Consider the following 72,089-nt stretch of genomic DNA (forward strand, 5'->3'; position numbering starts at 1 on the left):
CAAGGCAGCTGGCCCTCATCCTTGCTGGAGCCTTTGTAGTGCAGCTTCCACTGACAAGGAGTAATCAAAATTTGCAGAAAACATTCACAGGAAAACATTCCAGTCCATTAACACCAAGCTGTCCTGCTCCAGCAATGGAGATGCCCAATCCAGCGCTTCTCCATCTAGTAAATTAATCACTAGTCCCACTCTGACCTGATTGGTGGGATACATTCAAGGGTGGAGCAAGAAAAGGTGATGACATGGGTTCAGGAGCCCCCTGAATTACGTTTGGGTAGCTGTACAGCAGCACTGCTCCAGCCCAAGCCTGGAGCATGCACTTAGCTTCCTGGAACTATGCTAGCTGCTTGCAAAGTGACTGACTTTCTGCTAGGAGTTGCACCACTTGGGACCACAGCACATGGTTCTCTGTTTAGAGTTAAGTGACTCACTCCTAAAGATCTGGCATCCCATGAGGTACCGTGGATAGTGGTAGATCCCCCACTTCCATATCCCTGGAAAGGGGCTTCTGCAGAGGGAGTCAAAAGTGGATCTGGGCAAACTGTAAGGGACTAGGGCAGTGGTCTCCAATCTTTTTATGCCCAAGATCACTTTTTGAATTTAAGGGCAGCCCAGGATCTCCCCCGCCCCTTCCCCAAAGCCCCACCCCCTCCTCAAAGCCCCACCCTGACACTCCATCCCCTCTCTCTTCATCGCTTGCTTTCCCCCACCCTCACTCACTTTCACCAGGCTGGGGTAGGGGGTTTGGGAGGGGGTGTAGGCTGTGGGCTGGGGCCGAAGGGTTCACAGTGTAGGAAGGAGCTCCAGGATGACCCTGGGGCAGGGGGTTGGGGTGCAGAAGGCATTGAGGGGTGCAAGGTCTGGGAGGGAGTTTGGGTGCAGGAGGGGGCTCCAGACTGGGGCAGAGTGTTGGGATGCAAAAGGGGGTAGAGAGTGCTGGCTCTGGGAAGGGGCTCAGGGCTGGGGTTTGGGGTGCAGAAAGGGGCATGGGGTGCTGGCTCCAGGAGGTGGCTCAGGGCTGGGGTGCAGGAGGGGGGTCAGGGTGCAGGAGGGAGTATGGGGTGCTGGCCCTGGGAGGGAGCTTTTGTGCAGCCTCCTACCAGGCACTTACCTTGGGTGGCTCCCGGTTGGCAGCACAGCAAGGCTAAGGCAGGCATCCTGCCTGCCCCAGCCCCGTGCCATTCCCAAAAGCTGCCATCATGCCCCTGCGGCCCCTGGGGGGGGGCATGTGGCTCCACACGCTGTACCCCTCTGCAAGCACCACCCCCACAGCTCTCATTGGTCACAGCTCCCCATTCCCAGCTAAGGTGAGCTTTGGGTGCGGTGCTTGCAGGCAGGAGCAGCACGTGGAGGGAAACCCCTGACCCCCTTTCCCCAGGGCTGCAGGGCTGTGCTGGCCAATTCTGGGAGCGACGTGGAGCCAGAGCAGGCAGTGCAGAGAGCATATTGGTGATGAGACCTAAGAATTATTTCTCTAATTGAGCTGTCTTGAAATGATTCAAGAGCCTGCATTAGTGGCAGCCTCACTGAACCACCGGAGATTGCAATCAACTCAGAGATCCTCTAGGATTGACCAGTCAATCGCGATCAACCGGTTGGTGACCACTGGACTAGATCATAGGCAGTCTTGCCTAGTGGTCACAGGTGGGCTGGTAGCCACAGGATACCAAGTATGTCCTCAAGGTGACAGTCAACAAGCAGGGATCAGAGTATTCATTAAAGCCAGAATCAATAAGCAAGAGTCAGGTTCAGAGTTAAGCTGGCGTTGGAAACAGGCAAACAGAAAGCAAAGTGATGTCTGGAGTCTGGGTGGTTGCACAGACAACTTTCTGGGATACCCTCCAGGGTTAAATAGGGAGCATGGGCCAATCAGAAGATTTCAGGGTACTATCATGCTGGACCCTTTGGGTGGTACTTCCTGCAGCTCCTAGTCTCCACAGTGTTCCTTGAAGGTAGCTCTGCATGGCCTCCTGGTAGCAACATGGGAACGTCAGCAGTTTCAGGCATGGGTTCTAGTCCCACACATCCTTATATTAATCTTATAATTTTTAAGACAATGGTATGATTTTGGAGGGGCCTAACTCATGATTTTTGAATGGTTGAGGTTGGCAATACTGAACAGTTATTTAAAAACACTTATGTGATCATGGAAAAACAGTCACAGAAAATGTTACTGTCTTGTAACACAGAACAAGGAACTTCTTTACTATAAAAAAAATACTTCGACCCTATCTTTGTTTCAGAGCAAAGCTTCTGCGTAGAATTTTACCCAGTACTTTCTTTCCCCTGCAAGCTTCCTGCTGTAGCTTTAAAGAGTACACATCCAAAATCATGTGCCCTTTGCCAATACCCCTTTGGAATCTAAAGTTGCTTTAAACCTTGTTATAGCTGACATTTTAAAAATAGGGATTTGAAAAACATCCTGTTTCTTTTTCCTCCTTGCTTCCCCCCACACAGTTCTTGAAACGAAATCACATTTAAATGATATTTCGTCTAGAGGCAGGCTTACTGCTGTATAATGAAGCATTCACGGAGGATGCTATTGCTAGCATTCTTGCATCAAAAAGAACAAGACTAATAACCTGTAACTGAGAAAACAATGCAGTGATTTATCACCTGTTTATGTTCACATCAACAGCTTTCAGCTGGTGGGAGAGGGAGAAATGCTGGTGTGTTGGTGAGACTACAAAACACAGATTGAAACACTCCTGCCCTGGGCGTTTCATATACTAATAGGAGCTGGGTTTGTTCAGGGAGAAAATGTTAGGAAAGGCCAAGCCACTGCACACAGGCCAACCTATTAATCTAGGCAAAGAATTTTTAACAGTTCCAAGAAACCATGTAAATAGGGGCAGCTGTACAATAAAACTGACTGCTTACAAAGGGGGGGAAATTCTAGCCACAGAGTAGAAACCCAATTCTGTGATTCTTTTCACAGTCCTTTTACACCAAAAATTTCTACAGCACTTTTTCTCTTGGTTTCTGTGCTGAGCTAAGGATGCTTTGTCACTGGGATATGGGTTTTGTTGGAGGTTAGTAGTTTGAATTTGAAGTAGCCTTTCAGGAAAAAACCCTCTGTATTTCACAATAAGGAACAAAATACTTCGGATCATTAGGTTTCTTTTCCATTTGTTAGAGTGGAAGAGAAAGAAAGTCAATTTAAGGAGACCACATACAAAACACTGAACCATTATTGCTCTGGAAGGCCACCTGGAACTGCAATCTTAGGCTCCGTCTCTTCCATTTATTTCTCCTACTACATTTTCTTCCATATTTATTCAATGTCATTTGAATATCAGGTGTATTTATCAACCTCCCTCCTACAAATCCCAGAGCAGGGAGACAAAAGATCCAGCAGACTTGGTGCACAGATACTAGAGTGAACAGTGTGTTAGAAAGAGAGAAAGATTCAAGTCTCGCAGTGTCTGCCATTCTGAAGTGTTGCCTGGCCTACTCCTCCCCCTATAGTAGACAAGGGCGGCTCCAGGCCCCAGAACACCAAGCGCGTGCTTGGGGCGGCAAGCCACGGGGGGAGGGCTCTACCGGTCACGGTGAGGGTGGCAGACAGGCTGCCTTCGGCAGCTTGCCTGCGGAAGGTCTGCTGTCCCGCAGCTTTGGCGGACCTGCCGGAGGTGTGCCTGCGGAGGGTCCGCTGGTCCCAAGGCTTTGGAGGACCTCCCGTAGGCACGCCTGCGGGAGGTCCGCCGAAGCCGCGGGGCCAGCAGACCCTCCGCCCGCAAGCCACCGAAGGCAGACTACCTGCTGTGCTTGGGGCAACAAAATGCCTAGAGCCGCTTCTGATACTAGAATGACAAAGTCAGAAGTTGTGCTGCAACTAACCCCATCTGCACCTCCTAAAACACCCTCTTTGAGCAGGGTGCTGGCACCATGCAACATTCATGTTGCAAGGAGAAGAATTAACCTCTGCCAAGCTACTTGACAGAGCCCGGGGGATTGTGCCACATAGAGTGATTTCTCCCTGGCTCTGTCCCCATTGTATTATTTTTCATTTAATATTAAGCTCCTATATATGTGTTAAATTCATAACATTAATAGCCAATGGCTTAAATATCAGGGTTGGATTTTTAAAAATTGCAAGACTTTTTTCCCTTTTTTATTTCATTGAGTTACTTATTTTTGCAGGAATATTAATGCAGCCTATTTTCTATTTGTTCTTCCCCATTCCTCTTTGTCTACTGAATTTGCTGTATTTCATAGAATCAACACCGAAATTCCACCATGGAAAATCAGAAAAAAAGGTTTCTTGCAGATCTTTACTGCTTTCTGTCTTGGGAAAATATCTGGTTTTGTCTCATGGTTGGTGACTGCATCATAAGGAGCCAGAGGGCATCTGCTAAACTCACTGGATGTGACTACACCCTTCATGTGAAGGAACATATCCATCTCATATGCCTTAGTTTGTCTAGTGAAGTCTATGATAATTTTGCCATTAACCTAATTGAGAGAAAGGGATGGGGGATTATCAAATATCCTGTTAGTTTGGGGCACAACCCAGAGCAGTGAGACGTTGTGTCACCCCCTCCTTTGTAACCCCGTGTGCCTTAAATGCTCTGCTGCTGTGGTTCACAGCCCAGACACCAATAGCCACCAGACAAGCATGCAACTCCATGAGAATCTGTGTGCTGTGCAGCCCTGGTTCAGCACTCTGACCCCAACAGCCTGTCCACAACACAACAGCCCCACCTGGGTCTCTGATAGTCTTGGTTACTACTTGCCAGGTCATCCCAACACACCACCAATCCTGAATTTCCCCAAAAACATCTGCTCAGAAATGCCCAGTCCCCTCCTGGAACATTTAGAGATATAATGATGTCTGTTTCTCCTTTAAAGAGACAAAAGCACAACAATTTGTTACTTTAACTGGAGTTAATAATCACTTCATGTCAAATACAGCTTGGGTTGAGGTAGAATAAAAGAAAAACAAGTTTATTTAATCAAAAAGACAGTGGTTTTAAGTGAGTTCAAGAGCCAGGGATAAAGACAGAATGGTTACAAGTAAATACAAATAAAATACACTTCCAAGTGGCTCAGACTTAACTCAATAAACTACAGCCTTTGTTCAAGGTAGATTTCTTACCAGTCTTTTTCTTTACAGCCACGGCTGACTTTGTCTCAGTCAAGACCTTCCTCAGAAGGACAAGGTGCCAATTTTCCTTGTCTTCCTAGGAGAAAGATCTTTGCATAAGCAGATTTCTCAGTTATATTCCATTTCCAGAGACTTCAACCACCTTGGTTGAAGGACTCATTTTTCTCAGCTTGTGAGAGCTCTGGCCCCTTGTGTCTGTCCAGTAATAGATGCCAAGACGGCTTCTTCTCACTCCTTAAATCTTCTCAAACTCACTGTTTCATCTCCCCAACTCATGATTACCTCATGCTGTTCGTCTCTGCCTGTGGACTTCCTCCCTACCCCCAGCTGATTCATATGTAAATGAGGCTTCCACTTTGTTTGGTCACACCTTACTTCATTTTCTTGGACACAGGGAGATAGCTGCCTTCCCTCCTGTCTGAGAGAAAACCTGTTTCTCCCTTTGTTTAGTTGCAGACTTTAAAGCATAATATCAGTGAATATTTATAATTCCTCATCTAATGTTAATACACACATTTTACAATAATATTAATCACCATTGTATCATTAGCTTTCAATAAAAATCTTACTTGATATACTTTTATAATACAGTAATTTGTATACCTTTGCTTGATTTAATTACTTATCATTTGAGGTTCAGACCCTCTGTCTTTGCAGTCCAAGACAATTTCCCCCACTCACTAGATTGATGGCTTTGTTTACTTTTTATGTAAAGGTACCTTCATTGTCTCTGCCTAAGGACCAGGCTTGTCAGACAAACAAATACACATTCCTTTGTCTAGGGCAGTCTGGGCTTATGCATTGCTTGTCAAACACATTTTGAAAACATAATTCTAGCACATTCTGTAACTGTTTGTACACACCCCGTACATACCTCACACAAGAATATTAATGATCAGTGAGTTGTCTGATGACACGTTACATGCCATCTTTTGGGTATATATCATGACAACAGTGTATTAGGTGTAGTGAATATGTGAGGCCCCATAAGAGTTGCTGACACAGATTAGTGAACCACAAATGGGCCTCTGTGTCAGAATTATGGCTAGACTACGAGCTGGGGTGTGATTCCCAGCTCGTGTAGAGATATTCACATTAGCTCTCATCAAGCTAGCGTGCTAAAAACAGTAGTGTAGTCAGGGTGGCACAGGCAGCAGCAACACAGACTAGTATGTACCCAGGGGGGTCAGACAGGTTTGTACTTCACACAGCTACCCCTGTGCCATCACTGCCACTGTCCATGCTACCCTTGCTATACTACTGTTTATAACGTGCTAGCTCAGATGGTAGCTACAATAAGTATCTCTATGCAAGCTGGGAATCATACCTCTAGCTCTTACTCTAGACATAGCCATAGTCATATAAACTTAGGAACTCAGACTATATTCTCACACACTTTCTTGTCTTTCAAGCGAAAAATAATGTTTAAATTTGCCAGTGTGTTCATCCCAGTGTAAACCAGTTTATTCACATCTGTATCCAAAAAGAAAATTTTATTCAAAACAAAAATAGGGATATTCAGTATGATCATGAACAAGTAATCAAATTCAAAATTGCTTGGAGATAATTCTCCAAAGTCTAGACCAAATTGACTGCCCCTTGGTCTGCACACTCATCTCTTATTGGAACCAACAGAAGTGGAGCATAGGTATCTGAAGACATCTGAGCAGGAGAGAGGAAAAGCACTTAGGAATCACGTATCAACTATATGGACTAGTGGAAAGCCCACTGGACTGATACTATTCCTAGTTATACCAATGGCCTACCTGGTGACCTTGAACAAGTCACTTTCATCTCTCTGTGTCTCAGTTTCTGATCTGTAAAATAGGGATAGTGATGTAAAGTTCTTTAAGACTTACTGATCATAGAATATCAGGGTTGGAAGAGACCTCAGGAGATCATCTAGTCCAACCCCCTGCTCAAAGCAGGACCAATTCCCAACTAAATCATCCCAAGCAGGGCTTTGTCAAGCCTGACGTTAAAAACCTCTAAGGAAGGAGATTCCACCACCTCCCTAGGTAACCCATTCCAGTGCTTCACCACCCTCCAAGTGAAAAAGTTTTTCCTAATATCCAACCTAAACCTCCCCCACTGCAACTTGAGACCATTACTCCTTGTTCTGACATCTGATACCACTGAAAACAGTCTAGATCCATCCTCTTTAGAACTCCCTTTCAGGTGGTTGAAAGCAGCTATCAAATCCCCCCTCATTCTTCTCTTCTGCAGCCTAAACAATCCCAGTTCCCTCAGCCTCTCCTCATAAGTCATGTGCTCCAGCCCCCTAATCATTTTTGTTGCCCTCCGCTGGACTCCTTCCAATTTTTCCACATCCTTATTGTAGTGTGGAGCCCAAAACTGGACCCAGTACTCCAGATGTGGCCTCACCAATGTCGAATAAAGGGGAATGATCACGTCCCTTGATCGACTGGCAATGACCCTACTTATACAGCCCAAAATGCCATTAGCCTTCTTGGCAAACAGGGCACACTGTTGACTCATATCCAGTTTTTCATCCGCTGTAACCCCTAGGTTCTTTTCCGCAGAACTGCTGCCTAGTCATTCGGTCTCTAGTCTGTAACAGTGAATGGGATTCTTCCGTCCTAAGTGCAGGACTCTGCACTTGTCCTTGTTGATGAAAAGCATTAAATAAAAGCTATGGCTTTTGATTATTACCGCATCATGGTAGGATATTAACTGCAAAACTAGTTGAGAACTACAACTGCCTAAATAGCCATTAACACCCCCCCCCCCCCCCGAAAAAAATTTGTTTAAAAAACAAGGAAATTAAATGACAAAGAACGTTGTTAGTGCACAGTTAAAGTTGCCAGGTGATAGCTCATTCCCTTCCAGATCATGGGTGTGTACCTTAACTCCATACTTCCTGGATTCCACAAGTTTGAGTTTTGTTGAACTCATCATTCTGGAAGGGCACAAACTATCACCTCAGCAAACACTGCTGCAGCAAAGTGCCACCATAAAACCATCTTGTGTTTGCAAGGAATAAATATGAAGCACAGATTCTTTTCTGTGGCTTTTACTGCTCTGTCTGTTCTGACTGATTGTAACTAATTGATGAACTACTTTTAACAGTACTTTTAGCATCCACAGGGCCCAATTTTCCATTGATTGACACCACACTTTTACCATTGTAATTTCATTGACTAAACTGGAATTACTCCTGATATACATCAGTGTTATATGTGCCCATGATGGTTTCATTAAAAAAAAAAAATTAGAAAAACCACTAACTAGAGTTGCCCACAGTTATTTCTAAGCTAAGTAGAGGATATTCTGGGTATATACACATGCACGTTGAAGTAAATGTTGTCTATTTAATTGCAGCTACTGCATTTTCTTTTTTATGTTCCTTGCTTTGCCACTTCACTTTTTCCTGTGGCACTGTGTAGTCTAAAGGGAGCATGCAGGGAGATGTTTCACCAGATTTCTCAACAGCAAACTCTAAATGATCCTATTCTGATTTCAATAAATGTTTCAAGGTCAGCTCGAAGTCATCTTCCATTCTTCCAGTTCACAGAGGTCCATGAGGTCAATCAAAGCCATAGCTTTCTGTGTGTGCAGAGAGCATAGAACTAGCATCCACAGCTTTAAAATATAGCTTCAGGGATGCATAAATGCCAAAGATGAGGCAAATTCATATTCTTCCCTTAGCTGTCATTAGCGCTTCTGAAAATCTGTATCTGCACAAAGTTATGTCACATGCTTTTTTAATGTTTCCTGTCTCATGGAGCGTCTTGATTTCTAAGAAAGACAACAGAAGAGATCAAGCAAGACAAGGGGCATGCTTTTTCTGAAGACGCCTACTGCTGTTTATGATGTCTGAGTCAAAAACAAAAGCTAAAGCCACTTCTAGGTGCAAGGCTGCTGTTTTCCCACCAAATCTTATACAATAACGCTTAATACAAAGTTTAGTACAGTATTTGCTTTTTACTTCTGATAATTTTTGCTGGTTTATCTCAATGTTTGCCTTTTGATAATACTGCACCAAGGTAGGTACAGCAGAGAACATCTCCCATTGTTAGGCCACTCAAGGAATTCATCCACATCAAAACTTTCATAACGGAACCATCTGATAGACACCCCTCAACTTGCCTCTTCTTCAGAGGTGGGTCTATCTGATACCAGATCCCAGACTTGGGACCAGATTCTCGGAAGAGTTCAGCTCCCATTTAGGCACTAAAATAAGGACCAGATTTTCCAAAAAGCTTGAGTACCATGTGTCCTGCTGTTCTGAAAATCTGGCTGCTGAGCCCTTCTGAAAATTCTAGCCAGAGCATTTGGAAGATGCACTTCTACATCCTTGACTTAGCTTTGTGCTCTTTATTTGATTTTTGTTGCTCTAATTCAGGGATTGGCAACCTTTCAGAAGTGGTGTGCCAAGTCTTCATTTATTCACTCTAACTTAAGGTTTTTCTTGCCAGTAATACATTTGAACATTTTTAGAAGGTCTCTTTCTATAAATCTATAACTAAACTATTGTTATATGTAAAGTAAATAAGGTTTTTAAAATGTTTAAGAAGCTTCATTTAAAATTAAATTAAAATGCAGAGTCCTCCGGGCTGGTGGCCACTGTGAGTGCCACTGAAAATCAGCTCGCATGCCGCCTTCAGCACACGTGCCTTAGGTTGCCTACCCCTGCTCTAATTGATTTGTTTTCCACGTCTTTCATGTTGTCACATCTCCACATTGCTGGGGGGAGATGAGTGGGGACGTATAATTATATCCTTATCAAAAAAATAGGTAGGTTAACCATGAAGAAAGGAAACAGAAATGTCTAAAAAAAATCCTCCAGGTTCACCACAGATCTCTTTGGACAATACTCACAGCTGCAATTATGATTCCTATTGGGACTGAAAAGAGGTACCGACTGATCCCTCTCCAGTAGCTCAATGTTGGCTAGTGGAAGATTTGGTAACAGTTTACCAAATATTGTCGCTTACATATTGCATTGATTAATTTATGCAATATCAGAGATGCATAAACTGTGATCTTTGAGTTTTTTGATAACTTGGAATGGTCTTAAAGCTTATTGTTAGCAAAGGTTTCATTCTGTATCTGTTTTGAATTAAATACTACAGACATCATAGCAATTGTTAAATCTCTATAAGATGCACAGCAGCCTCTTTCCTGACAGCAGTTGTAGGTTCTTTTGCCAAAGTCTAAAATCTAAACCAGTGCAGTAAGTCACTAGAGCAGACAAACACACATTTCAAGAGCCAAATTCTGCTCTCAATTACAGTCATCCAACCTCATTGACTTCAGTGGGATTGGACGGATGTAACTAAGGGGCCCTAGAAATGCTACACGTGTATACACTTTGCCTATAATAATGATAGAAATGTTTTTGAAATATGTTTCTGAGTTTCAGTTGTGCCACTGAATTTGTCATAGTTTATATATGATCCCTCAGATTTGTCTTGCCAGTAGATAGTTCATGCGCTAGTTGTTGTTGTTGTTTTACACATAGATAGTACTGGAAACTTGGTTTCTTTATTTATCCCCAAGGCAGGTGCAGCATAGGCAGGAGCACTGCCAGCCTTCCTACAGATCTTTCCTATGTGTCAGGGGCAAGCACTAGCTTTCTATCTGAATGGTTAGAACTGGGTTTGTCATAAACAGATAGTTAAGGGTTAATGTCTCTTTTACCTGTAAAGCGTTAACAAGCTCAGTGAACCTGGCTGAAACCCGACCAGAGGACCAATTGGGGGACAAGATACTTTTAAATCTTGGCGGAGGGAAGTCTTTGTTTGTGCTTTTTGGGTTGTTCTTTGTTTTCTCTTGGGATTAAGAGGAGCCAGACATGCAACCAGTTTTCTCCAATCTTTCTGAAACAGTCTATTATGTTCTAAATAGTAAGTACTAGATAGGAGGCGAATTAGTCTTTATATTTGTTTCCTTGATTTGCAAATGTGTATTTTGCTGGAAGGATATTTTACCTCTGTTTGCTGTAACTTATACTTGGGCTAGGGGGGAAGGAGTCCCTCTGGTCTATGTAAAGCTGATACCCTGTAAACATTTTTCCATCTTGATTTTACAGAGATAATTTTTACTTTTTCTTTCTTTAATTAAAAGCTTTTCTTTTCAAGAACCTGATTGATTTTTTTATTCTTGTGTGAGACCCAAGGGGAGTGGGTCTGAACTCACCAGCGAGTGGTGGGGGGAGAGAAGGGGGAGGAAAAGGGTAATTTCTCCCTGTTTTAGGATCCAAGGAATTTGGATAAGTGTCTCTCTCAGGGAAAGTCTGGGAGGGGGAAAAAAGGGGGGAAAAGGTTAGTCCCTCTCTGTTTTAGGATCCAAGGAGTTTGGATAGTGTATATCTCAGGGTTCCCCAGGGAAGGGTTTTGGGGGACAGAAAGTGTACCAAACACTATATTTTGGTTGGTGGCAGCATTATCAGATCTAAGCTAGGAATTAAGTTTAGAGGGGTACATGCAGGTCCCCACTTTCTGGACGCTAAAGTTCAAAGTGGGAAAGAGACCATGACAGGGCTGAAGGGGCTAGGAACTGAAGCCAAGGGCCAAGAGTCAGAACCGGAGTTAGGCGCTACCAACCAGAGCCAGGGCATGAAGCAAAGTCAAGAGCCAGGAGCCAGGAGCCAGCGCCAGAGCCAGAGCCAGGGGGCAGAGGCAGGGCCAGAAACTAGGAAGGGAAGGCAGGGCTGAAGCAGGACAGAAACAAGGCAGGGGCAGGACTGAAGCAAGGCTTAAACAGGACAGAAACAAGACGGGGCAAGACTGGACTAGGGCTGGAGCAGGACAGGAACAAGGCAAGAACAAGAGCAATTACAAATGCAGGCAGAAGTGTTGAGCATCCAGTGGCTGGCTGCTGCTGCTGCTGAGCTTAAAAGTAGACGTGCTTGATCACTTCAGCCAACCAAGTAGGCCAGCCAATCACGTAATCCTACCATAACCCCTTTTATTAATCAAGCTCATTAATCAATCTGGAGGCTGGCCTGACTGGTCCTCAGAGTCAGCTGAAGGTGCTCCTTCCTAAGAGTATCCCTTCTCTCAGGAGCACCTTCTAGGGGCACTCATCCCAGGCTTCTTGGGATGAACTCAGTGGAATTCCCAGGGTAGATCTGGTGCATGAATATTCTCTATTGGCTCCCATGACTGGTCATCAGGACCATAGCCTTCCCAACCTATTAGGTAATGAAGCTTACCACACACTCATTTGGAGTCTATAGTCTGTCAAATTAGGTATTCCTCTTATCCTTGGACCATTATGGGTGGTAGCGATGGGTTAGACTGATCTGAGAGTAGGTTTTCCACATAGGGTTTTAGGAGATAGATGTAGATATTAATTGACTCCAGTAACAGCAGTGTGACTATCAATAGATAGATTTGCTCAATTATCTTGAATGGACCTATGTATTGGTGGTCTAACTTGGCTAATGTTTGCCTTGACCTGAGGTTTCTGATTTACAACCAGACCTTGCCACCATGGTAAGGGTACAGACTGGTGGCCCCAATTAGCATAGCACTTCTAGGCCTCGTTGGCAACTTCCAGGCATACCATGAGTTCTCGCTTTACATGGTACAGGTAAGTAACCACTTCCGTGACCTAGAAAACACTGGATGGAAATGTGGATGGAAGCTATAATTGGCACAGAACAGGCTCTGCTGAGTAGAGGCATAGACCAAACTATTGTAGGCAAATTCTTCATAAAGCTGCAAGGAGACCCAGTTGTCCTGATGATAATTCAGAAAGCAATGGAGGTACTGCTCCAGGATCTGATTTACCCACTCTGTCTGCAACTAGGAGCTTAACAAATTCACACCAGAAGCGAGCAATAAATTGTAAGCCTCAATCTGACACAGTTCTGGCTGGAAATCCGTGGAGCTAGAAAATCTGTTCTAAAAAGAGATGAGCTGTCACCAGAGCAGTAGGGATGGTCCAGGAAGGGACAAAATGTGCCATTTTGGTCAAAAGATCAATCATAACTACCACTGTGGTGCAACTTTGGGAACAAGGCAAATCCACAATGAAGTCCAGCGACACAGTGGACCAAAACTGGAATGGGGAGGGCATTGAGTGGCTTCACACATGGTCTTTGGTTCAGGAGCAAAGGTCACAAAAGCTACCATATTTCTTGATGAAAGAATGCCAACCCAACCAACAGAAGTTCAGTGAAACCAAGTTCCATGTTTTAGTCATAGAAAAGTTTCAGAACTTTGAGCTGAAGCAGACCATCTGGGACATAAATGCATCCCCCATGATAGAGGATCTTATCCCACAATTGAACCAGGCAGGGTATCTGTATTATCCAAGCGAATGAGTCATGAGGCAGCAGGGACCAAATGATGGATATTGGGTTCTTATCCACCATTCCATTGAGAAAATGAAGTATATTAAAGAGGTTCTGTGCTGGATTTGATGTACTCATCCTTGAGGGACAAGGCATCTGTTTTCCGTTTTAAGTACCCAAGCAGTAAGTCACGACAAACTCGAATTGGGTGAAAAATAATGCCCAGTGTATCTGGCGCTGTTTTAAGTTTTGGGTCATGCAGAGATATTCTAAGTTCTTGTGATCAGTAAGGACCTGAATTGGGAACCGGGCTTCTTCCAAGAGTTGGCACCACTCATCGAAGGCTGCCACAATCGCCAGTAGATCCTTATCCTAAATGTCATAATTCCTTTCTGCTGGGATTAACTTTCAAGAATAAAAGGCACATAGGTGAAGTTGATTATGTGGATCCATTAGTTGCAACAGTACAGCTCTAATGCCAAAAACTGATGCACCAGTCTCTACAGTGAATGGCTTGATAGTGTCTGGATGGATGAGGATGGGGGCTGTGATGTAGGCTCTATTTAATTGGTCAAAGGCATACTGAGCCTCAGGACACCAGCCAAATTAGATTCCCTTACAGAGGAGTGCCATCACTGGGACTACCAGTAGGGGGGAAAAAACTCTTGATAAAATGCCAGTAAAAGTTGGCAAAACTGAGGAATCACGTCCCTCAGAGTGCTCCACTCAGCGATGGCAGATATCTTATATGGATCCACAGTCAGCCCTTAAGGGGAAATAATGTACCCATAGAACTTGATTGTGCTCTGGATGAATTCACACTTCTCTAACTTAGCATACGGGTAGTTCTGGTGGAATTTTTCCAAGACATGGTACACACATTGATCATGGAGGAACAGTTTTTTGAAAAAGATGAGGCTATCATCCATGAAGATCACAAAGAACTGATGCAACATATCTCTAAAATATCATTGTTGAAATGTTGGAACATTGCAGAGGGATTGCACAGTCTGAAGGGCATGATCAAGTACTCAAAGTGCCCATATTGGAAGCACAAAGTAATCTTCCATTCATCCTCTTCCCAAATATGGACCAGGTTATAAATTCCATGGAGGAACTGTGGTAAAGATCTTAGCAGAGAGAAGAGTCTTGAAGAGCTCACTGATGAGCAGTAGAGGGTATTGATTCTGGGTGGTTACCTTATTCAAGGATTGATAGTCCTATGCAGGGGTGCAGGTAACCATCTTTTTGGCCACAAAGAAAACCAGAGCTCCTATTGGGGACATGGATCCCTCTTCCAGATTCTCTTGGAGATATTCTCAGCTTATCTGCAGCTCAGGCTTTGAGAGAGAATAGATGCACCCAAAAGTAACCTTGGCTTCTGGCTGAAATTCAGTTGTAGTATATCAGCCTTCTTCTTATTGAATACATTCATTTGCCAGTACAGCTGGGGCTACAATGGAAAATGCAGGCACTGATGGGGGTTCTGCTGACCTGATCCCCTCTGTTCTGGGATCCCCAACGCGTGCCAGGTTTAAACTATGGATGGCCTCTGGCATAGAATTGGGTTTGGGGAGACAAGCCTGCCAGCAAAATGGCAAGCAAAAATGAACCATGCCTGCCCCCGAGGCAAGTATGGGAATTATGCATAGTGAGCCAGGAGTTGCCAAGAATAACTGGGAAATTCAGAGAGAAAGCCAGGAGAAACTGCAGAGTTTTGCAATGTCTCTTGTATGACTGGGCCCAATGAGAGGGGGGAATCTGTCAACAGACTTCACAAGGTCTGGGACAGCCTTGTGCTGTGTCGGGATCCATGTGCCCAGGCTAACTAAAGGTCCATGAAGTTACCAGAGGCACCAGAATTGATCAGCACTTCTAGACTGACCTTCTGCATGTCAGGATGCTTCAGATAAAGTGGAAGCTGGAGAAGTATAAGTTGCCAGCTAGGCACTGCAAGGGCTAAAATGAGGGGAAGGGAACTGGCTCAGCCCAGACCCCTCTATTGGGGCTGTGGTGTGGCATTTCCTGACCAAGGTGTGAGTCAGGCCTTCCATGGGAGGGACAAAGCAAAGTGCCAAGCTTGTCCACAAAACTGAGATACCACCCCCCCCCCCAGCATCAAGCCTTCTCCCCTTTGAAGAGGCGGGTCCAGGCTGTATTGAGCTGCATTGGTTTAGGCTGCAAGATGGACACAAGAGACTGACAGGGCAGAACCATCAAAACTGGTGGAGATCTGAGTGTCATCCTCCTTTCCTGGCAGTATTTGGATAGGAAGTTGTCAATTCTGATGCACAGATTCATAAAGGCATCCAGGCTGGCCAGAAGCTCTACCCAAGACAGCTTGTCCTTAATGTCATCATTAAGGCTGTACCAAAACTAATGGTACTGAGTAGCATCATTCCATTCCATGTCCACCACTAAGCACCAAAAGCAGTTGGTCTATGACTATGTTGGTCAGCATAGTTAGCAGCTGACCAACATCCCTTAGAGTCTGGACCCCGGCCTCACAGTGTGTACACAGCATGGGTCGCATGGCTTAGACAAATTTTTTAAACTGGTTCAAGAGAAGGCTAGATTTTTTAAGGAGTCAGGAGACCAGGGCCAACATTTCTCCTGTCAGCAAGCTTACCTTAGTCTTGTTGGTGGGAAATATCTGTGAGTGCAGCAGAAACAGGATGAGTCACTCGTTGAGAAACCCACGATACTTCCCCCAGTCAACGCTGAACTTGCACCACTGAATCCTCTGGCAGTGGATAGACCTGGGTGGTGGGCGGTGCAGCTTGCACATGCAGAATGGCATTTTGCGCCAGCAATGTATTAAGCTGGGTCTATGGACTTTTCAAGATGCCCAATAGCTCCATCAAGGAGAGGCTGGCTGTAGTGGGATCTGTCCTAACAGCTGGACAAGGTTTTGCAGATAGTTCAGACTGTCAGAGTTAGGCACCAGGAGCCTGACACAATGGGTAGAACCAGGCTGAGGAGGGCCAGGAACCAGAGTGGGATCCAAGGGTAGGACCTGGATTCAGGATTCAGGAACCAGAGGATTCCTTAACCTAGACAATATCATATTGCCTATGATTGTACCTAATTTATTAGCAAATAATCTTTACCTGAAAATACTAAAAGCATCTAATATTATAGAATATTTATATTTAGCACAGCAACACCAGCTCACAAGCTTCAAACAGTGCATGTGCTTCATGGCGTTTTGTTAAGAATTTTGAAGCTCTTTCATTCTCTCTTAAAGCAAACTAAATTTGAATATACATAGCAGTTAAACTGCCTGGCAAGATTTGTGATCAAAGCAAACGTGAAATAATTGCTAGTGGTTTGTGCAGCAAAGTGCCTTGTACAAATAAAGGCAATAATATCAATGGAAGTTAATTCAGTTCAAAATATAAGGGGATAGAACTCACAGAGGAAAAAATCAAAAACGCATACATTCATATTATCAGTTCACAGTTATTTTAAGTCTTGGCTGTGAAGTGACAGCAACAGCAGAAATGAGTTCTCCCAGCATAACATAATATTCATTATGATGCTTTGGGTAATAAGAAGTTTGGACCACACTGGATTCTTCCATAGTTAACCTAAAAGGATCAGAAATAACAGGAAGGTTTGCCTCACACAGGGTGAAATTCTGGTCCCAGTTGATGTCAATAACAAAACTCCCCTTGATTTCAATGGGGCAAGGAGAAATCTATGGCCAACCAAGTTAAGGACAACAAAGAGGTTTGAAATATATTAGAAACAGAAAGAATCCTAACAATGGTATTGGTACATTACTTGATGAAAATGATAAAATTATCAATCATAATGCAGAAAAAGCAGAAGTGTTCAATAAATATTCCTGTTATGTATTTGGGAAAGAAAATAGATGATATAGTTTCATCAGATGCAGATGATAATACTCTTTTTCATTCTATCAGTATCACTGGAGGATGTTAAACAGAAGCTACTAAAGTTAGACTTTTGAAATCAGCATATCCAGATAACTTGCACAAGAGTTTTGAAAGAGCTGCCTGAGGAGCTCTCTGTACTGTTAATGTTGCTTTTCAATAAATCTTGAAATACTAGGGAAAGACTAGAAGAGAGCTAATGTTCTGACAATATTTTTAAAAGGATAAATGATATGACCCGGGTGATTATAGGCTGACATCGACCCCGGCAAAATAATGGAGTGGCTGATATGGATTTGATAAATAAAGAATTAAAGGAGGGTAATGTAATTAATGCAAATCAACATGAGTTTATGAAAACCAGATCCTGTCAAACTAACTTGATATTTTTTAATGCGATTACAAGTTTGGCTGCTAACAGTGATAGTGTTGATATAAAATACTTACACTTTTGAAAGGTGTTTGGCTGGGTGCTGCACAATATTTTGATTAAAATATATAAAAATATAAAATTTACATGTCACTCACTAAATGGATTAAAAGCTGACTAAATAATAGGTCTCAGAATGTAATTGTAAATGGGGAATTGTCACTAAGTGATTGTGCTTCTAATGGGGTTCCACGGGCATCGATTCTTGGCCCTACGCTATTTAACGTTTTTACAATGGCCTGGAAGAAAACATAAAATCATCACTGATAGAGTCTGCAGATGATACAAAAATTGGAGAAGTGGTGAAAAAATGAAGAGGACTGGTCACTAATATACACAGTTATCTGGAACACATGGTAACCTGTCACAAGCAAACAATGTAAGTTTTAATGCAGCTAAAAATTTATGTATATATCTAGGAACAAAGAATGGGGTCCATACTTACAGGATGAGGGACTCTATCCTGGGAAACAGCAATTCTGAAAAAGATTTGGGAAAGTGTGTGTGAGGGGGGTGGATAATTAGCTGACATGAGCTCCCAGTGCAATATTGTACCTAAAGGACTAATGTAATCCTTGGATGCATAAACAGTGTTGTACAGAGATTATTTGAGCTCTGTATTTGGCAGTGGTGCGACCATGCTGGAATACCATGTCCGGTTCTGGTGCCCTGAATTCAAGAAGGATGCTGATAAATTGGAGAGGTTACAGAGAAGAGCCACAGGAATGAGGAAAGAGCCTGGCTTACAGTGATAGTCTCAAGGAGCTTAACCTATTTAGCGTAACAGACAGTCAGGGCCGTCCTTACCCATACGCAAAGTACACAGTTGCGTAGGGCACCAGGAAATTTGGGGCACCAAATTTCCTGGTGCCCTGCGCAGCTGCGTGCTGCTCCAGCCCCTGTCCCGCCTCTTCCCCAAGGCCCTCGACTCTGCTCCACCCCTCCCCCAAAACCCCCACCCTGCTCCACCATACCACACCCCTTCTTGCCCCTGAGGACTGCAGCAGGACCAGGCCTGTACTCATCGGTGGCAGGAAGCGCAGCAACCCAGCCCCAGCAGCGCCACTGGTGAGTGCTGGGGGGCAGTTCCTCCTTGCCCCCCAAGCCAGCTCCACTCCTCGCAGGGGGACCTGGGGACCACCCCCGCCACAGAGGCCTGGGGCCCCACCCCACCGCACTAGCTAGGGACAGCCTCGGAGACAGTTATGGGGTGACTTGATCACAGTCTATAAGTACCTAGATGAGGATTAAATATGGATTCAGAACACTGTCCTTACCTCCTCACTTAATACTAGTGCAAAGTGGTCAAGCATATTGTTAATTTTTACATTGCCATAGTGGGGCAATTCTTATTTATCATTAGGCTACTCTGAGTCAAAGTACTGATGCCATGTTAAAGATGGTTGAAATATCCTAATAATTTCTGACATCCAAACATTGAATGGCAACTTTGAAAATATATTTTCTGCAACTTTGCCTTTAAAGACTCAGGCTGGCCTACACTACCACTTAAGACTATATAAATTACGTCGCATAGGAGTGTGAAAACAACACACACAGCCCCGAGCGACATAAGTTACATCGACTTAAAGCAGTGTCCACACCACACTATGTCGGTGAGAAAACGTCTCCCGCTGACATAGTTTCCGTCTGTTGTGGAGGTGAAGTAATTATGCCGATGGGAGAGCATTCTCCCATTGGCACAGTGTGTCTTCACAAGACGCACTAAGCAGCTCAGCTGCATCGGTGCAACTGCGCCAATGTAGAGCAGTAGTGTAGACTTGCCTATAGAAGTGTTTATTCTCTTCAAATCCACCAGTTTGGGGGGAATAACTGCCAGGATTGTATTTAATTGCTGTGAGTTCCATCCTAGCAATTTCTAGCCATTGCAACGCCTCAGATAAAAGGAGATCCTCTCCTTGAAAAGTCTGTCAAGTGCCCACAACATTTACCTGTCTTGAACTCTTTAAGAATGGCCCATGTTGGGCTATATCAATCCTGCCTGGTCTTCTGTACTACGTACAAATGGCTGACAACAAAATGATGATTTCCGATGATTGCCTTCAGTGAACTGGCCTGAATAGCAACCCTATCAATATGGTGGATTCTCAGATGTAGTCTTCAGTTGCCTCGAAGTTATCAGCAAGAATTTAAAGTTACTATTTAAACAGTAACATATCAAAGTAAATTCAAATTCTTGATTTTTTTTTATTTTTTTTAAATCCATAATTGCAGACTCAAGGCTGTGGTTGAGCCTGTGCACAACAGTAGCATGAGGCTGACCTGTACCACTCAAACAACCAATGTGCACTGCCATACTATTGAATAGCAAGCCTCTCCTCTTCAATTTGAGTGCTTCTGCCTTGATCCTTCATAACTCCTAATTGTTTTTCATTCTTTGAATACCATTAGTTATCCTAGATTCCAAGATACAGTAGCTACATCAGCAAACAGTACCAGGTTTCCCAGCCTGAATTTGATATACATCAATTCCTGTCAGTTACAGATCTGTTAGGGGATCCATCAATAAATAAACACAGCAATAAGCCTAGGTTTCTATACGTTTCTGAATCATTTCTTTAAGAGACTTTGCAATTGCCTCTATACAGTCTTTCGTTCTGTGGGTGTTAATAGAATTTGAGCCAAAATTTTTGGTTTGGCAATTTTAGAGTACAGCAAAAATACTTTAAATCAACCAAGTCTGTGTGTAAATAGTTCTTAATATAAACGTGTCCTTATCATCAGGCAGGAAATGCTTTTACTTTTCTAGATAGCACTTCTGCTTGCCCCATAGGCTTCTAGGAAATAGGGTGTTTTTTTCCTAGCCTGCCTGTGGCTAGAGATCTCCACAGCTGTGAATGTGGTACATTTCACAAGAATTAAATTAACATGGGGAAAAAATAGCAAGTGGCAGTGAAGTGCCATTTTTTTCATTAAATTATAATTGTTGTTACAAGTGCTTGAATGTGCAGGATGATTTAATCAACAGGTATCTGTCTTCTGAAGTATTGGCTACACTGTATAACTGGCCCATTTTGGCCATCAGTAGCTAAACCATCGCCATTTGGATGTCTCCCTCTCAAGCCAGCAAGGAATTAAATGCTGTTCTTTCTGCTCTAGAGAATGTAATGCAGGTTTCATGCAACTCATCACCAGTTGTATGCAGAGTTGTAGCAGTCTAGGTCTCATGATATGAGACAAAGTGGGCAAGGTAATATATTTTATTGGACCAACTTCTTTTGGTGTGAGAGACAAGCTTTTGAGCTCACACAGAGCTCTTCTTCAGGTCTGGGAAACATACTCAACATGTCACAACTAAACACAAGGTGGAACAGATTGTTTAGCATAAGTAGTTAACACACATTTCAAAGAACCATTCAAGGTGATGTGGCTTGTTAACACCTCTTCAGTTATAGGGGGAGAGGTAAGTAAGGGGTGGAAAGGCAGCTGAGGGGGTTCTTAGTGGGTTATAGATTGTTGTAATAAGCCATAAATCCAGTGTCTCTATTCACTCCATGATTTTTAGGGTCTAGCAAAGTTATGAATTTAAGTTCTCAGGCTCTTCTTTTGAAAGTGTTGTGCAAGTTTCCATTGAGGATGAGGACTGATAGCTTTATGAAAAGTGTTCACACATAGGTGATGAGGTGTTTTTCTCTTTTATCATTTTCCTGTCTGAGATCATTCAAGAGCGTAGTGATTGTCTGGTTTCACCCACATAGTTATTAATGGGGCATTTAGTGCACTGGATGAGGTACACCACATGTTGTGAGAGGCATGTGTAAGACCGATGGATCTTGAAAGATGTGTTGTGGGGGTTGTTGTTCATTGTAGCAGTGGAGATATGTCTGCAGATTTTGCACCTATCGTTCTGACAGAGTCTGGTGCTGCTTTGAGTTGTGTGTCCTGGTCTGTGGAGAGCTTGCTTCTGATGATGAGCTTGGAGAGGTTGGGGGGTTTAAAGGCCAGAAGAAGGGGTTCAGGAAAGATTTATTTCAGGATGGGCTCCTGTCATAACTTTAGTCCCAGATTTGGACCTTAGCGTCCAAAATATGGGGGTTAGCATGAAAACCTCCAAGCTTAGTTACCAGCTTGGACCTGGTACTTGCTGCCACCACCCAAAAAATTAGAGTGTTTTGGGGCACTCTGGTCCCCCTGAAAAACCTTCCCTGGGGGCCCCAAGACCCAAATCCCTTGAGTCTCACAACAAAGGGAAATAATCCTTTTTCCCTTCCCCCCTCCAGGTGCTCCTGGAGAGATACACAGACACAAGCTCTGTGAATCCAAACAGAGTGACTCCCCCTCTCCGTTCCCAGTCCTGGAAACAAAAGCACTTTCCTCTTCACCCAGAGGGAATGCAAAATCAGGCTAGCAAATCCAACACACACAGATCTCCCCCTGATTTCTTCCTCCCACCAATTCCCTGGTGAGTACAGACTCAATTTCCCTGAAATTTCCCAGAAAAGAAAACTCCAACAGGTCTCAAAAAGAAAGCTTTATATAAGAAAGAAAGAAAAAATACATACAAATGGTCTCTCTGTATTAAGGTGACAAAATACAGGGTCAATTGCTTAAAAGAATATTGAATAAACAGCCTTATTCAAAAAGAATACAAATCAAAGCACTCCAGCACTTATATTCATGCAAATACCAAAGAAAAGAAACCATATAACTTACTATCTGATCTCTTTGTCCTTACACTTAGAAACAGAAGACTAGAAAGCAGAAACTACTTCTCCAAAGCTCAGAGAAAGCAGGCAGACAGAAAACAAAAACCTCAGACACAAAATTCCCTCCACCCAAAGTTGAAAAAATCCGGTTTCCTGATTGGTCCTCTGGTCAGGTGCTTCAGGTGAAAGAGACATTAACCCTTAGCTATCTGTTTATGACAGCTCCCTATCGACTATGGGTTGTAGTTGTTGATACCCCATATGGGTTCCCGTGTTGGGTGGTAGGTGACAACTAAGGCTGTGTGATCAGATGGAACTTTATTTCTGTATTGAACTAGGGTCTCTCAGCTTTCAAAGGCAAGCCTGAGAGCTTAAAATCATAACTTTGCTAGACACTAAAAATCATGGACTGACACTGGATTTCTGGCTTATTACAACAATCTATAACCCACTAACAACCCCCTTCCCTTCCTTTCCACTCTAAGACTGAAGGTGTGTTAGTGGGCCATTTCACCTGGAATGGTCTCTTGAAATATATGTTAACTATTTGTGCTAAACAATCTCTTCCCTCCTTTATTTAGCTGTGACACTCTGGGTATGTCAACATGGCCATTAAAAACCCACAGCTGGCCCATGCAGCTGACATGGGCTCTCGGAGCTCAGGCTAAGAGGCTGTTTAATTGCAGTATAGACATTTGGGTTCAGGCTGGAGCCCAGGCTCTAGCACCCTGTGAGGTGGGAGGGGGAGCTCTGGGGAAGCTCAAAAGCTTGTGTCTCTCACCAACAGAAGTTGATCCAATAAAAGATATTACCTCATCTAACTCATCACCAGTGGCATCTGCAGATCACTCAGAAGGAACAATAACAGAAGGAATATATACAGTTAAATCTTCTGTGCAGTTCCCACACTGATTATCATCACAAGCTACTCTTTGCTTTCATCTCTATTTAATTCCTCTTTGCTCTCATGTAAATTTATTCCAGAAGCAGCTCCAGTGTATTTTCAGCAAAATGACACAGTAAAGCTGCCAGAATTCTCCCTGTTGTCACAGTGCCTGACATACATCTTTAGCACTGCTATTAAAATGTAAGCTAGCTCTAGAGAAAGAGGTCAGTACTGTAGCAGAATCTTAAGAGGGGCTACAGTTATTGCTTTTTCATTGCTTCCATTATAAACCCCAGTTTTCAGGGATTAGAACTCAACAGTAAATCTAAGCAAGTACATTAGATATTTAAATATTATTTGTGTGAGTTGAAATTACACATGGAGGTGCTATGGGATACCTTGGGTTAGATCCTTGGTTATGGCTGAGGTGCACAGAACACAGGTCTAGATGGAGATGTCAAGCTTTGTGCTCTCTGATTCAGGGTCAGTTGTATGCTGGTGTGTAAGGAAGTTCAGGTCGTGCCCCTTACACCAGCAGTGGGGGTTAAACCACAGAAGCTGCTGAGATCGTCCCTGTATGGACAGCAGTTTGCATAGGCTGGGAGAGGCTGTGCCTCCCCAAACAGCCAGACATGGCCTCCATCCCCTCCTTACCACCAGGTCCAGTCCTACTCCAGCCCTCCAGTGCTTTGGCTGGGGAGGCTGTTGCCGTGCACCACCCACCTTCTTGGAGCTCCAGAACTAGGAAAGCTGGGTCCACGCACCGCCCGCCTTCCCAGAGCTCTGGAGCTGAGGGGCTAGCCTGGGGCGGCACTGGGCTGGTGGCTGCGGTAGGGAGGCCCTGGACTGTGGAAGGGGTGGGGCCTCAGGTGGAAAAACAGGGCTGGAGCCTAGCCTCCCCCAGCCAGCGGTTCACACACTGCCCCTGCTTCCATAGCCAGCTGCTCTGCAGCACAAGATCAGGATCTGTTATTATGAAAGGCTTGGAAATGCTTATATGACCAAATTCTATTCAGTATTCCCCAGGAGACCAGAATGGAGTTTTTCAAGTCATTAATATATGTTGTGGCCTTGTCTGCACTTGGAAAGAGCATCTTTGCAGCAGACAGATTAGCTGAAGTGGTACTGATCACAGTTTAGCTGTAAATGAAGACAGGAGTGAAACATTGTCAGTCCTGGTTCAGCTAACCAGAGTTAACCCCAGTCCGCTGAACCAGGGCTGACCACGGTTTTCATTATCTACACTTACAGCTTAATTGTGGTTTAGTACCAGTCCAGTTAGCTGATTACTGGCAACTGACTGCTGAAACAGCGCTCCTTCCAAGTGTAAACAAGGCCTGCACATATAAGAACAAGGAATTTGAAAACAAATTCACCAAAATGTTTGGATCAGTCCCTCAGACAGGCATGATCCTGGAAATTCAAAAGAAAGCTGCTACTTAATCCTTATCTTGCTTATGAAAACTGTCAGTTAAAATATTTATACTTACAGTTATTCTCTTCTTTTGTATTTAATTCATCTACTGCAGGGGCAGTGAACAGGTGAACTGGGGGCCAAATTCAGACGGCCAGGTACTTTTAAATAGACTGCAAAATCTTTTTATTATCATTATTGGGGGGGACGGTTGGTATTATTTTCCTGGAGTCTGGACCTTGAGTATACCTTGACAAAATTTGGACCTTGACAAAAACAATTGATTATCCCTGGCCTATTGTCTTCTGGAATATATGTGATCAAATAAATATTCATAATTATAATGGTTGAGATCCCCTTTCAGCTTTCAAAATGGTTGATGTGTGAACTACAATACAAATGACTCAGACTTGTTTCATACCAGGTCTGAATTGTCCGGACTGATATGATATATACAGCAACACAGGAAAATGTTATTTTTTTTCTTTTTGTAATATATATTGTAACTTTTCACCACATCACAGCAAGCTAACATGACATTATTTAAAATTTAGTTATCCCTGAGGCAGCATGTCAGCAGTTTTAGAGGATGCATTTCTTTCAGCTTGCACTTCCGATATCTGAACCAAATTGTGGTAGACTGGTAGTGGATCATGTGTCCCTATAAAAGCAGATAACCTGAAATGATCCATGGGTCAATACTCAGACATCTGTAATTTGAAATTGCAGTGGTTTGTGCTATGCATAATTTATAGACCAGATTTTTTGCCTTTCGTGATAAGATTATCAAGAAGAGGCAGCAGCAATGCTGGCACAGTTAACCATATCGCTAAAGCTTTTAATTTTAGATTGAAAATGGTGTATGCAGCTTTACAATATTGCTTGTGGAAGGTAGAAACACCATATTTTCAAGGTAAGCCATGTCAGTGCTAGTGTTAAGCTTCACTCTGTCTAGTGTTAGACCACTAAGTCCCCATGTCATCTGCAGAGGGGGTTAAGAGAAAAAAAATCCCCATCCATCTTCTCACTATACAGTGTGCAAAAGGGTCCAATGACATTGCCGGAGGATGGGGGGTAGGCAATAACAGAATTACTGTCAAGATTATTATCTCTTCTTCTTAGTTCCTCAGCTGTTTTTATAGCTGGAATGACAGGAGGAGTTCTCTTCCTCCATCCATGTTGTTCATAACTCCTCAGAGGAGCACTGACTCTAAATATCCATAAAAGAAAAAGAATAGCATAAATCCTACATGCATCCATTTTTCTTGGGGTTTTTCTTGTTCAATTAAACATATACATTTCCAAGTCTGGCCAGTAACATTTTGCATTATGTTGTTTGAGAATTTTCATAAAATGTGAGCATTTTTGGTCACATCACTGCAGTCCCATCTGCTGAGGAGTTTAAATTGCTTCACGTAGCTAGAAAAGCTATAGAGGACTGTGTACAATTCCAAATGGATTTAAATGCATTTCAGGATTGATCGATGCAATGGCCGATACAAATCCATCTTGCAAAAGTGCTTGGTAATATGTATTGCGAAAAACAACCTAAGAAGAGGAGGATGGTCCCTTGGTTAGGGTGTTAGTGTGGGACTTAGGAGACCCAGGTTCAGTTCTCTAATACCTGTGTGACCTTGGGTAGGTCACTTAATCTCTCTGTGCCTCTGTTCCCTGCATGTAATATATGGGATAATAGCACTTCCCCCACCTCACAGGGATATTGCAAAGATAAAGCCACAAAAGATTATGAGGCTCTCAGATAATATGATGATGGAGGCTAGATGAGGCAAACATAGAAAGATTAGCACCAGATTTCCATTTGGTGTAGCAGAAGGACATATGTTGTCATTGCTGTCAACCAGTTACAGCTTCTTGATTGACTGGGCAGGTTAGAGCACCCTGGAGATGGCTTTCATCTGGCCATAGTGTTTCATGGACTATATACCAGCTGGGGATAGCTGAAGCACACTGTTCTCTGGCAACTCCTTCTCCCCTTCCTGACATACTCCCTGCATCAACTGTATGTCTTCTGGGGGTTCCCGGCCTCATACCAGGGAAATCCCCATCAGGACATCTGTAGCCAGTCTCCATCCACTTTGTGCCGCCATAGATTTTCTACCCAATATGACTCATCTACACGGATGGATTCTGAGAGTTGACTGGAAATTTTGAAATTTCATCAAATGAGGGGAAGGGGATGAGGTTTAATATATCAGACTAAATGTTGTATCTTGGTATTTTCCAAGCAGAGATTCTAAGGGGAAAGGGTGGCTATTGTCAGTACTTCATTTCAGGCATCTTTCCAGTTTGCAGCAATAGTTATAAGAACAACCAAAGTGCTTGGATGTATTAAAAATGGAACAGAAAAGCATGGTTCTACTCCCCTGTCCCCAGTCCCTCCCGCTACCCATTTAGTGCTGTGTCCAGTTTTGGTCACCTCCCCTTAAGGGGGGAGGGATAGCTCAGGGGTTTGAGCATTGGCCTACTAAACCCAGGGTTGTGAGTTCAATCCCTGAGGGGGCCATTAAGGGAACTGGGGTAAAAATCTGGGGATTGGTCCTGCTTGGAGCAGGGGGTTGGACTAGATGACCTCCTGAGGTCCCTTCCAACCCTAAGAGTCTATGATTCTATGAAAATGCAGTTGAGACTGAAAAAGAATAGAAAAGAGCCTCCAAAATGCATATCTGTTAAGAGCTCCATTAAAGAAGCCATTAGCAGTGCACACAAGAAGGAGTTTTATTGATCCTGCAAAATCCAGGAACACTGCTACATATTCTTGTGCACCATCTACTGGCACTTTAGCTATTAAATAACCATTTACATGTATACAGGCATCTCTTTTAACTCATAAAAACCTTAGTACCTTTTCTTTACTTTCTTTTGCAATCCTTCTCTTCCTTTCCATCTTCCTATTCCACTGTTTGTTTTTTTCATTGCTTCTTGCCTAAAATGTAAATAATACATTCTTCGTGGCAAACTATGTCTTTTGTTTGTAAAGCAGGTGGTACATACACGGTTGGTGCAGTATAAGTAACAAGGGCAATGAAGATAGATTGAGGTATAGAAGGGCATATAGAGAGAGGGATAGTTCAAAAACTGGAAATATTCAGATTGGAAAGGAGACGAGTTAGAGGAAACTTGACTGACATTCATAATTGCACAGGATATAGCAGCTTGATCCATTTTTCCTTTTTACATTGTGACAAAATAGGAAATAAGGGATCACTTAATGAAATTTATAGCAGGTGTTTAGAATAATTAAAGGGAAATTGTTTTTCACCAATCAAGTAAACTAGTTTGTCAGCCTCAATAATGTGGCTGGGTTTTAAAAGATCTGGATAATGTGGTGACCATTAGTAACATTTGCAGTATTATGCAAGCAAAAATAAGGTTTGCCAAATATTCACTAGGCCCAATATTCCACTATCTGGAGGGGAGAAGCAGCAAAACTTACTGCAGACTCTGCAATAACTTCGCTGTTTTCCCCCACAGTCTAGAATAACATCAGCCAGACATCTGTTAGCCTGCATAGTCCTGTTTTGCCCATTTCAAAAACACAGCGCTGAAAAAAGCCAGAGGGGGTCTTTTGCAGGGTGAAGCATGCCATGAGGGTGGCACATCCCTTTCCATGCTCTCCAGGCATAAATGTTGATGAAAGAACTATTCATCGAGTGCTAGCTCCTGTGTGTTCCACTGTGGGTCACATACACTGCATGCACCCTGAGTTGGAGACTTCTTGAAAGCAATATTGGTATCAGACCACACTCCATTAGCAGCGGTACCTCCAGAACCAATGAAGCATAAACTTGAGAATCGACGACACCAACGAAAGACAATAAGACCCTCAGCCACTGACAGTATCAGCTGTGCCTTGCCAAATTGCAACACAAATAGTAAATGCTCTGGTCTCTCATAGGTGCTGACTTGCCAAAGTGCCAGGGGGTGTTCGACCACTGGCTGTGTGCCAGGCCCCACCCCCTACCACCCCTTCCCCCAAAGCCCCACCCCCGCCCTGCCTCTTCCAGCCCCATTTCACCCTCTCCCCCTCACTCTTCCCTCCTCCCTGCCAGAGCCTCGTGCACACCGCAAAACAGCTAATGTGGGCGCAAGGGGAAGGAGGGGGAAGTGCTGATCCACAGGGACTGCCGTCGGGTGGGAGGTGCTGGGGGATGGGGAAAGCTGATGGGGGGCTGCCTATGGGTGCTCAGAACCCACCGTTTTTTCCCTGTGGGTGCTCCAGCCCCAGATCACCGATGGAGTCAGCACCTATGTGGTCCCTTCAGTTTGGGCAGACAAGACCCACCACACTCCAGAGACAGTACAGCTTTATGCTCCATCCACAGACATTTTTGCTCTCCTGGATCCCCAATCTCCATCTCCATCAGATTCTTCCCTTACAAGAGCAGTCCTGACTCCACTAAGAGATGCAATCTATGGAAGGAATCTGTCTCTTATTCCATCATCTAGCCTTGGTTTCCCTCCAGCGGAACCATTGGTACTGCCAATGGATCCAGAATAGGCATTTTCTTTCTTGGGATACTCTTAACTATCCAATGAAATGACTTGTCCACCTCTGAGGCACACCTTCCCACACAGTGGACCCACAGAAGTCTTGAACCAACCTCCATCTCATTATCTGCCTTGGAACCCCATGCCATGGTGTCTTCATAACCACCTTGTGATTCAACTTACTGGCCATACAGGGGGCCGTGGGACCAGTACTACTCTGTGGAGTCAACATGATCTGCTATGAGGTCAGTCCACTCTTCCTCTTCAAGAGGAAAGCCAAAACTTCCTCCTGACCCCATGGAAGAGGGAAAGCATGAGCCAGATCTGGTGGTTCCACTGGTACCAGTGAGATTGTCCTCATTATCTCTGGATGAAGCAGTTTCCCCAAAGTCTCCATCTCCCCCTGACACTATAAGCAATTATAGGAACTGTTGTATAGAGTTCCAAAGGAGCTACAGACCTCCCGTGAGGAAGTTCAGAATCCTCAACACAAATTCCAGGACATCCACCTTTCTTCTGGGCCCATCAGGCATAGTGGTCAGGCTGCAGCACAGAGATAGCTCTTCTGGCAGTCCGGGGGCTTAGTGGCCAAGCAACAGTTTGTTGCCTCCACAGAGACCTCCAGGATCTGTCAGGAGGCCCAGGGAAGAGGGAATGATAGGGGAATCTGGACCCTACCTCTCTACTGGGTCCCAGCTCAGAGCTCAGGGGGTAGAGGCAATGGGTGGCTCAGTCCCTTCTAGCTGCCACTCCAGATCAGCCTCCCCAGCTTGCTTCTTACTTTCCCTGTTTTCCCTTCAGTTTAGGGCATGGCCCCAGCCTTCTTGCAGAGTCATCATAGTTTAGGGCTTCAGCTGGTGGGGGCAGAATGCTTCTCAGCTCCTTAAAGTCCAGTTGTCCCCCCACCCTTAACCAGGGAGAAGGGTGATCCTGGCTGTGTCTTACTCACAGTCCCAGTCCTTCTCCTGTAGATTGCTCTGCCTCCACAGCTGCAGCCTACCTGTCTTCTTACAGCCAATCTATCCTCTACACTCCCCTGCTTGTCTGGTTGCCAGAGCTCCCTTTTAAATAGGTCCTCCAGGAGTATGCCCGGCAACTGCTGAGGAACAAGGCCTTCTTGGCCAATACTGCTCCACCACTCCTTTAACCTTAGTGTGGGCTCTGAAAATGCTATCACACAGACTTTAGACTTCATCAGAGTGTCTCTAAATTCAGTAATGGCAAGGGCTTATCTTCCAAGAGTCAGATTCCAAATGATAAACAACCTCATAGATAAGATCATGAGCAACCCTTGAATGCTCATCAGAAGAATTTCTCTCTCTGTCTTGGGTCATATGGCTTCATGTACTTGTATCACTCATGCCATTCGCCAGATTCCATCTTTGTTGCCTGCAAGCGTGGCTTCAAACACTATACACACCAAACAAAGTCCATGAATGCCATAGTAACTGTGCCCTCCAAAGTAACATCCCCTCTACTAAGATGGAAGAATCCTCTCTCCATTTCTTTCCCCCTCACCCGACAGGACGATCATTATGAATGCATCCCTTTTAGGTTGGGTTGGGAGGGGGTTCCCAGCAGCAGCTGCACAACACAGGGCACTCGGACATCCCAAGTGACTAGGATCCAAATCAACAAAAATCTTGGGATTGGTCATTCTGTCTTAGTCTAAGAGTTGAGGGAAGAACAACAGGAAGAGAAGGCAAATATACTGAAAGAAAAAAGCCCAGTTGTACACCATACACACACTGAATTGACCATATCCTGGGAAAAATACCTTTTTTTGAAAAACAAGAGTCTAAACAATATAGAAGCTGCCAGCAATAGGGCATTCATCCAAAATTAATCAACTCAAAATAATCTAAGTTAAAATAATAATAATAATAATTAATTAATAATAATAAAGCTAGCAGTGTGTATACACAGAGACTCTCTTATTGCATAGTTTCCTAAAGCAAAATTATAATTAAATCCACCAAAAGAATTCTTAGAAGAACCTTATAGCGTGTCCCTATCTCACCACACTTGCTTTTTGAAAGGGAAAGTTGTTCTTTCACAACAAAACCTCGAAGGGACAAAACAAAGCCACAATTCAATTTCCAAATGAGTCAGTTCAGACAGGAACAGTCGCCATCAAAAACAAACATTCCAACAAAGAAAGAAAGCAACAGAACTCAAAACTTTATAGTGGAGTCCCCTGCCACTGATATATATACAACGTTTTTCCCTCTAAGCAATAAACAGTCTCAGCTCAAAGAAACTATTAATTCATAGGGCCATTTAATGCTCTCCAGTGTCAGAAGATTAATCAGTCTCTGAACATTTACTCTCCAAGTTTGAATATCATCCAAAACCAGTTCTCTGCTTGAGCTGTATTTGCAATAAACATTTTCTTTTTTGAGGTGCATTTTCAATGGGATATTAGGAAACGGTTACTGCTGGCATTCTGAAACCTTTACCACATGGGGGAGACCTCGTTTATCTTTGAGAGGGGAGCCTCATCCAGCCTGCCATTTCAGCTATGTGAAGGCTCAAATAAATCAGGAAAAGCCAAATATTTTCTGTACAGTGTCTGAGGACACATGTGAGTAACTGTGGTTGCCTCTCTAAAAACTGTTCATCCTTATGCAAACATCACCTCTGTGCTGCTGCCAAGGTCAGCAACTCCTTGAGGTACTTGCCACATAAGTGCTGGCCATGAAAATGAATGCCAACCAAGATTGCCTGATTTTATTTCATAAGCTTTTGAGTTCATGATTTAGCATATGTGTCACATTCTCATTTCCATTTCTCCTTCTCTAAGACTTGTTCTCCTGCTTTCTCTTACAGGACCTGCCACTATGTCCTATTGCAGGTGCTTGGGGCGGCCAATGGAGAGGGGTGGCACATCCAGCTCTTCGGCGGCAATTGATGTGAGAGACAAGCTTTCACGCTTACCTGGGGCTCTGTGAACGGTTGGAAAGCTTCTTTCTCTCACCCACAGAAATTGGTCCAATAAAAGATATTACCATACCCACCTTACAAATGGTAAACTGTTAATGAGACTGTCAGTTTGCAAGCACCCAGCTGCTTACACAAGGTGATGATAAATGGAAGTCAACATGAATTTGTCAAAAGGAGTGATTCCAGAATAATGGAACTGATTTCTTTAAGAGGAGAATACAGGTAGGCCCTGTTTCTGTACTCACATTGATTAGTTCTTTCCCATGGACTTAGGTATTAATGTGGTGGAAGCTATATGAGTATTTAGATAGATTAGTAGCTCTACTGAATGCAATAGGACTACTTGCCTGAGTACTTTCTTAATAGTATGAGTCAAGGCTGCAGAAGTGGGCCTTTAGATAATGCATTGGACATATCGAGCCATTGTTTCAGAGGCTAGAGATCCACTTACATGCTCAAATTGCAGCATATTTGTGTGTCTATGTTTACATAAACATTTACCTTGACTGCATGTGCAGATATCATAACTCCACACACAACTGTGGTAAATACATGTATAATCATGGTAAATGCACCTGCAAATATAGGCACATATGTGACTCATTAAGACCAGTTATTCAGCTCCACCACACCTCAGGAATTTGGTCTGCATACTCACTAGGAGCGCTTTACAATTGAAATGCTTCTCTGCTTATATACAAAATGCCTTATACAGTAGTTGGAACAGTTCCAAGAATTCCAGCATGAAAAATGTTTATACTATTTCTATACCCAAAAGGCCTTAGGCATTCCAAAATAAACTCAAATAGGCAAAAATAATTGAAAGTTATTAACTCACATACTGAATGCATTTGTTGCAAAGAAAACAAATATTTGAAAATCTGTGTCTTCTCAGGGCATACAGTTTTGTTAGGGGTGCGTCAAAGCTGTGTTGTTTCTTGTTACAGTTGCAAATGGGCCCATATCCTTGAAATATTTCCAGTACTGTAATTACAAGCAGGCTCAGCCCCCCCAAAAAGTGGATCTAAGTCTGGATTTCTGATCTTTGGGTGTTGAAATATGGGACATTGCTTTGGTTTGGCCAATTGTAAAAAGAGGATTCACTTGCAAACTGCAGATCTTTCCTTCCTCACATCTAAATTTCAGAGGTGTTCAGTGATGGCTGTCTGATTCAGTCTCTTTTCTGCCTGCAATATTGTAGAAATAAAGAGACACCTGGGTTGTAGCAATATATACAGAATATCAGAAACCAAGATTGCCATTCCTCAATACTTCTAGCAGCTATTGGCTAGGAGAGTTTAAGCAGTCCCATAGGATCCTGAACCCAGGCATTCATCAATTGCCACAGTTGCTCTAGCTATTGGGCGTTGACTTCTGACATAGTGCTACCATATGGCACCAAAATCCAAAGTGGCACAGCCTGACGCAAACTTGGAAAATCATATTGTTGGGAGCAGAGAGCTATCAAAAATATGGAGTGGAAAAGTCAAGTTGCATTTCTTCCAGCCTGCCAAACGCGGCCTTGATGTGTACTTAAAATCCTCGTTACAGCTAACCTGAAGTTGAAAATGAAAACTGGCTTCAAGTCTGTTTCCATGTCAAAAATGGATGATTTCCCCTTTTCTTCTCATTTGCAACCAGCAACTGAGTTATTAACTTACTCACTTCCTCCTTTGGCCTGTTGCATCCTATTGCATGGTGGGAGGAGTTCAAATGGCTAGGTATGAAAAGGGACAAATGATAACGATTTACAAACCTAGTCATAAAAACATAGCTACACACACAATACACCTACAGTGCAATGTAGATACAGTATAACTTAATTTTAAAAAATAGCTCATTTCAATTAGAAAGTAAACAAAAAACCTGAGGGAACAACATTTTATTGGCTGACTCAAATACAATATCCAGGGACTAGTCAGGCACCTGACATTTTTCCCCCTCATCTTGCTTTGAAGGCACAGAAATAGCTGATTACTCTTCCTGAACAGCTTAAGACTCAGCAATATACATACATTTCACTTTCCAGTAAAGTACTGGGCACACACAGATGTTTGCTACTTTTCTGGAAATTGAAATGCTGCACATTCCTGAAGTAGCAAATGAATTCCCAAGCTTGTGTGACTGGCAGTAAGTCTCAGATGCAAGGAAGTGTGGCCGCTCCACTTCCTTCAGACTCTGGAAAACAAAACAAAACACAGCCACACAGCTGAGAGGAAAATGAATCTGACAGACTTGTCCACTTCTGGGTTTCAGCCTCCCTGCTCTCTGAAAAGCAAGGCCATTCCGCCTTGGGAATAAGGCCATTGTTTTTAAGTAGAATTAATCATCCCTGTTTCACACTTGCAACAGGAACTGAACAAAATTATTTTAAAGGGGGAGCTACCAGTTTCCCTTACAGAGTATGCACTGACAATTTGTGTAATAATAAGCTTAGTAGCTATTTAAAATGTAAAGAAGCAGGATGTTCTGTAAACTGCTTCACATTCAGCATGATGCAGCAATAATTTACTGTTCTGCATGATGGAGAGGCAGGGTGGCTGTGCCTGAAATAACTCTTTACCCAGCAAGGGTCCCAGACTTCACAGTTACTGATCCAAGCTTTATTAATAGCCAGCCAAATCAAACTCAGTTCCATCTGTAATACAGCCCCCATATAACAAGCCTCTGTCCTCTCAAATGTAATGGGTCTGAAGTCAGGGCATATTATAAAAGCTATTCTGCTTTTGTGAGAGGTAGTTTAATGTAGGATTAATGTCAACATTATCTGCATGATCAGTGTTTTTCACATGCATTTTTCTGATGTGTACAAGATATAAGAATTCCTTGCTTTGGTATATTTCTCTTTGCTGTGCAGTATATACACAAGCAGGTATATTTATATTCCTGCACAGTTTCTCTTGTGGCAGGTGAGGAAGTGGTTTGAAAGCACTGCTGCAGAATATGAAGTACCCAGAGGGGGGGAATCTATTTACAAACAGCAAGCATGCCTGTGAAAGTGCACTGGCTTTACAGTGAAAGTTAAATGAATGCGATGTTTCCCCTGGTTTTAGAAATTTTGTTTTGTTGTGTTTATGAAGTCTCATGAATTGGCTGTGTCACTGTTGTCCAAGAACACATTACAAATCTTCATGGCTTGCAATAATCAGAATTTTATCATAATCAAAAAAGCCTTGTTCAATCTTCCATGCATACTTCCCCTTCCTGTTCCAGGCTGTCTGGAGGTTTTCGGCAGCAGGCCTACAGACATGGCTGGCTCTGTAATGCGGATGACCTCATCTGCACACCACACAACTGCAGAGACAATCTGTGTGCACTCTGCTTGAAACAAACAGATTTCTGGGGAATTTATTTGCTCACACATGAACAGTAAATCAACATTCGACACTTGGAAGTGGCAGAGGGTTTTTGTTTGTGAGAAATGCCTAAGCACAGGGTTTCTATTTCACTGTTAGGAATGAGGAATTAAAAATGCAGACCATCTAAACAAAGGTAGCTAAGAAAGAACCTAGAGAAAACTAGAGTATTCCTGAATATAAGCAGTTCTGTTTGGTGGTCAGCTGCACTTTATAGTGAACCCTACTAGAGCCATATGTTGCCCTCAGAGGGCTACATCCTCAGTTTATGTAAATTGGTATAGCTTCATTGTAGCTAGTGGAGCTACACAGATCTACTCCAGATGAGGAGATGAAGTGATCTCCTGATTTCTATATTTGCTACTGTTTCATTATGTTTTACTGCTAAAATAACCTCTTGTATTATCTCAGATAGTTATAAGTAACCTTCCAGCTGGGTTTGCAGGAGAAGACGCTCTGCAGAACAACCAGTGGTAGCAGTACTGGGACTGCTAGCATAGAGACAGGGTCCCAGACAACCACTGGCTTTTTAACTATTATGACAGCTACTTCTGGTAGGAGTCGTGGCAAATACAAAGGCCAGATGCTCTGGTATGATCCAGCTGCTCTGCCCAGCTCTGGTGGCACAAAGCAGCCATAAAACCAGGATTTACCTGAGGAAATTCTCCAGTGGTGTAGAAGTGACATAGCTGCTTTTTATGCTATCCCATCCTAAGCTCCAGTGCAGGGATCATGTCAGAGGGAAAAGCTATGATGGCTCAGCATTGGCTACACATAACTTCTTTCCAAACCATGTAATGACCATGTGTTAAGTGGTTCTCAAATGTCATTGACCCCCTTCTGACAACAAATATTTCTACATGACCCCAGGAGGGGGGATTGAAGCCTGAGCCCACCCGAGCCCTGCTGCCCAGGGTGAGGGGGCCAAAGCTCAAGCCCAAGCCCCACCACCCTGGATGGGGTGGGGCGCAAAAGCCAAAGCCCAAGGGCTTCAGCCCCAGGCAGGGGGCCTGTAACCTGACCCCTGCCACCCAGGGCTGAAGACCTCGGGCTTCAGCTTCAGCCCCGGCTTGCGCTTGGGCTTTGACCCTGGAACCCAACAAGTCTAAGCCAGGCTTGGTGACCCCACTAAAACAAGGTCACAACCCACTTTGGGATCCCGAACCCAGTTTGAGAACTGCTGTCATAAATCCATAATCAAGTCATAGTATGATTCTGAAAGAATCTTTTTCATGTAACTCAGCTGCTCCCTATTTAGGATAGGAAGAACCATCGTTACATTAGTGCCCATGCCCATGTCCATCTGGGCAGAAGAATTAATTCTGTCCCTAAGCAGAGGAGAAGAGCCACCTCAATGCCCCATCTCTGGAAACCCAGGTGGTGGTTTGTGTTTTCACTGCTCCTTTACCCAAATTGTCGACACTAGACACATTTGGTGGGACACTGCACCATTCCAGAATAATTCTATTTAGCAGGGATCAGCAGTATGGCTACAGCAATCCATGTTAAGCAGAACTATGTCTGACAAATGTTTTCATTACAAGCTGGTGGCTACCATGGTTTACTGCTGTAATTTAAACAAGTCCTTGATGCTGTTACTGAGATGAAATTTCCAGTTCTGGAATGCAAGCTCAATGCTATGATCACTTAGAAGACCCGGAAGAGGACCTGAGGAGTCAGCACAGTAAAGTAGGAGCTGCACATCTGAGGCACAATGTTTAAAGAAGATATAAAACCCACTGACATAATCTAGCCAACAAATCTAAAGACACTGGAAGAAAAAATATAAAGGGTACGTGTAGAGAGGGTTCATTGGGGTTCGTCCCTCTCTGGGGCAGCAGGGAACCACATCATCTCCCTTAGTTCTGGCACGGCCCATTGGGGAATCGGTCGGGCCGCAAGTCCGGCAGGGGGCTGAGCACACATAAGTAACAATTAACAGATAACTAGCCCAGGCCCTGGGTCCGGGCGGGGCAGTAAAGAGTCCAAGGCTCAGGCCCTCAGGCAGGGGCTGAGCAAACACAGGTAAATAGCACACCCAGACTTCAGGCTCCGAGTGGCCTGGGAGAAGGGGAGACTGCCACCCACACATTGAGTGGCAGGGGGAGATGCAGGCCCTCCCATTCCACTGCATCTCAGCCTGGAGCCCCAGCAACAGACAAAGGCCCACTGCTGTGACAGTGGGGATCCTAGGCCCAACACACTGACATGGGTTCCAGCTGCGTTGCAGCCAGACTCAGGTCGGCTGCTCCTGGACTACTTCCCAACTCCCCCTCTGGAGGTACCTGCGTCAAGGTGGTGTCCTCAGGGGGGTCGATCACCATTGGATCCTCTGAGTAGCTGGCAATGGGTAGGGTCAGTGACTCTTTGGGATAGCTGGCGACGGGTAGGGTCAGTGACTCTGGGATAGCTGGCAACAGGTAGGGTCAGTGACTCTTCGGGGTAGCTGGCAAGGGGTAGGCTCAGTGACTCTCCCACACATGGATCTTCATCGAGTGTTGGATAGTCAGGCCAGTCTCTAGGTCCGCCGCTGGTTGCTGAAGTCTCCCCAGTGGGATCTGGGCCAGAGGTGTCTGGCTTCTCCAGTGGCTGCCTCCTGAGTGAGCTCTGGGGTTGAGCTCTTATACTTCCTGTCCAGCCTCTGACCCTCTGGGGGCTGGGCTTGGCGTGCTCTGGCTCCGCCCACTCTCATGTCCAGCAGAGCTCGTCCATCTCCAGGGCACTGGGGAACCACACCGCCTCCCTCCAGTATGGAATGTGAAGCTCCTTCTAGTGCTTTCTGATCATATATCTGAGTGCCACCCATTTTCACCTCACCCCCAGCTCTTTCCTCATGAATTAGGATGATGGAGTTAGAAACAAAAGCATGAGGCCAAATGCTAGTGACTTTCACATTTAGGGCATTCCCTACTAAGCCATTTGCTAAGAAATAGGAAACTAAAAGCTTGTTTACACTACAAAATTAAGTCAGCTTTATCTAATTCGCCCTTGAGCCTCTGAATTATTTAAGTCGACTGTGCATGGCCACACCATGCTCATTGTCTCGATGGAGTGCATCCTCACTAGCAGTGCCTGCATCAATGCACAAAGCAGTGCATCATGGGTAGCTATCCCAAAGTGCAACTTGCCGCAGTGTGTTTTGGGAAGTTTGTGCAATGCCTCATGGGACCAAAACATCGTCACAGGGGAGAATAGCCTCCCATGATGCACTGTGCTCAACGGAAAACAGCCCAGTGGTTTTTGTGCCTTAAAACTGCTGTGTGCATGCCATAACCCCAAAAGCACAGTGCCTACTCAGTTGTGCACTCTTGCTGTGAGCATTTCAAACACCTCACGTCTTCTCCTGCAGTATTTCCAGAGCCAAAGGAGGGTCCACCATGCAGAACATAGTGATGTCCTCCAAGCAGCCCTGCTGCAAGACACTGAAAAAACAATTAACAGTAGCTGCTAGCAGTCACAGAGCAGCTCCACTCCGTTGAGAAGTTTCTGGTCCCATGAAACAAGCACTGACTGGTGGGACAGAATCATTTTGCAGGTATGGGATGACAAGCAGCGGCTGTAGAACTTTCGAATGCAGAAGGCCACCTTCCAGGAACTTTCCTTTGCCCTGCAGTTCAGAAACACAAAAATGAGAGCTGCTCTGACAGTGGAGAAGCGAGTGGTGATCGCTAGTTGGAAGCTTGCAACGCCAGACATTTACTGGTCTGTGGGGAATCAATTTGGAGTAAGTAAATCAACCATGGGAGTTGCTGTGCTCCAAGTGTGCAAGGCCATTAATCAACTTCTACTATGAAGAGTAGTGAGTCTGGGAAATGTGCAGGACATAGTGGATGGTTTTGCCACGATGGGGTTTCCTAATTGCGGTGGTGCGATAGATGGCACGCATATCCCCATCTTGGCACCAGACCACCTTGCCAAAGAGCACATAAATCAAAAGGGATACTTTTCAATAGTGTTGCAAGTGCTGGTGGATCACAGGGGGCATTTCATTGATATCAACATGGGATGGGTGAGAAAGGAACTTGGGTCTGTTCAAAAAGCTGCAATCTGGGACTTTCTTTCCAGACCACAAAATTAACATTGACGATGTTGAGATGCCTATAGTTATCCTGGGGGACCCAGCCTATCTCTTGCTCCCATGGCTCATGAAGCCATACACCGGCCTTCTGTACAGCAGTAAGGAACAGTTCAACTATAGGCTCAGCAAGTGCAGAATGGTGGTTGAATGTGCGTTTGGTCATCTGAAAGGGTGCTGAAGAAGTTTACTAACAAGGTTGGACCCGTTAGTGAAGAGGACATCCCCATGATTATAGCTGCCTGCTGTGTGCTCCATAATATCTGTGAAAAAAAGGGGGAAAATTTTCTGCAGGGGTAAGCAGTCGAGACTGATCGCATGGCAGCCATTTTTGAGCAGCCAGACACCAGGGTAATAAGAAGAGCACAGCAAAGGGCACTGCGTATCCGTGAGGCTTTGAAAAGTCATTTCAGTAATGAGTCATGGTAATGTGAGCTACTTGTCTGCATTGTGCTTTCCCAAACCTTCACCTAGCTTGTATCACTGTCCCTGTAAAGCCAACCTCCCACCCAAGCCCACTGCTTCTACTCAATGAACATGTATTTCTCAAATCCATTTACTTTATTTAACAAACATAAGTAAAGAGGGACAACAGAAGAAAAAATGGTAACCTTTGGGAAAAGGGGTTGTAAAGTTGGTAGGGGAGAAACATTTTCAGATGTGTAACATAATACCACATTCCAAACCCTCAAAAGTTTGTGCATGGGCACCTTCTGTTCCTTGTACCCTCCCCCTGAGTTAAGTGAAAGGGATAATGGACTTTTTGCCCACACCTCAGGGAACACTTGGGTGAGGATAATTCTGTGCCAGACGATGCTGGCTGGCTGTCCACCAGGGTCTGCACAGCAGGGCCGCCCAGAGGATTCAGGGGGCCTAGGGTCTTTGGCAGTGGGGGGGCCCCGCTTCGGCGGTAATTCGGCGGCGGGGGGCTCCCACCACGGTTCTTTGGGGCACTTCAGTGGCAGATCCCAGAGTGGAAGGACCCCCCGCCACCGAATTACCGCCGAAGCGGGACCCGCCGCCGAAGACCCAGAGCCCCCAGAGTGAGTGAAGGACCCCACTCCAGGGGCCCTGAAAAACTCTCATGGAGGCCCCTGCGGGGCCTGGGGCAAATTGCCCCACTTCCCCCCCAGGCAGCCCTGCTTCACAGGGACTTTACCCTCCTTCTTCTCTTTCAGATGCCTCAACATGTCATAGAATCATAGGGCTGGAAGGGACCTCAGGAGGTCATCTAGTCCAACCCCCTGCTCAAAGCAGGACCAATCCTCAGACAGAGTTTTGCCCAAAATTGCCCCCTCAAGGATTGAGCTCACAACCTTGGGTTTAGCAGGTCAGTGCTCAAACCACTGAGCTATGTCCGCTTGGCCCAGCAAAATCCAAAGCATCTCGTCCTGTGCTGCACACTCTCGCTCATTGGAAGCTTTCCTGCTCTCCATGTCCATGCTAACTTTTCAGACAGTGAAATCCTCCACGCTCTCAGCTTTGTGTCAGCTGTCCCAGAGGCGTTCATTATCTCAGTCAGCATGTCCTCCCGTGTTCTCTTTCTCTTCCTTCTAATGAGTGAAAGTCTGCTTTCAGGTGTGGATGACCTGCCAAAGGACACATTTCCAGCTGTTAGTCATGGGAAAAAATAAAGGAGCCATTGTACATCAATAAAATGTTTCCACAGCATGGCCCTTTTCATAAAAAAGAAACCCTTATTACACTGGCTGCAAACCATAACATAACCAGAATCCGTAACCATTCACTATGTTGTTTTGCTGTTCCAGCCATGGAGAGGAGGTCTTCCCAGGTAATGGGTGACAGCACTTTTAATGAAGTTTATGGCAGGCTCATGTTGGGAGCACAGGTAGCTAGTTAAACAATGGCATTTCCCCATAGCACCACAGGAAGCTGTTTACGAACAGCGTGGGGCGTGGGTGGGAATGTTTTCATTCCCAAATTGCGGAATCTCTCATATGGGGCTCCAGTCCCCCATCAGCCACTTTAAACTACTTGCTGACGCATGCCGAGCACATTAGTGGCTGCGTGGTTTGGCGATCTGGAATGTGGGTTGTGGGGTGGGTCTACATGCTCTTTTTTCTTATAAGAGCACTTTTAATGAGAACTTCCACTGTTTCCCTAGGGGACCCTATGTGATATCAATCTCCTGAGGGTAACAAAGGCAGAAAGGAAGGAGATGCTGCAAGCATCTGGGTATAGACCCAGTCCTTATGCTGCTATGCTGTGTACCGCAATGATGCCAGCAGAATTAATTCAGGAGTTGTGTGGAAAAGTGTTCTATCATGGTGGAAGAAATAAGACTGCCCTGCCCAGAATCCTTCTGCAAAGGATTGCAGAGTACTTCCATGAAAGTTTCCTAGAGATATCCATGGAGATTTCCCAGGCTATCCCAGTTCACACAAACAGTCTTTTCCAGGGGGCTACCCTCTGCGTAGCTGGAGCAGCAGCTTGTAAGCAGAGAATCACAGCACCTCATTTTTTCTTCACAGTAAACATGCAATACCACCGAATGTGTGTTCCCGCTACAGTTTAACTGGAATTTGATTGTACTGTATACTCACCAGCGGTGCCTTCCCCAGCATCATGGTCTGCCACTGTGATGTCCTGTGACCCACAGGGCACCAGGGTTAAAAACATTTCCTGGCTCTCAGGGAGAATGGATCCACCACTCACCTGTCTCCCATTCTCCTCCTCCTCCTTCTCCTCTTCTTCATCCACTATATTGTCGTTCTTGTTGTCCCCAAACTCACACACCTGTGAAGTGCCCATGTTGCTTTTCAGGGTACTAGTAGGATCACCCCCGAGAATCACATGCAGCTCCTTGTAGAACTTGCATGTGTGGGGTTCAGCACCAGAACGGCTGTTTGTCTCCCTGGCCTTCTGGTACGCTTGGCGAAGTTCTTTTATTTTCACACTGCTGTATGTCCCTTGCGTAGCCCTTCTCCCCCATTCCATGAGCAATCTTTGCATAGATGCAGGGCCAGTGCAACCATTTAGGTGACCTAGGCGGTCGCCTAGGGTGCTAGGATTTGGGGGGCACCATTTTCTTTGGCAGCAACTGCGGTAGCCGGATCTTTGGCCACGCCAGTCGCCGCCAGCATTTAGGCGGAGGGAGCTGGGGCAGGGAAGTGCAGGAAGGGCCACCTGCAGCAAGTAGGGGGAGGGCGACATGCAGGAGAACTCCTCACCCCAGATCACCCCTGCTCTGCCTCCTCCCCGAGCACGCCGTGCCTGCTTCACTTCTCCCGCCTCCCAGGCATGCAGCACCTAAGCTGATTGGCGCTGCAAGCCTGGGAGGCAGGAGAAGTGAAGCAGTCACGGAGTGCTTGGGGAGGATGTGGGACAGGGGTGAGCTGGGGCAGGAGGGGTGCCTCAGTGTGGAGGGTGGGGAGCTGCTGTGGGGGAGGGGCACCTCTGAGCAGAGGGTGTGGAGCTGCCGTGGGGGGGCGCCTCAGGGCAGAGGGGGGGAGCTGCCACAGGGGGGGCGCCTCAGGGCGGGGGCGCGGCGGGGGGGAGGGTGCAAGGTGGAAGTTTCGCCTAGGGCGCGAAACATCCTTGTGCCAGCGCTGCACAGATGTCAGCGTTTCTTCTGCTGGATCAGAGCTCTGTCTGCACAGGTTCTTCTCCCCACACAGTGATGAGATCCACCACCTCCTGTGCAGACCAACTGGAGCGCGTTTAGGGTGTGTGGTCTCCATGATCAGCTGTGCTCAAGCTGGCATTCTCCCAATGCTGATCAAACAGGAAACGGGAACTCAAAAATTCCTGGGGCTTTAACAGGGGACGGGCTGTTTCCTGTGTATCTGGCTACGGTGCAGCAGAGTTGAGAATGATATCCAGAGCGGTCACAGATGAGCATTGTGGGACACCACCTGGAGGCCAATTTAGTCGAATTACACAACACTGTGTCTGCACTACCTCACAGTCAACCCATGAAAATCGAATTAAGCACTACACCTCTCGCAGAGGTGGATTATAGAAGTCGATATTAGAGGCAACTTAGGTCGGTGTAAAGGTAGACTCATACATTAACAGGCTTCATTCGACCTAACTTTTTAGTGTAGACCAGGCCTAAGGCAGATGTGACGCCACAAAATTCAGATCTAGATTTTGAACACCCCAAAATTCAGGATTGTTCAGTTCTGATATTATGATTTAGCCCATTAGTGGCTAATTATCAAATTCTGTTCTAGATCTCTGAATTTTGAACTCACCCAAAAATAGGAGGGTTTTGGATCTGAGGTTTTAATTCAAGTTCATCTCTCACAGGAGATCAGATCCTCAGCTGGTGTAAATCAGTCGTGTTCTACTGAAATCACTGAAGCTAGACTGATTTTCCCCTCCTGCCCCCGCTGAGAAGCTGGCCCAGAAACTTTATATAGTTAACTTTTTCTAAATCATGTCCTACAGGGTTTAATTTGTGTATGGAGGGACATCTCCCCTCCTTCCAAGCATCTTCTCATTGTTTCCCTTCTGACCTGGAATAAACAGTTGCCAACTAAGGCCTTTTTGTTTAGATCTGCCGCATTGTTCAACAATGTATCGCACTAATCTGCAAGAAGGAGTGTAAAATAATTCCTGACACCCAGTGATAAGTAGATCCCTGTTACATTGTGGATTTGCTTACAGCTCTGACCTCTGCTCTACATAAACTGTTTTTGATTGCAAAATTGCTCTGCTCCACAGTACAGCTGTGTGGAGGATGCGCAGCAGAACTGTACTCAGGCTGACAAGCCATTTAGCGATAATATTTATAACCACTGAGTAGAAATGAAAAGTATTTTCAGCACCTCCAAAATCTAACTTCTATAATCAGCTCAAACAGCTAGGAATGCTGCCATATGTCATAGTAACAGACCTCCCTAATGGTACATATTTAATGATGGAATGGAGTAGGAAAGGGGTCCAGGAGATGCCAAGAAATAGTTAGCATCATATATTTCAAATGCTGCCTTTGCAGTGGACCTCTGGCATTACAAGCGGCACCATCCCAGCTTCCTTGATATGATTAATAAAGGAGGGAATATGCCAAGAAATTGCTGTTTGCATCAGAAAGCATCTAAAAACCCAAAGCTTTTGAACCTTAGGCAGGGCCTAAACAAATCATTGGTAATATGCTCCCTTTCCCCCCACAATGTTTTCTCCAGCCTTGCCAGGCAATGAAATATATGTGGAAAGAGTATGTCAATGGTGCTAGAGAAGAGTGGTGGCAATTATGCAACAGGGAAAAAGAAGACATTATTTATGGAAGAAAGTTAAAGAACTAAGAGGTTCTTTAACTTGAGTTAAAGAATGAGTGACAGTAGAAGGGACAAGGGTTAGAAAATTCAGTAGTCAGGAGGAGTGACGTTCAGCCATGAAGAGGAAGAAATAAACAGAGAATTCTTTGTGTCCATTGCTTTACTCTGTATTTTGCATAGTGTACATGTTTTCTGTTGCCATGATAATATGCTTCCTGTCTGTCACTTCTCTATCCTGTAGAGTATTGGACTATAGAGTTCTCATTGTATAAGGGATTGCATATTAAAGAATATCGTCATATCTTTCCTCTGCAGCACTGTATAGTCACTTGTTTTGTTTCCAAGTGTGACAAACTAGAATGGAGAGGGAGGTAAAAGCTAAGAAAGCAATATTAAGTGTATGGAATATTTTTAAATACAGTAAGCCAGATTCTACCTTGAGATACACGCAACTCACATTGACTCTCAATAAGAGCTCGGCACAGACATCTGAGGGCACAATTTGACCTAATATTTTAATTATGTTCTTATTAATACTGCTGCAACGATCAGATGTTTGCAGTATATGGCTGCATAATACACAAATATATATATTTATACATACTGTATAATACTGTATATTTGATAAACCCTTGCAACTCAAAGCATAAAGTAATATAGTTAGAGATCCACAGAAATAAGGACAGCTCATGCTGGCCTCACTCATAGTAAACAAACACTATTTCTTCTGGGAGACACTGTGGCATAGTGAATAAGGTATTAAACAGGGCCTTGAGGAATTGGTTTCAGTTTCAGGCTCTGCCACTGCTTTGGTGGGTGACTTGGGCAATTCACTTCACCTCTCTGTACCTCAGTTTCCCCATCTGTAAAACAGGAATTATTATACTAACCTCTTTTGTAAAGTACTTTGCTATCTACTGATGAAAAGCTCTCTAGAAGAGCTCTCTACTGTTATTATGGAGTTCTCCGGGTTAGCAGAAGACACCAGATCTAATGAACCAAAAGCTGGTGACAAAGAACTACAACTTTTTCAACTATAGTTACAAGCATTAACTGGGCAAAATATTTATCACGGTTGCTAGTTGTCCTTTCTTCGCTTCTTCACAATAGACAAACACCACTTCTCTGATAGGTCTTTTTTACAGCTTGATCATTAACCAATAGGGCTACTATCATACCTGCAGCTAGCACAATTGTAGACAACATAATGCAAATCTCAGAAGCAGCTCTGACTGGTTGCTGTCCATTCCTGCTGCAGCAGCTCCCTTAGTGGTCACGTGTGGCATCCCAAGGAGGAGATGGTAGCTGTTGCTGCTCTATTGCCTGTTTTGTTGCCCAGCGATGGGAACCCCAGGAAGAGTAGGATAGGTGCTTGACTAGATTTGAATGAGCCCAGGGGGACACCTATCAAAGAAAGGCTCCCTCCCCGGCCACAGTCATCCAGGGCAGACCAGGAGAAGGGGAAAAAAAGAGGAGTATGTTCCATCTATTCCCCCTCTTTGCCCCCAACATTCCTTCTGCTGACTATTCTGGCTACACACCCACCAAGAATTACCCCATACTGGAGGAATCATCAGTAGGAGAATTGTGGGTGGCTTCATCTTCCATTGAAGCACCCAAGCAGTGCAAAAGTGCAGAGCAGGGCAGGGAATCTGTCCCAAAGGGTGAATTGTGGAGCCTTGATCCTTTGGAAGTATGTTCAGCACCCCACTTCCCCTCCCAAACTGAAAAGATTGTACACTGCAGATGTATACAATTGAGACTATGCCACACCAGCTTTCTTTTAAAATGTTCTCACCATTGTTACTACCAGTGATGCTCCACCTGTGGTACCAGTAATGTGTGTACCAACACAGACAGGCTGCCTGACTAGACCACACAGTGATAAAAATGCCAGTGGCCAGCCTACACTGGCCATTTCACGGCCATTGGTGAAGCTGCATCAATAGTAGCAATGGCAGGGAACTTTAAGGGGAGAAGTCTAGCATAGCCACAGCCTGCATCTTCCTTATCTCCTGCTATTTTGTATCAGGTCTTTGCATATGCTAGTACGGTGATTCTCAAACTTTTGTACTGGTGACCCCTTTCACAAGCAAGCCTCTCAGTGCGACCCCTCCCTTATAAATTAAAAACACTTTTTAATATATTTAACACCATTATAAATGCTGGAGGCAAAGCAGGGTTTAGGGTGGAGCTTGCAATCCCCCATGTAATAACCTTAAGACCCTCTGAGGGATCCTGACCCCCAGTTTGAGAACCCCTGTGCTAGTGTATGAGAGTAAGATAAAGAATCAGAGATCACGTTGTAAGAAAATACAGCACCAGTACAGTAGGATATAGAAAGACAATAACCCTCTAGAATTCCTTGTTATATGACGGAGACAATCCAGAAGAAAAGTGACAAATCTAATCCATTTCAATATAAAGTTATTCTATTTATTATTTGCATTAGAGTAGTGGCCACTGAGCCCAATCAGGACCAGACCCCCAGTAATAGGATACTCTTCCCCTTAAGGGCAGTACAGCCTACTGGTCAGTCCTCCCCATCACATGGCATGGCCCTTTAAAAGTTTGGGGTGCTCTGATACATAAAGCCTGAGAAGATATGGGAAGAGAGGAAAAGAGTCCTAAGAAGAAGTAGCATTTGGAAGGAATCCTGGTATTATATCTTTAAGGACCTGGGACCTGGAGCCTTTCAGACAGGGTGAGGCAGGGCTCCTGTCTCAACCAGCCAATGAGGAAAAAGATGGGAGATGGGGCCACCATAAATGATGGCCTTCTTGTTCACAGTAGAGCAGCAATCTGCAGATACTAAAGAAAATAAGAAGGCTCTTGCAGGGCTCTGAGTTAGCAGGCACCAGCAGAAGACGGCTACCGAGCCCTCTGAACCTAAGGACTAAATGGGACCAGTTGAAGGAGATAAATTGCAACCCAGCTCCAGGAGGAGAGCTGAGGACTCCTGGTAGGAAAAGTTTGAATTCTCCAAGCTCCAGGAGGAGAGCTGGGACTCTGCCATAAGCAGACACACAAAGACTGAGCAAAAACCCTTAGGGGACTGGGAATGGCTTAGAAGGCAGGCTTCAGAGGAACCCTGAAAGCCAGAAGCACCTTTTGCTTATTTGGGAATTCTTTGTTATGTCTCCTTTTGCACATGGGTTGTAACAAACATACCCAAGGAGGTGTATTATTGAGTCAAGTGTCAAGATTGCCTGAAGTGAAATGTTTGGCTTCCTGGGCAGGGAGCTTGTACAACACCCCACTAACTCAGAAAGAGGTACTACAGGGTAGGGTAGGGTAGGCATGTCTATGGCATCCCATCATGCTGAGTGTTGTACAAATGTACATTAAAAACCATCCTTATTTAATCTACCTATTAATATCAGCACTACATATAAAAGTTTGCTCAATTCAAAATATAAATTTTCTAGAAGTGTAACAAAGATTTTTGTGGAACAAAATTGCCAAATAGGTTGATTCTTTAAGAGTTGCATTATGCATAATGAAATGTTAAAAACATAGCCGTGTGCTCTTGCTATTTTTCTTTTCTCATAGCTACTGACTGCTGATGTATGTGTGTATTCACACTGATAATCAGCCACCTCCTCTTCTTTCTCTCCCCTTCTTGCCTCATTCCTTTCACACTGCCACTATCCTTTGTTGGTGGCAATAATCACACAATTAGATCTGAATGAGAAATTTCAGAGAATAAAAATAATAAAATTTTTTTGACACTTTCACAAAAGCATGAAACCTCAGGTTTTGGGAGAGGGTTTTTTTGAGGGGGAGTGGTTGTTTGTGTGCTATGATTGGGGGTAGGAGGAATTGAGAAATTTTAGGCAAAGGAAAACTAAAATGTTTAGCCTGAAAGAAACATGGAAATGATAGTGATATTACAAAGACTGGGTTGTGAAACCACTACAGACTAGTTATCAAATAGTTCCTTTTTCCCCCACACAAGTACTCTGGTAATGAGCAATGGGTATACAATGAGTATCTTTTAAAAATTACATTCTTTCATAGCAGCTTAAAGTTGTAAAGGCTTTTTCTTCAGTGAGGATGGACAGCATGAGAACAGTCAACCCATCCTACAGGCTCTCTGACCAGATGGATCACCATTAGAGTCAATACTAGCTTAGCTGCATGGAACTCAGGCCCCAATCCTGCCATATCAAGGTAATATGGGTTGAGATATTTGAATGGGACCCTTCACCTCTCCCTCCAAAATTCTAAGGTGTTCAGAGGACCTAGTTTTGGCATATATCTGGTAGTATTACACAACCTAAATCAGATAACCCATTTCTGCTCTCCATTCAGGACAGGATAGGGGGAGAATCCATTGATTACATGAGCTCAGCTCTAGTTGGAAAAAGGCTTTAATTAAACCCCAAATTCTTTATTTTTAAAAAGACAGAAATTTCACAGGAGGCCCCCAGGATGATGTAAAAGATAAGAGAAAGCAAGGCAAAACTCCAACCCTCTTTGACCATGTCATGGTATAATTCCCCAATCTGAACCTTAGAGTCCAAAAGTTGGGTTACCAGCATGAATTCCTCTAAGCTTAATTACCTGCTTAGATCTGATATGCTGCCACCAACCAGGAATTCCAGTGCCTGGTACACTCTGGTCCCCCCAAAACCTTGCCCAGGGACCCCCAAGACCCAGATTCCTTGAGTCTTACAATAAAGGAGAATAAACCAATTCCTCTCCTTCTCCTTCTCCTTCCTTCCTCCCAGATCTTTCCCCTCCTGGGTACACTAGGAGATCACCGTGATTCAAACTCCTTGAAACACAACAGAGAAATCAGGTTTGTTTCCCCCTCTTCTCTCCCCTCCCAGGCATTCCCTCCCTGGGCTATCCTGGAGAGATAGACAGATTCAAGCTCCGTGAATCTAAACACAGGGATTCCACCATTCCCCCCTCCCTTCTTTCTCCCTGTCTCTCACCAATTTCCTGGTAAGTACAGACTCAATTCCCTTGAGCCTCAACAAGGGGAAAAAATCAAACAGGTCTTAAAAAACAAAACTTTTAATAAAAAGAAAGAAAAAAAGTAAAAGTTATCTCTGTAATTTAGATGGTAAAAGTTACAGGGTCTTCCAGCTTATAGACACTAAAGAGAAGCCTCCCCCCAGCAAAATACAATTTAAAATACTCCCAGCAAACTACACATTTGCAAATACAGAAAACAATCAAAAGACTATAACCGCCTTTCTACTTAATACTCACTATTCTGAATATATAAGAGACTGTAGCAGAGAGATGGGCAAGAAACCTGGTTGCACGTCTAGTCCCTTTCAGGACCCAGAGAGAACAAAGCAAAACCCAAAAAACACAAACAAAGGCTTCCCTCCACCGAGATTTGAAAGTATCTTGTTTCCTGATTGGTCCTCTGGTCAGGTGTCCGGTTCCCTGTTTGTTAACCCTTTACAGGTAAAAGAGACATTAACCCTTAACTATCTGTTTATGACACGCCCCCCAAATCGCAGACAGTGGGGAACCTCACTGGCGGTGATTTTTTCCTAGAACTTTAGAATAAACACATGCACCTTTACATATACTACTAAGTATGTAAACTACAAGACTTTTTACATTTTAAAGACAAATTTTAACCAGTGGACTCTGGGAAACTTTCACGAGAGAGTGCATCAGCTACTTTGTTAGAAGCTCCTGAAATGTGTTGAATTTCAAAATCAAAATTTTGGAGAGCTAAACTCCATCAAAGCAGTTTTTTGTTGTTCCCCTTGGCAGTATGAAGCCACTTTAGCGCAGCATGGTCGGTTTGTAGCTGGAACCGCCATCCCCAAACGTATGGGCGTAGCTTTTCCAGGGCGTACACAATGGCATAGCATTCCTTTTGACTGACTGACCAGTGACTTTCCCTCTCAGACAGTTTCTTGCTGAGAAATACGACAGGATTGAAGTTGTCATCTGGTCCTTCCTGCATGAGAACTGCTCCTATACCACGCTCAGATGCATCTGTGGTTACTAGGAATGGTTTGTCAAAGTCCGGGGCCCTTAGCACACGGTCAGACATGAGCGCCACCCTAAGCTGGGTAATGGCCTTCTGACACTTATTAGTCCACTTAACTGTGTAACCCTTCTGCCCCTCTGAGTTGGCAGCAACAAGGGCCGGGTTCAGTATCCAGGGGTTCCGTTTCAGTAACACAATGCATAACCGGCTCGAGCCCCCACCCAGTGACCTGGGACACTCACATACCACACTCCCCTGGGCGCCTCTAGGAGGCAATACTTCCCCTCTCGCAAGCATGGAGTCTGAGTGTAGCAAAATCTTTTTAATAAAGGGAGGAATCAATGCGGCATCCCATTGGAGAAACACCACAAACCGGGTTATAACACAAACCATAAACAAAAACCCACCTCCAAGTACGTTTTGCACTGTCCTTTTTTCCCTTAGGGTTTTAAGTCCAATCACCCCAAAGTCCAACAACCCAAAAGTCTCTGGTCAGTGCCACCCCAGAGTTCGAGAGTTTATCTGTAGAGGTCCCTCCCCCCAGCCTGGATAGAAAGGGGCACCTTACGTGGTCCGGGGCCAACTGCCCTGCCTCTCCGTGGATTCTGCTTCTGCCTTCTCCATGAACTGCTCCGCTTTACCAGCTGCTCCACTCTGCTCCTCCAGTCGTCCTCAGGAACCGCTCCGCTCCACCAGCTGCTCTGCTCCATGAGCTGCTCTGCAAACTGCTCGGCTCTGCTCTGCTTGCTCTGTGGGCCGCTCCACCCATCCCACAGCTACTCCACTCTGCCAGCCGCTCTGCTGCCACCAGCTGTCCCGTGATCCGCTCCAGCCGTCCCCCGCAACTGCTCCACTCCACCAGCTGCTCTGTTCCACAGCATATCTTCAGGCTCCCCCACTAGTTAGCACAGTACTCAGTGCTCTCAGCTCAGTTATTTCAGCTCTTTAGTGATTTCAACTCTTAGTGATCTCAGCTCTTAGTGGGGGAGCCCCAGTGCTAGTGCACCATTAGCCCAAAGTGAATTCAGCTCAGTAACCTGTATTTAGATTCTTGAGGGAATAAAAATCAACTCTGACATTCCACAGTGGAGAGAGGAGGGAGTGGAATTGGTGCTTCTGGCTCCACAAGGAGACTGCACCACCAGGCACAGATACCTGTCCCCAGCCTCTCTCCATTCACTGGGTTTTGGAACCCAGGTCCCTTGTCTAGCAAGTATCACCCAACTGAGGGTGAGTCATTTGTCACCAAGCAGTCCCACAGCTCAGCAGTCTGGGATAGGGTAGGCGTGCCTATGCAAATACACTCTCTGAAATTCTTTCCACCAGATGTCAGGGTAGAGCTTATCCTGACTCTGCTTACATCTGCATTTGGCTGGGTCTTTTTGGTTAGTGGGGCAGCGATTTGGCTGTCGTGTGGTACAAATCGCCTGTAATACCTGACCAAGCCTAAGAAGGATTGGACCTGTTTCTTTGACTTTGGGACAGGCCATTTTTGGATAGCATCCACCTTGGCCTGTACGGGGTTTATGGTTCCTCAACCCACCTGGTGTCCCAGGTAAGTCACTCTGTTTTGGCCTATTTGACACTTTTTGGCCTTAACAGTTAGTCCTGCCTGCCTGATGAGCTCAGAGACCTTTTCCAGGTGTTCTATGTGTTCGGGCCAGGAGTTAGAAAAAATGGCCACATCATCGAGGTAGGCAACTGCATATTCGCCCAGCCCTGCTAGTAGATCATCTACCAGCCTCTGGAAGGTGGCGGGTGCATTTTGCAGCCCGAAAGGAAGCACATTAAATTCATACACCCCCGCATGGGTGATGAATGCTGACCTTTCCTTGGCAGGTTCATCTAGCGGTACTTTCCGGTACCCCTTGGTTAAGTCTATTGTAGAGATGAACTGGGCACGTCCCAACTTCTCCAATAGCTCATCAGTGCGTGGCATTGGATAGTTGTCGGGATGAGTTACAGCATTTAGCTTACGGTAGTCCACGCAAAAGCGTATTTCCCCATCTGGTTTGGGTACCAGAACCACTGGAGATGCCCATGCACTGGTAGATGAGCGGATTATACCCATCTGTAGCATGTTCTGGATCTCCCGTTCTATAGCTGCTTGGGCATGAGGAGACACCCGGTAGGGTGCGGTTCTAATTCGGTGAGCATTACCTGTGTCAATGGAGTGGTATGCCCGTTCGGTCCGTCCTGGGGTGGCTGAGAACAATGGGGTGAAGCTAGTGCACAGCTCCTTGATTTGTTGCCGCTGCATACGTTCCAGGGTTGAGGAGAGGTTCACCTCTTCCACGCCACCATCACTTTTTCCTTCATAGTATAAAGCTTCAGGCCACTCAGCGTCATCTCCTCCCTGGGCTGTAAATTGACAAACCTGTAAGTCTCTGGAATAAAAGGGCTTGAAAGAATTAACATGGTATACTCTGGGCTATAGGCAGGAATTGGGGAATACTATGAGGTAGTTAACAGCTCCTAGGCGCTCTTGGACCGTGAATGGCCCTTCCCATGATGCTTCCATCTTATGGGCCTGTTGTGCCTTCAAGACCATAGCCTGGTCTCCTACCTTGAAGGAACGCTCTCTGGTATGTCTATCATACCACACCTTTTGTTCTTTTTGAGCATCCTTTAGGTTTTCTTTAGCAAGGGCTAAAGAGTGTCGGAGGGTGTTTTGTAGGTTGCTTACAAAGTCTAGAATGTTAGTTCCTGGAGAAGGCGTAAACCCCTCCCATTGTTGCTTCACCAACTGTAATGGCCCCTTAACCTCGTGGCCATACACAAGTTCAAATGATGAAAACCCTAAACTGGGATGTGGTACAGCCCTGTAGGCAAAAAGCAACTGCTGCAACACTAGTTCCCAGTCACTGGAGTGTTCATTGACGAATTTATGTATCATGGCCCCCAAAGTTCCATTAAACCTGTCGACCAGGCATTTGTTTGATGGTGGTAAGGGGTGGCAACCAAGTGATTCACCCCATGAGTTTCCCACAGGTCTTTCATGGTTCCTGCCAGGAAATTAGATCCTGAATCTGTAAAGATGTTGGAGGGCCAACTTACCCTGGCAAAAATGTCTGTTAGGGCCTGGCACACAGCTTTAGCCCTGGTGGTGCCTAGAGCTACTGCTTCCGGCCATCCCGTAGCAAAGTCCACGAAAGTCAGTATGTACTGCTTTCCTCTGGATGTCTCTTTTGGGAAAGGACCCAGAATATCCACAGCTACTCGCTGAAATGGGACCTCAATTATGGGGAGTGGCTGGAGAGGGGCCTTGATCTGGTCTTGGGGCTCTCCCACTCTTTGGCACACCTCACAAGACCGGACATACTTGGCAATGTCCTTGCCCATCCCCTCCCAGTGGAAGGACTTCCCCAACCGGTCTTTGGTTCTGTTCACCCCAGCATAGCCACTGGGACGATCACGGGCTAAGCTTAAGAGCTTCCTCCGGTACTTAGTTGGAACCACCAACTGTTTTTGCAGGTGCCAGTCTTCCTGGTGTCCACCAGAAAGAATATCCTTATATAAAAGTCCTTGATCTATAACAAACCAGGATCGATTAGAAGAGCTGAGAGGCGGTGGGGTGCTCCGTGCTGCCACCCAAGCTTTCTGAAGGCTGTAATCTGCTTCCTGCTCAGTCTGCAACTGTTTCCTTGAGGCTGGAGACACCAGTTCTTCCTTAGACTGTGGACTTGGGCTTGGTCCCTCTGGAAGCGATGTAGGTGATGGGGTTGTTTTCGTTGCTAGTGAGCTGCTCTTCGCTGGTGCACCAGGTGGTATTTCAGGCTCCAGCTGAGCCTCTTGGGAATGGTTGTCTGCTGCTTCTGCCAGTTCAGGCTCGTTGGCGCCCTCTGGTGTTGGGGTTGAAGATGGGTTTGCAAGCGCTGGCATTAGTGCTGGCAACGGTTCTGGTGTTGGTTGCTATTCCAGTTCCTGGTCTGGGACTGGAGGCACTGTGGCTGTTTCAGTTGTTGGCAGGGGATCCAGGTGCACTACCTCTGTCTAGGTCTCTGGTAACACAGACAGGGCCTCTGTGGATGGCTCAGGAACAGGAATGGGTTGGGAAGCTTGCCTGGTTTGGCTGCGTGTAACCATTCCAACTCTCTTGGCCTGCTTCACCTGGTTGGCCAAGTCTTCCCCCAGTAGCATGGGGATGGAATAATTGTCATAGACTGCAAAAGTCCACATTCCTGACCAGCCTTTGTACTAGACAGGCAGTTTAGCTGTAGGTAAATTGTCACTTGGGCCTTTGGGTTGATGAATTTGGGGTCCACCAAGGATTGGTGGATAGCTGACACTTGTGCCCCCGTGCCTTTCCACGCGGTAACTTTCTTTCCGCCCACTCTCAAAATTTCCCTTTGCTCCAAGGGTATTTGAGAGGCATCTGGGCCTGGGGATCTTTGGTGTGATGGTGGTGTAATGACTTGCACTCGGTTGGGGTTCTTTGGGCAGTTGGCCTTTATATGTCACAGTTCATTACACTTAAAGCATCGCCCAGCTGACTGGTCACTGGGCCAAGGTGGGATACTGGAGACTGGTGAAGTGGGAGAATAGGGAGTCTGTGGCTTTCCTTGGGTTGTAGGTGGGGTCTTGGGTGCCCTCGGTTGTAGGGTTTATTGTTGGTGTGCCCCCTGGGGTATTCGCTCCCCTTGACAGTGGCTTTTTTCTTTTCTGTCACTTCCATCCATTTGGCTGCAATCTCCCCAGCCTCGGTTACCGTTTTGGGTTTCCCATCTAGGATGTACCTTTCTATTTCCTCAGGAACACGCTCTAAGAACTGCTCCATTTGTATTAGGAGGTGCAGCTCATCTATATTGTTAACCTGGGTTCCTGATATCCAGGCCTCATAATTCTTTGCAATGTGGTAGGCGTGTAGGGGGAATGGCCTGCTTTGTTTAACAAAAGACCCTTGTTAAACCTTAATGTGTGTGCCCTCAGGCAGTCTCTCTGGACAACCAGAAAGGAGCAAGGAAAAAAAAATTTCTCTGGTTGTAGTTTTAAAAACCCTCTCTCCTGCTTACAAACAGCTAGCAGAGAGAAAAGAAAAATAATAATGTTACTGGCTTTTGGATATTTTTTCCACACACTGCCACCATGTCATGGTATAAATCCCCAATCTGAACCTTAGAGTCCAAAAGTTGGGGTACCAGCATGAATTCCTCTAAGCTTAATTACCTGCTTAGATCTGATACGCTGCCACCAACCAGGAATTCCAGTGCCTAGTACACTGGTCCCCCTAAAACCTTGCCCAGGGACCCCCAAGACCCAGATTCCTTGAGCCTTACAATAAAGGGGAATAAACCAATTCCTCTCCTTCTCCTTCCTTCCTCCCAGATCTTTCCCGCCCTGGGTACACTGGAGATCACCGTGATTCAAACTCCTTGAATCACAACACAGAGAAATCAGGTTTGTTTCCCCCTCTTCTCTCCCCTCACAGGCGTTCCCTCCCTGGGCTATCCTGGAGAAATAGACAGATTCAAGCTCCGTGAATCTAAACACAGGGATTCCACCATTCCCCCCTCCCTTCTTTCTCCCTGTCTCTCATCAATTTCCTGGTAAGTACAGACTCAATTCCCTTGAGCCTCAACAAGGGGAAAAAATCAAACAGGTCTTAAAAAACAAAACTTTTAATAAAAAGAAAGAAAAAAAGTAAAAGTTATCTCTGTAATTTAGGTGGTAAAAGTTACAGGGTCTTCCAGCTTATAGACACTAGAGAGAAGCCTCCCCCCAGCAAAATACAATTTAAAATACTCCCAGCAAACTACACATTTGCAAATACAGAAAACAATCAAAAGACTATAACCGCCTTTCTACTTAATACTCACTATTCTGAATATATAAGAGACTGTAGCAGGGAGATGGGCAAGAAACCTGGTTGCACGTCTAGTCCCTTTCAGGACCCAGAGAGAACAAAGCAAAACCCAAAAAACACAAACAAAGGCTTCCCTCCACCAAGATTTGAAAGTATCTTGTTTCCTGATTGGTCCTTTGGTCAGGTGTTTTTGGTTCCCTGTTTGTTAACCCTTTACAGGTAAAAGAGACCTTAACCCTTAACTATCTGTTTATGACAGACCATGATATGGCTTTTCAAGTAAGCACAACTAATACAGGCAACTGGGGAGATCAAATTCAATGTAAACAATTGCAAGGTAAACGTACAAAATCCATGATGGGTTCTATGTTAACTGTAATGACATGGGGAGCGGGAGAGTTTTTCAGTTCAACATGGTTGCATGTTCTTTCATGTTTGTTTGTTTGTTTGATGGAATATGTATATTATCATAGTTATGCTAGACATTCGTTATTTGTATTTGCCAAAAATGCTGCTTCATTCTTCATTTAAGAACTGTTGCTGTTTGTGGTGGTGGTCATTGCATGACTAATTATGACATTTATATTTGGTACCTTAACTTAAAGTGCAACTGGCTACACTTGGGCTGTCAGCAGGAAAATAAGAAACAATGCCAGCAGGAAATCTAGATGAGAAAAAACAAAGATGGCAAGAGTTACTAAACATAGTTTGTGTTAGACCTACTGTACCGTTCTGCTATTTTTATAGTCTATCAGCTAACCATAAGGTTCCATGGGGCTTCCAGAGTTATTAATAGGGGAGCTGAAACAATATTTCATCTGTCACGCACTTTGTTTTATTATACTGACTATTACTGTGATTAAAGTTATATTGAATTACATCATTATGAGCATAATAAAATATAAACAGGGTAATATTTCTGTAAAACTTTTTGGCTCCTATCTTATTTCCTGACTTTTAGATATGTAGAAGGACTCAAGTGTGCCACACAAGCAGTGTTTAGTAATCTTTGCTGTGTCTGGTATGTACTGGTAGTTCTGATTAGCTGAGTAGACCCAAGCATTAAATTGTGAAGTTTAGCTCAGCATTTTATTCAAAACTCATTCTACATTAGAAAATGAATCTATTGGCTAAAATACAAAACCAAAACCTCTTTATCTCTCTCTTATAAGACAATACAAAAATTGCTGGTCTGACCAAACATTTAAAATAAGTAGAAAAAAGAATGACATTCACAGACCTAGATTTATAGAGGGAATCCCCTCTTTAACCATCTAAGGTAACAATGAGCAGTTGAAAAATTAACCTTTCTTAAAAACAACCAGCTTGAGAAAGCTGACAGGAAAGATTAACATTATGAATAGTGTGACTTTTTAGGGGAATTTCGAACATGGGTGGAGAATGCTAAATTCTTTGCATTAGCCATCAGAACCTTCTATGTTTCTTGTTAAGTGACTTGCGTGCTCGATGTGGAAAAACAAAACTTCTGCCATATAGAATAGAAATATTTTGACCAGCTGGAAGATTTGAAGGCCTCATCCCCAGTGCAGGAAACTACAAGTTGAGGTCCCAGCATGGGGCTACTCTCTTGCCTGGATAGAAAAATTCAGGCACACTGCAGAGATGATATAGTTGAATCACACATGGAAGGATGGTGATAACAGCTAATCTAAACGAGCTTTATTGGCATAATCTCTTGAAGGGGTACTCACCTTCCCTACTATTGTCCAAGAAGGAAAAAGCAAGGTGGGGGAATGCGGGGGGAATAAAGAAGAGCCTGTCTGGACCAAAGTCATCTGGGAAGGAACTTTCCATTACAAAACCAAAATTAAAAATTGTTCAGCAGCTCCTGATTGTAGTAATGATGCCCACAATGCAACTAGGGGGTAGGGAGTACTGCCATTTGTGCGGGCTGAAACTGCCCATGCCTAGTTAGTCGAGTGTGAAAGTCTTTCCTGATGTTTCAGATTATTTGGATTAATATTTATGAACCTCTGCTTTTTTGCATTAGTGTATCTGAAAGCAGAATTTGGCCCTTCACATTTGGTACAAGTGCTTCCTTTTACGCATATTCTTACCCTTTTTTCTCTTTTGCTGATTTCCCCCCTCACCCGATTACATAGCTGACCACCTAGTCGGTTATGGGCAGTGACACACAGATAACTACTGACACAGTGACATTGGTAAATTATTATGGCAGTTTACCCTACGCTTGGAAAAAATAAAGATAAATGAATGCTTAATTTGTGATTCCCTGTAACTAAATTATACAGCCTTCAAAAAAGGGACTCCCAGCTAGATCCTCACTCCATTCCTCAGTAAAGTTGCCAACTTTCTAATCACACAAACTGAAAACCTCTTCCCCGCCCCTCCCCTGTCCCTTCTCCAGGCCCCGCCCCCGCCCCCGCTCGCTCCATCCCCCCTTCCTCTGTAGCTTGCTTTCCCCCATCCTCACTCATTTTCACCAGGCTAGGACATGGGGTTGGAGTGTGGGAGGGGAGTGAGGGCGCCAGTTGAGGGTGCGGGCTCTGGGGTGAGGCTAGGGATGAGGGCTTTGGGGTGCTGGAATGGGGTCTGGGGTAGGGATGCAGGAGGAGGGTGAGTGCTGCAGCTGGGAGTGTGAGCTTTGGGGCAGGGCTGGGGATGAGAGGTTTAGGGGGCAGGAGGGGGCTCAGGGATGGTGTACAAGGCTGGAGGACGGGATCCCAGCTGTGCTTACCGCAGCTCCCAGGAAGCAGCTGCCAGGTCCCAGCAGCCCCTAGGCACATGATCAGCCAGAGAGGCTCCGCATGCTGCCCTCGTGCCCACAGGCTACACCGCAGCAGCTCCCACTGGTTGCTGTTCCTGACCAGTGGGAGCTGCTGAGCTGGCTCTCGGGAAGGTGGCTTTGCACAGAGCCTCCCTGGCCACCCATGTGCCTAGGGGCTGCAGGGACCTGGTGGCCACTTCTGGGAGCTGCACGGAGCCAGTGCAGGCAAGGAGCATGCCTTAGCCCCAGGACCCTGCTGTGCCACTGACCAGCCTTTTAATGGCAGTGCCAATTGTAGCCACCAGGGTCCCTTTTTGACTGGGCATTCTGGTTGAAAACCAGATACCTGGCAACCCTATTCCTCAGGTCTTTTTATGCCAGATAATAGATCTTGAGAAGTATTAAAGGGCTCTAAAAGCCCTGATTACGGCTGGGGGAGGATTCCGATTATACAGGCATTTTGGAGGACAGCTGTAAGGCTGCCTTCTGAGGATCTCCTAGCAATTAGGGCAGAGGTGGGCAAAACTACAGCCCATGGGCCACATCTGGCCCAGGAGACCCTCCTGCCCGGCCCCTGAGCTCCTGGCCTGGGAGACTAGCCCCCAGCCTCTCCCCTGCTGTTCCCCCTCCTCCACAGCTTCAGCTCACCCTGCTGCCCGGCGCAATGCTCTGGGCGATGAGGCTGTGAGCTCCTGGGGCAGCACAGCTGCAGAGCCGGGCCTGACCCAGTGCTCTGTGCTGCACGGTGCATGGCTGTAGCACCACCAGCCACTGGTGCTCCAGGCAGCGCAGTAAGGGGGCACTAAAAATAGAACATGGAAGCGGGAGGGTCTAGCTGCCCTGGTTGCTGTCCCATCTGAGACTATAGGCTAGCCTCTCCCGTCATTCATGCTGCTGTCGCCACACTTCTATTTTTAGCATACTAACTTGATTAGAGCTAGCATGGATATGCCTCCTAGACCTGGAATTTACATCTTTCAGCTCTGTTGAAGTCATACTCTAAGGGTATGTCTACACTATGAAATTAGCTCGAATTTATAGAAGTCTTCTTTTAGAAATCGTTTTTATACAGTCAGTTGTGTGTGTCCCCACACAAAATGCTCTAAGTGCATTAACTCGGTGGACTGTGTCCATAGTACCAAGGCTAGCGTCGACTTCCAGAGCACTGCACTGTGGGTAGCTATCCCACAGTTCCCACAGTCTCCACCGCCCATTAGGATTCTGGGTTGAGATCCCAATGCCTGATGGGGCAAAAACAGTGTTGCGGGTGGTTCTGGGAACATGTCATCAGGCCCCCCCCCCCATGACAGCAACGGCAGACAATCATTTTGTGCCTTTTTTCCTGGGTTACCTGTGCAGATACCATACCACAGCAAGCATGGAGCCCGCTCAGCTCACCATCACCGTATGTGTCCTGGGTGCTGGCAGACATGGTACTGTATTGCTACACAGCAGCAGCTCATTGCCTTTTGGCAGCAGACGGTGCATTATGATTGGCAGCTGTCGTTGTCATACTCTGGGTGCTCTTTTAGCCGACCTCGGTGAGGTCGTCAGAGGCACCTGGGCAGACATGGGAGTGACTCAGCCAGGTCATTCCCCAAATGTACTGCACCGTATTCTGGTGAGCACCCAGGAGATGATGATGGCTAGCAGTCGTACTGCACCATCTGCTGCCAGCCTAAGATGTACAAGATAGATAGAGTGGATCATACAAGAAATAGACCAGATTTGTTTTGTATTCATTTGCTCCCCCCTCCCTCCGTGAAACGGCCTGCTAAACCCAGGGTTCTGAGTTCAATCCTTGAGGGGACCATTCTGTGTGACAGTTGTTTGTGTTTCTTCTTCATGCAAAGCTACCCCCTTTGTTGATTTTTATTCCCTGTAAGCCATGTCGTCAGTTGCCCCTCCCTCCATCAGAGCAACGGCAGACAATCGTTTCACACCTTTTTTCAGCGCAAACGCCATAGCACTGGGAACATGGAGCCCACTAAGATCACCAAGGCAATTATGAGCTCTGTAAACACCACGCGCATTATCCTGCAGTATATGCAGAAGCAGAACCTGCAAAAGCAAAACCAGGCAAGGAGGCGACAGCAGTGTGGTGATGAGAGTGATGAGGACATAGACATGGACAAAGACTTCTCACAAAGTACGAGCCCCAGCAATGTGCACATCATGATGTTAATGGGGCAAGTTCATGCCATGGAACACAGATTCTGGGCCAGGGAAATAAGCACGGACTGGTGGGACCGCATTGTGTTGCAGGTGTGGGACAATTCCCAGTGGCTGCAAAACTTTTGCATACATAAGGGCACTTGCATGGAACTTTGTGACTTGCTTTCCTCTGCCCTGAAGCGCCACAATACCAAGATGAGAGCAGCCCTCACAGTTGAGAAGTGAGTGGCGATAGCCCTGTGGAAGCTTGCAACGCCAGACAGCTACCGGTCAGTCGGGCATTAATTTGGACTGGGCAAATCTACTGTGGGGGCTGCTGTGATCCAAGTAACCAATTCAATCAAACTGCTGCTGATATCGAGGGTAGTGACTCTGGGAAATGTGCACGCCATAGTGGATGGCTTTGCTGCAATGGGATTCCCTAACTGTGGTGGGGCGATAGACAGAACCCATATCCCCATCTTGGCACTGGAGCACCAAGCCAGCGAGTACATAAACTGAAAGGGGTATTTTTCAATGGTGCTGCAAGCACTGGTGGATTACAAGGGACGTTTCACCAATATCAACGTGGGATGGCCAGGAAAGGTACATAACACTTGCATCTTCAGGAACTCTGGTCTGTTTCAAAAGCTGCAGGAAGGGTCTTTCTTCCCAGACCAGAAAATAACCATTGGGGACATTGAAATGCTTATAATTATCCTTGGGGACCCAGCCTATCCCTTAATGCCATGGCTCATGAAGCCATACACAGGCAGCCTGGACAGTAGTTAGGAGCTGTTCAACTATAGGCTGAGCAAGTGCAGAATGGTGGTAGAATGTCCATTTGGATGTTTAAAAGTGCGCTGGGGCAGTTTACTGACTCGGATAGACCTCATCGAAACCAATATTCCCATTGTTATTACTGCTTGCTGTGTGCGCCACAATATGTGTGAGAATAAGGGGGAGACATTTATGGCGGGGTGGGAGGTTGAGACAAATCGCCTGGCAGCTGATTACGTGCAGCCAGACACCAGGGCGATTACAAGAGTACAGGAGGGCGTGGTGCGCATCAGAAAAGCTTTGAAAACCATTTTCATGACTGGCCAGGCTACGGTGTGACTGTTTGCTTCTCCTTGATGAACCCCCGCCCACCGCCCTTGGTTCACTCTACTTCCCTATAAGCTAACCACCATCCCCTCCCATCTTGATCACTGCTTGCAGAGATAATAAAGTCATTGTTGCTTCATATTCATGCATTCTTTATTAATTCATCACACAAATAGAGGGATAACTGCCAAGGTAGTCCGGGAGGGGTAGGAGAGGAGGGAAGCACTGGTTGGGGTGAGGGAGGAGGGAAGGACAAGGCCACACTGTACTTAAAAACTTAAAAACTTATTGAAAGCCAGCCTTCTGTTGCTTGGGCAATCCTCTGGGGTGGAATGGCTGGGTGGCCAGAGGCCCCCTCATCACGTTCTTGGGCGTCTGGGTGAGAAGGCTATGGAACTTGGGGAGGAGGGTGCTTGGTTACACAGGGGCTGTAGCGGAGGTCTGTGCTCCTGCAGCTCAACCGTACGCTGGAGCATATGAGTTTGATGCTCCAGTAGCCTGAGCAGTGACTCCTGCCTTCTGTCAGCAAGCTGATGCCACCTATCATCTTCAGCCCGCCACTTACTCTCTTCAGCCTGCCATCTCTCCTCGCATTCATATTGTGCTTTCCTGCACTCTGACATTGTCTGCCTCCATGCATTCTGCTGTGCTCTGTCAGTGTGGGAGGACAGCATGAGCTCAGAGAACATTTCATCCGAGGGCATTTTGTTCACCTTCTAATCTTTGCTAGCTTCTGGGAAGGAGAAACATATGCAGCAGATGGAGGAAAAAAAGGGAGAGTGGTAATTAAAAAGACACATTTCATAGAACAATGGGTACACTCTTTAACATAAACCTTGCTGTTAACATTACATAGCACATGTAGTTTCATTACAAGGTTGCATTTTGATGGCTTCATCCCTCCCCCCACCATATGGCTAACAATAAGGAACATTTCTGTTCAGCCACAGGCAAACAGCCCAACAGGAATGGGCACCTCTGAATGTCCGCTTAATAAAACCACCCTATTTCAACCAGGTGACCATGAATGATATAACTTTCCTGAGGATAACAAAGAGAAAGAATGGATGTTGTTTGAATGCCAGCAAACACCGGGACCATACGCTGCCAGGCTTTGTTATGCAATGATTCCCAACTACATGCTACTGGCCTGGCATAGTAAAGTGTCCTACCATGGAGGACAGAATAAGGCTGCCCTCCCCAGAAACCTTTTGCAAAGGCTTTGGGAGTACATCCAGGAGAGCTTTATGGAGATTCGCTGGAGGATTTCCATTCCATCCCCAGACACGTTAACAGACTTTTCCAGTAGCCGTACTGGCCATGAATGCCAGGGCAAATTAATTATTAAACACACTTGCTTTTAAACCATGTCTAATATTTACAAAGGTACACTCCCTAGAGGTCCCTTCTCCACCTATAGGGTCTGAGAGCCCGCCTTGAGTGAGTTCAGGGGTTACTGGCTTCAGGTCCAGGGTGAGAAACAGATCCTGGCTGTTGGAGAAACCGGTTTCTCCGCTTCCGTGCTGTGAGCTATGTTCAACCTCATCATCATCATCATCTTCCTCATCCCCAAAACCCGTTTCCGTGTTGCATCCTACTCCATTGACGGAGTCAAAGCACAAGGTTGGGGTACTGGTGGCTGCACCCCCTAGAATGGCATGCAGCTCATCATAGAATCAGCATGCTTGGGGCTGTGACCCGGAGCGGCCGTTTGCCTCTCTGGTTTTTTGGTAGGCTTGCCTGAGCTCGTTAATTTTCATGCGGCACTGCCGCGAGTCCCTGTTATAGCCTCTGTCCTTCATGCCCTTGGAGACTTTTTCAAATGTTTTGGCATTTCATTTACTGGAATGGAGTTTAGCTAGCACAGATTCGTCTCCCCATATAGTGATCAGATCCCGTACCTCACGTTCGGTCCATGCAGAAGCTCTTTTGCAATTCAGGGACTCCATGGTCACTTCTGCTGATGAGCTCTGCATGGTCACCTGTGCTGATCAGCTCACAACACTGGCCAAACAGGAAATGAAATTCAAAAGTTTGTGGGACTTTTCCTGTCTACCTGACCAGTGCATCTGAGTTGAGAGCGCGGTCCACAGCGATCACAATGGAGCACTCTAGAATAGTTCCCAGAGGCCATACCATCAAATTGCATCCACACTACCCCAAATTCGACCCAGCAAGGCTGAGTAAAGAGGTGGAGTAAAGAGATCAGTTTTAAGAGCCCTTTATGTTGGAAAAAAGGTGCAGCGTTAAATTGAGGTAACGCTGCTAAATTCGACCTAAAATTTAGTATAGACCAGGCCTAAGATTAAATACTTTATTTCTCTCTTTATGACCAACTTTTTTCATTTAGATGCAACTGAAAGTGACTTTCCAGATTTGTTCACTCTGTCATCTTCCAAGATATAACTTATTTGCCAATTTCCATTTTTGTAAAATCAACCTCTTTTCTAGGGCTTAATTAAAATTTCTTTCCAGATCAATGTGGTTCTGCTGTTGGCTGCTTACCAATTTCCTTCTTAGTTACTTTACTTTTTGTCCATGTCAGAACCATCAGATTGGTCACTGTTATGATTAAGGTTGCATGTCTATCACGGAAGTCGTGGAAGTCATGCTTCTCAGTCACTGCTTAGGCGGCCCCCAGGACAACCACGCCGGCTGCTGCTGGAGCAGACCTGGGGCCAGCAGCACCAACTACTACTCACGCGGCTCCAGACTAATCACGCTCTGGCCCCGGGGACTGTCCTAGCAGCAGCCCTGGGGATGGTCGGAGCAGTGGCCCCAGGGGCACAAAAGCAGTGACTAGTGCCGCTGGCTGCATGGACGGTCCGAGCAGTGGTGGATGAGGCTGGCGCCAGGCCCCCCCAGAGCAGCAGCCCCCCTCTCTCCCCAGCTAAGATTTAGTCAGAGGGTATTTATAGTAAAGGTCATGGATAGGTCACGGGCCATGAATTTTTGTTCATTGCCCATGACATGTCCATGACTTTTACTAAAAATACCCATGACTAAATCATAGTCTTAGTTATGTTTATTATTTAGAGCCATATGTGTGCATGGTGCTATATTGATATAAAGTCAAACAAGAGCCTCCCACCCTGAGGTGCTTGCACTCCAATTGATGTGAAAACAAATGACAACATCAGACACAAAAAGGGGAATCAAGGCATTGCCAGTGTAGAGTGGGAGAGGTGAAAAAGTTAATTTGTTCTTTCGACTAGATCAGGAGCAGGCAACCTATGGCACGTGTGCCAAAGGTGGTACGCGAGCTGATTTTCAGTGGCACTCACACTGCCCAGGTCCTGGCCACCAGTCCGGGGGGCTCTGCATGTTAATTTAATTTTAAATGAAGCTTCTTAAACATTTTTAAAACCTTATTTATTTTACATACAACAATAGTTTAGTTATATATTATAGACTTAGAGAAAGAGACTTTCTAAAAACGTTAAAATCTATTACTGGCACGCGAAATCTTAAATTAGAGTGAATAAATGAAGACTCGGCACACCACTTCTGAAAGGTTGCCGACCCCTAGACTAGACTGTGTGGTTTGACACAGCCCTGCAGAGGATCCAGGCTACATCAAGCAAAGAACCAAGAGGGACTGAGCCTTACTGAGGTACAGTTCCTCCCTCAAGTCTCACTGGGGACTGGGCAGATTGACCCTCCATTCTGACAGTCCCTGGGAAGCATGGTCCCACCCCCTTCCAAGACATATCTGATCCCAGAGTTGACTCAATGTGGTTTCTAATTTGATTTGCAATCAGCTGAGTTATCTTGTAACGTTAACATCTTGGGGGGGGGGGGTGGTATTCCCCCCCCCTCAAAATGCGATTCTATTTTGTGGCCTAAGGAGGAAAGTGGCAAAGAGCAGCAACCAAGTAGAGATTAGTGACAGCAGGGAGGCAAAAGAAGTAGATTCTGAGGAGGGATTTGCAGGAGAATAAGGTCTCTCAGAGCACTGGAGGAGGGAGGCATATGAAGAGACATGAAAGGCATTGCCAAGTCATGAGTGAGAGAGGCAGACAAAGAGGGCATAAAGGTGAAATAGATTACATTTAAACAGGATTATTTAGAAAGAACCTGTGCTTCAAATCTTCCTTTCAGTTCTATAGGGTTTAATATGAAAGTATGTGCCTGGGATTTTCTCTGCACCAAAACAGTGGGTTAAAACAGCTCTGTACATTTCCCTGTTATTTCATTCAGGATGCTTTCACATCAATGAGGACAGTGCAGATTAGACCCAGACAACTCGAAACCCTAGTCAGGATTTTTCTTCTTCCTCCTTAAAAAAAAAAAAAAAAAAAAAAAAAGGCTGATGTAATTCCCTAGAGCCCCTGCTACGGTATTCCTATTGCATAGCTGCATAATCTCGCTGAATAATTGTCTGTTTTGAACATCACAGCCCCCTGGGTTGGGGGCCATTTAGTTAAATTATTTTTCATGTGCTTATTTTCTTTGTGTTTTTCTTAGGTAACTAAGGAGGGATGGAGGAGTGAGATAAGGAAAGGTGTTGAAATTGTCAGTTAAGAAGCTGAAGCTCTGCACAGTATTAAATGACCTAGAGGGAAATTGGAGAGAGTAGCTTTTGTGCTCCAGCCTCAGAGTTTTCCATTGATTAGGTAAAACTGAAGTGGAAGGCATTAAATGACAAACTGCTGTCTCTGGCAAGGACCCCTCCCTTGCTATATTAGCAGCTGAGGGACTCAGACTCAGCTCTGATCCTCTGCCTCCCTCTCCGGCACACCAAGTCATCATTTAATTGATTCTGAAAACCTGCTTGTTTGAGCACACCCATAGGTCTCCTAAATGCTTTACAGTTACATTCATCTTGGCTCCAGAGTGGAAGGATCACATAACTGAGCCCTTGCCTGATCCCCTCAAAATATGAGTCTGCAACAACAACAACGACAAATCAGCCTTCAAAGACACAGAAAAACACACATGCTAAGCTTTTCTTTAAAGGAATTAGAACAAATGTTGCACTCCCTCAATCTGTGGCCATTCACTTCCAAAAGCAACATCTTAGAAATTGAAGGAGAAACTCAAGTAGGAGAGGCCAAAACCATTTGACTACAAATAACTGTTTATGCCCTTGTGAAGAAAAATCATTTTTATCGTGTATTACAAAACAGCTTGCTGTCTCTCTGTCTCTTTTTCTTGCCACCTAAAAAGTAGATCAACAATTTTCCTAGCTTTCGGAAGAAAATGAGCAGGTTTTCATTTTAGTTGTAAACAGTTTCACCCCTAAAATGTTTTCACAGTACAGTAGTTAGAAATAAAGTTAGAAGTCAGGTTATACTGTAGTATATGCATTGATCACATCACTGGCTGAATCCCACATACACCCTGGATTTTCACTGCTTTATGTCAATGTAACCAGGTAGAAAACCATTCCCATGGAACGTATGCCAGAGGAAGTTGGAAGTGACGTGAAGTCCCAGCTTTCTTTGCACTGGAGGAATGAAGCCAGGACCGCCCCCAAACTAGGTGGTATTAAGGCTTGGTTACACTGGAGAGTTGCAGCGTTGGTGGTGGGTTTACAGGGCTGCAACTTAGTAACTGTCCACACCTGCAAGGCCCATCCAGCGCTGCAACTCCCTGGCTGCAGCGTTGGCTGTACGCCTGGTCTGCTTGGGGTGTAATGATTGCAGCACTGGTGATGCAGCACTGCTCATCAAGTGTGGCCACCAAAAGTGCTGTTATTGGCCTCGAGGGTATTAGGAGGTATCCCAGAATGCCTGCTCACAACAAACCAGAAGAATGGCTGAACTCTGAGCTCCTCCAAGCTGCTTATCTAAAAAACAAACACAGCTTCTGTTTGCTCGATCGAGTGGAGGCAGGCAGGGGAATGGCTTTGGAAGGTTCACAGCTGTTTGCTTGAAGAGAGAAGTCATACGGCAGAGGGGGCGGGGGGAGTCCATGTTGAGCAGCTGCTTATGTGGTCTGAAGGCTATTTAGGAGTGCATAATTTGCATTTAGTGAATAAGAGAGGGGTGGGGGAAGGGCTCGAAACTTTTAAATTGATTGCAGGTTGGTGATGTGTATGTTCCAGTCCTTAGAACTTGCAGGGCAGGGAGCTGACAGATCCAAAAATCCACTCTCTCTCTCTCCCCCACGTTCCCCCTCACCCCCCTCTTTTGAAAAGCACGTTGCAGCCACTTGAACGCTGGGATAGCTGCCCACAATGCACCACTCCCAACAGCGCTGCAAATGCTACAAATGTGGCCATACTGCAGCGCTTTCCCTACACAGCTGTACGAAGACAGCTGTAACTCCCAGCGCTGTACAGCTGCAAGTGTAGCCATACCCGTAGTTGAGAAGGATGTGTGAGGAGTGTAGCCAGAGAATTTGCTGATTCCGCGCATCCCCCTACAAACGTCAACTGGCGAGGATGCTACAGCGTCTGGTCTTAAGCTGGCTCTGCATCCCCACCCCATTCTAGCAGAACCCGAAAAGAAGAGTCACAGTCAGGTGCCTCCTTGACCACAATGCATCTCACTGCACCAACACTAGTGAATCCAAAGGAATATATATATTTCCTTGCTACTGAATAAAATTAATAACAAAAGCAAACCAGAAAGATATGCTTCAAAAGACTGTGATGACTAGTTAGGAGAAGGTTTCGGTTTGATTGTCAGGGTCAGGGAATTTTCAGTAAGAGAGCTAATCACTTTATCAGTAGCATGGTGTGAAAGTTCTCTACAGAACATGAATGAATAAGAGCAGACATGCACACAAAAAGAAAAATCTGATCAATTTAATGGCAGTTACAGTTGTGCACTTTTTAAAACCCTTCTTGATAATTTGCTGAAAGAAACTTTATTTCACCAAAGAGAGAGAGAGAGAGAGAGACAGAGAATCTTTTCCACTGCAATCTTTCTTCAAGTTAATATACTTTTAGATCTCAGTTTTTGAGCGACATTAGCATCATTCTATTATACAGTAACTTGTTAGAATAGATATTGGCTGGAACTGAGGCTTATTTTTTTTAGCTTAGTTACAAAAATTGTATACATATTAGTGAGTTCAACTGAATACTAAACTCAGTTATGTGGCATAGAATAATTGCACTCAGTCTAGATACACAAGGAATTTTCAATGGCTTTTTATTAATATTTTATTTTATTACTTTCATTACAAATATGAGCATTAGTGGTGTTTGTAATGTGGCCAGTGTTTCTGATGGATACTCAGCAAACTGGAAGTAGGCTTTTCATTTGGATCTGCTCCATTCTTAGGTCTTATTTTCCTGCCAATGTGCCCATTTTATGAGGGGGTTTTTTTAGATGACAGACTGAGTCAAGTGGCTGAAGCAGCAAGAGATCAAACATACTGTACAAATAAAAATCTTCAAAATATGTATTAATAGCTCTTACTTTCCACAAAATATGGTTTATAAGATTTTTTACCAAGATTGCCAACTGGGCAATATTTAAAAAACAGACCCTCCAGTAGGAGCGATGGAAGCTCTCCTGCCCAGCCTCTTCCCCCCGAAACCCCCGCCCCTGCTCTGCCTCTTCCCACAAGGCCCTGCCCCCATCCACTCCTCTTCCCCTCCCCTCCTGTCACTTGCTGCTTTTCCCCTCCCACCACCAACCCCACCCCTGGGTCAGAAGGGATTCACCTGCTGAGCTGGGGCTTGGAGCTGGCCCCGGCTGAATAGGGGCTAGAGCAGGTGATGACCCAGCGCTTCTGCGCCTCTAATAACTGGACTTTGGATGTCCAGTCAGTAGATCTGACCGGACACTATCATGTCCCCTTTTGGGACAGACTTTCCAGTTGAAAGCCAGGCATCTGGCCACCCTAAGGGTTAGATTCTTTTATGACTGTTCGAGTTTTCAAATTGTTACTGCATCAGATGGGGTCTCCTCCAACATACATTACTTAGAGAAATCTTCCATCCTAGAAAGAGTTATAGTTAGTGCTATTAAGTTTGTGAACTAGGTCAACAAAAAGTAATGGGCCAAATTCAGCAGCGACATAAATTGGAGTTTGAGTTACACATCAAGTTTAAATTGGGCAGAAAAGCAGCATAAACTGGTGTAAATGGTAAAGTATTTTATTTTGTGCCAGTATGGCATTCAATGAATGTACAAAATGAGCATAACATACACAGGTTTGATATTCTTTACATGCCAAACTTAGCCCCTGGTATACATAGATGCAACTACAGTTGAAGGAAATACAAGTTGTATCTCATAGACTCATACACTTCAAGGCCAGAAGGGACCATCATGATCTACTAACACCAGGTCTAGAATTTGGCCCAACATCTGCATAAGTATTTAGATGGCTTCTTTATCTTACATCATCCTTTACTTGCTTTTCCTACTATTCCTCTCTCATCACCTCAGGACCAAATTTTCTCTGGTGTCAATCAATGCAGTTCCTTTGAAGTCAATGGAGCTGTATCAATGCATATCAGCAGAGAAACTGGTGCTCCGTATCTAAGAGGTTTATTTTCCACATCCACCAAATGCCAAATAGCATACTTCTGTAGTGTGACGTTATACACTGTTTAATTCACCACACAATTTGGCCAGGACCTTTCATGGGATTTGCACCCATTTACTACAAGCTGTATTTGCAAGAACTTGGTCCAATATCTTTATTTTATTATACATTTAAGTGAATTTAAGGGTACACAAAAGGTGACGGGATGACATTATTGGGAAATTAAGTCCTCTTTTTATTCACTCAAGTGCAGAGGATAGCACAGGTCCACTAAGTTCTCCATGACATGAGAGCCCTCTGATATATAAGCGCAGAATATGAGTTAAATAATTGTCAGCCTGAATTTATGTGGTATTGTTGGATTATGTCCCATTACTTAAACCAAGTTTTCCATGGTAATTTTCCCTTTTTTTTTTCCTACCTCTTAACTGGAGTTTAGAATCTTCTGAGGACCATGGAGAGTCTACCACATAAAAATACATACTTATGGACACAAATATAGGCAAAGTATTGACCCAATGGCTGTGCCTATCGTATAAAGACATACTTTATTCAGAGCATTTTTACAGTACCTCTTATTTATATGATAGATGGTAGGGGCACTAGAAGAGCTATTACAGCCAATTGTACGAATATGTATTTACAATGTTTTAAAAAACACATGCAAGCATAGAGAATTAAAATGAGGGTACAGCATATGGTCATTTCACTTTGAAACATGACTATCTTAACCATTAACAGGAAATAATTAAGGGCCAGGGTGAATAAAAATCCCGCTCAGCTCCTGCAGCTTGGAAGCCCACAGAAGAACGAGAAAACAAACTCAATTTGAGAGGGTGCATGCTTAACCTGGCAAACCAGCGTGAGCTTTTATTGAACTTGGCTTTAAATGATCGAAGCAGATTATGGACTAACCCTTTGCCTTTTTGTTTTGTTTTTAAATGTCAGAGATATTTTAACATCATATGAGCACAAAATAGCATTTTAAAGTCTTAAAACAACTAAATAATTGGCTAGAAGAATCAATGTTTCCTATTTGTGGTTGCAAGTGAAGGGGGCTGC

This window comes from Gopherus evgoodei, chromosome 1 (genome assembly GCF_007399415.2).
Source record: "Gopherus evgoodei ecotype Sinaloan lineage chromosome 1, rGopEvg1_v1.p, whole genome shotgun sequence".
NCBI classification, from domain to species: domain Eukaryota; kingdom Metazoa; phylum Chordata; order Testudines; family Testudinidae; genus Gopherus; species Gopherus evgoodei.